The 72089-nt window shown below is 37.0% G+C and overlaps 3 protein-coding genes across 6 annotated transcripts; 1 reads left to right on the forward strand and 2 right to left on the reverse strand.

Moving 5' to 3' along the window:
* Positions 1-30801: 30801 nt before the first annotated feature.
* On the reverse strand, positions 30802-33520 carry LOC127085766 (annexin-like protein RJ4). Of its 2 annotated transcripts, none has more exons than XM_051026296.1 (6): positions 33281-33520; positions 32195-32340; positions 31807-32025; positions 31502-31717; positions 31326-31415; positions 30802-31230 (listed from the first exon to the last, which is right to left on the reverse strand). In XM_051026296.1, exons 1-6 carry the CDS (start codon positions 33351-33353, stop codon positions 31027-31029), a joined length of 948 nt encoding a protein of 315 aa, XP_050882253.1. In that variant the 5' UTR covers positions 33354-33520; the 3' UTR covers positions 30802-31026. The 2 variants fall into 2 exon arrangements, with proteins under 2 accessions (XP_050882253.1, XP_050882252.1); XM_051026295.1 differs by lacking the exon at positions 33281-33520 and adding an exon at positions 32728-32850.
* A 6522-nt stretch (positions 33521-40042) lies between these two features.
* LOC127085767 (uncharacterized) lies at positions 40043-52486 on the forward strand. Of its 2 annotated transcripts, none has more exons than XM_051026297.1 (12): positions 40043-40300; positions 42102-42168; positions 42290-42643; positions 42758-42972; positions 48938-49267; positions 49418-49616; positions 50304-50396; positions 50502-50593; positions 50824-50941; positions 51112-51197; positions 51634-51685; positions 51787-52486. In XM_051026297.1, the coding sequence occupies exons 2-12, from the start codon at positions 42160-42162 to the stop codon at positions 52303-52305; spliced, it is 2067 nt and encodes a 688-aa protein (XP_050882254.1). In that variant the 5' UTR covers positions 40043-40300; positions 42102-42159; the 3' UTR covers positions 52306-52486. The 2 variants fall into 2 exon arrangements, with proteins under 2 accessions (XP_050882254.1, XP_050882255.1); XM_051026298.1 differs by having other exon boundaries at positions 49421-49616.
* A 512-nt stretch (positions 52487-52998) lies between these two features.
* LOC127085768 (beclin-1-like protein) lies at positions 52999-59596 on the reverse strand. 2 transcript variants are annotated; one of them, XM_051026300.1, is made up of 10 exons: positions 59276-59596; positions 58556-58884; positions 57889-58059; positions 56709-56833; positions 56469-56517; positions 56148-56306; positions 55533-55618; positions 54835-54906; positions 54304-54453; positions 52999-53429 (listed from the first exon to the last, which is right to left on the reverse strand). In XM_051026300.1, exons 1-10 carry the CDS (start codon positions 59421-59423, stop codon positions 53192-53194), a joined length of 1527 nt encoding a protein of 508 aa, XP_050882257.1. In that variant the 5' UTR covers positions 59424-59596; the 3' UTR covers positions 52999-53191. The 2 variants fall into 2 exon arrangements, with proteins under 2 accessions (XP_050882257.1, XP_050882256.1); XM_051026299.1 differs by having other exon boundaries at positions 54304-54462.
* Between the last annotated feature and the right edge of the window lie 12493 nt (positions 59597-72089).

The following is a 72089-nucleotide window of genomic DNA, read 5'->3' on the forward strand; positions in this document are numbered from 1 at the left end:
GGTACTTCTTGATTTTGTCAAAAGCTTCTTGACATTCCTCATTCCATATCATCTCTTGATTTTTCCTCAGTAGCTTGAAGAGGGGTTTGCAGGTGGCAGTCAAGTGGGAGATAAATAGGGCAATATAATTCAAACGTCCCAAGAAACCTCTGACTTCCTTATCTGTACGGGGAACTGGCATTTCTTGAATAGCTCTCACCTTGGCTGGGTCAACCTCGATTCCTCTGCCACTGACAATAAATCCCAAGAGTTTACCGGATCTTACTCCAAAGGTGCATTTGTTCGGGTTCAATCTCAACTTGTATTTCTTCAACCTCTCGAACAGTTTGTATAAATGATCGAGATGTTCCTCCTCAGTATGAGATCTGGCTATCATGTCATCCACATATACTTCTATTTCATGATGGATCATATCATGGAACAAAACCACCATAGCACGCTGGTACGTTGCCCCTGCATTCTTTAAACCAAATGGCATTACTTTATAACAGAACGTGCCCCATTGCGTCACAAACGTAGTTTTCTCCATGTCCTCAGGCGCCATCTTAATCTGGTTGTAACCTGAGAATCCATCCATGAATGAGAACACCTTGTGTTGAGCGGTGTTATCTACCAGAACATCAATGTGCGGGAGTGGAAAGTCATCCTTGGGACTCGCTTTATTCAGGTCTCGGTAATCTACACACATTCGCACCTTACCATCCTTCTTTGGCACTGGTACCACATTAGCAACCCATTGAGGATAAGAAGTAACAGCCAGAAAACCTGCATTAAATTGTTTCATCACCTCGGCTTTGATTTTCTCAGACATGTCAGGACGCATGTGACGAACCTTTTGCTTAACAGGACGACAATCTTCCTTCGTTGGCAAACGATGCACTACTATATTAGTATCCAATCCTGGCATGTCTTCATAAGACCAAGCAAAAATCTCTACATAGTCATGCAACATCTGAATCAACCTTCTCTTGACGCTGTTTTCCAAGCCTGCTCCTATTTTGACTTCTTTCTTGTTTACTTCAGTACCCAGATTTACAGTCTCAACTGACTCCTCGTGTGGCTGTATAGTCCTTTCTTCCTGCAGTAACAGTCTGGCAAGTTCTCCAGGTACTTCACAATCTTCCTCACTTCCATCCTCGGCTTGGTAGATCGGATTTTCAAAGTCATAATGAACAGTAGTAGAACTATTGTCAACAGGATCCAGAGTGGGTATGGATCTGCAATTCGTTACGTGAGTGTGTGTAAGAAAACATAGCCCGTTTGGAAGATGACAGAAAAGATAAAGAGCGCAATATTTGAATGCGAAAAGTCCATTGATTTATTGAATATGAATATGCTTATGAAGATGACAAAACCCTTAACAAATTAGCTATTGTGCCCCGGGCATAGACACAATGCTTGGAGAAGTTCAATTGTAAAAAAAACAAAAATTTGCAACACTAAAATAGACAATAACAATTACTCCTGACTAAAGGAAATCGGGATAGTGTCTTCAGCCTTCCAATTATTGAGTCCGTCACCAATTGTTGGGAAAATCCAGCTATCCAGGTCGCAATCGCTGTCAGCATCTTCTACAGCATTAATTTGACTCTTGTCAGAGCTGAACCCCAGGCCAAATTTGTCAGACTTGTACGGTACGTCGATCAATTGACCCCAGCCAGTACGACCACCATCTTCAACCACGGCTTGAGCGTCCTTCAGAGAAATCATAGCAGGAGGAGCACGAATAACCTTGGGTACACAGGAAGTTGGCTTAAGGACAGGATTGGTCGGAGGAACTACTTCAAATGACTGACAAGGAGTCTCAATGAATTCACCATCCATCTCGACGTATCTGAAGGTATGCACACTACTGACAATGTACTCTTCTTCTCCACACACGGTGACAATTTTTCCCTCTGTGGGATACCTCAGCTTTTGATGGAGAGACGAAGCTACAGCACCTGACCCATGAATCCAAGGGCGTCCCAGTAAGCAGGAATAGGCAGGACGAATGTTCATTACATGGAAGGTAGTATTGAAGACTTGAGGTCCTATCTTGATAGGGAGGACTACTTCGCCATGGACAACACTCTTTGCACCATCGTAAGCACGTACCACAACGTCACTAGGTTTCAGTTCGATGCTTTTACAGTCCAGCTTATCCAGCACAGCTGTTGGCAGCACATTCAAGGAAGAGCCATTATCGATCAACACATGAGACAAAGTGATTCCCCTACACTCAATGGAGATATGCAGGGCTTTATTGTGATTCTTTCCCGCTGGTGTCAGGTCAGCATCGGAAAAGCCTAAGCCATTGTCAACAGCCAAGTGAGCAACATAATTTTCGAACTGATCGACAGATGTTTCCTGAGGCACATGAGCAGTCTTCAAGAATTTTATCAATGCATTGGCATGAGATTCAGAAGATAACAGCAAGGATAACATCGAGATCTTAGACGGGGTATGCCCCAACTGTTCTACCACATCGAAATCACTCTTGCGGATGATTTTCAGCACTTCTTCCATTTCCTGTTTGGCAACATCTTCGGGAGTAACTTCGACCGGTGTTTCTGACTGAGAAGGATTGACTGGTTCCTTTCCTCGAGTTTCAAGGACAGGAGGTGAGATTTCTGGAGAGAAGATCCTTCCACTTCGAGTAATTTTACTAGTCCCAACGATGCCATTAGGATTAGTAGGATTGTCAATTTGCTTTATGCCATGGACGTAAACATCACCGCCATAATTCCACAGAATAGCTTTGCTTGAGGAATACGGGATCGGGCCAGGTGCAGTGATGATTAGGGGAGCAACCCTGGGCTCAACAGTAATCTTCACAGGCGCCCTGGTAGCGGTAATCTTCACTGGAACTTTGGACCTAGCAATCACAGATATTTCCTCAATAGGGTTTTCCGCCTTAGGAATCCTTTCGAAGAGAACTGTACGATCGTCCATCAGCCGTTGAATACCATTCTTCAATTTCAAACAGTCCTCGGGCCGGAGTATACAGAGATTGCAATCTTCAGCACAACCTGGAAATAAACCAGCTTGCAATAAATTCCTCTTTATGATCGGGAGAGGAGATGTTAAGTCCGCCACATTGGAGATGTGAGAATCGTCATCCATAGCATTAACAGTCTTGTCATGGTTAGGCATAGGAGCAGTGATGACATTAGGAGTCTCCGGAGGCTCAAACTCAATTTCTCCAGCTTCGATCATATCCTGAATCTTATTCTTCAATGACCAGCAATCGTTTGTATCATGCCCGGGGCTATCGGAGTGATATGCACACCTGGCATTGGGATTATAACGAGAAGAGGTAGTGTTGGGATTTGTAGGAGGATCTCTGAGGGTGATCAAATTTGCCTTTAGCATTCCCTGCAGTGCCTGTGCCAAGGTCATATTGATCCTGGTAAACTGCCTTCTTGGCCTGTCTTGTTTGGGCTGGAAGTTTCGAGATGGTGGTGCTGCAATCGTAACTGCTCCAATGTCGTGGTCACGGTTTTTCTTGTTACGACCCTTTTGACCGTACACAGCATTTGATTCGTTCCTCCCCTGATAGGACCTTTTGGTGCTTGCAGAGGTAGCCGCCTGTATCTTTCCACTTCGGATGCCGCTTTCAACACGTTCACCTGTTAATATAAGTTCAGTGAAACCTGATGAAGAACTTCCCAGTAGATGGCTGTAGAATGGGCCGGTCAGTGTGCCCATGAACATGTCCACCAATTCTCTGTCAGTCATAGGGGGTTTGACTCTGCCAGCCAAATCTCTCCACTTTTGAGCATATTCTTTAAAGCTTTCTTTAGATCCCATAGTCATATTCTGCAACTGTAGCCGGGTAGGTGCTAGTTCAGAGTTATACTGGTACTGTTTATAGAAAGCTGTTGCTAAATCAGTCCAGGTGCGGATGTCAGAGTTCTCGAGCTGATAATACCATTCCAACTGTGTGCCAGACAGGCTCTCTTGGAAGAAATGGATCCATAGCTTCCTGTCAGTGGTATGCGGCTGAATCTTTCTCACATAAGCTCTCAGATGCATCTGAGGACAAGACGCACCATCGTACTTAGTGAAAGTGGGGATTTTGAATTTGCGAGGAATGGTCACATCGGAGACCAGACCCAAACTTTCGAAATCCAGACCGGGCGCCTTCTGACTCTCCATAGCTAGCATACGTTCTTCCAGCAACTTGTACTTATCATCTCTTGGAGAGTACTGTTCATTTTCATAATCTTCATCGTCATCCTCAGGGTTGGAGAAATCAGCATTATCTTCCTCTGAATCATTCTCCGCCTCTTCTTCCGGACCATTTGGAATTCCAAACTTGACTCCCGCGGCCTGTCTTTTAAGCCTTCTTCCCGGGTTAATGAAACTCACAGCTTTCTTGTCTTTCTTCTTTTCGAGCAAAAGAGCCTTCAGTTCCTCCTGCCCCTTGGATAAGCTTAGCATCATCTCCTTGAATTGAGCATTCTGAGTCTGGAGATCTTTGACAGTTTGTTCGAGATCCATTTTTCTGTTTGTAATGAAGACCGTGAGAACATTAAACTTGTAGAATACCTGTTATGCAGTGTTATGTTATGCTATGCAATATATGAAATGTTTTCAAGGACTTTTGGAATTTAACTTTGCATAAATCACCGACAAGAGAGAAATGTTTATTGCTAATTTCTTTGACCAATGTTCATTACAAAAGGAATAATAATAAAAATACAATGAAAGCTCAAGTCTCCCAGGGGCGGCTTCTTTTTGGGCGAAGATACGCATTGAGTCTTCGTTCCTCATTAAGCCGACTGGTAAGTTCTAACACTTTCTTCCTTTCTGCGACGAACTGAGTCTCGAAAGTATCCCTTTCTTCTCTCAACTGGATCCAGGATCTCTTTAGTTCCTCAACATTGGTAGGCATATCTGGATAATGTAACACCTCAAAATTTGCCCTCCTCTCTGGGGACTAGCATTAACATATTTGCATTTCATTTTAGGGCATTAGGCATTTCATATTGCATAACATGTGGTTACATTGTGCAAGCCATCTTCCCAAGTCTTGATCAGAGGATGAGGAAGTCAAGTGCAAGCCTAGGGTTTTACTGACTGGTCATGGCCATCTAAGGATTGGGCTGTGAATTAGGGTTTCATGATTCTCAATGGATATTGGTCTTCATCTTTATTGAAGTGATACATCATCATCATCATGGTTGGATGTCATCAGGAGATTGAAGAAGATTCCTTGAGATTAGGGTTTTGACCACTGGTCAACCCTAATCAGTTGCATTGGGCCAATCAGGGCTGGATCAGGAGATGGGATCTGTGATGGTTATGGGGTTCATTTTATGATTATTTTGTGATTATTGAGGCTAGGGTTTCACCCTTGAGCCATTTCAGTTGAAGATTGAAGCTCAGATTGATCTATGCATTGCCAGATTCATCTATCAGATGAAAAAGTCAACTGTGGTCAACTGTACATGATCTGATGAATTTGGAGGTGGAAATGAGTTGGATACACTTCATTTATGTTGGAACAAGTGTTATATGACATTTCAAAGCTTAAGAATGAAGAAAATCAAGTCAGGACCAAAACTGCCAAAAATAGAAAGTGACTTGTAACTGAAGTTTCCAAAAATGGAAAGTTTTGGACCTCAAAGCCACGTGTCCAAGGAAGCTTCAAATGAAAAATTTTTCAACATGAAAGTTGTAGATCTTGTTCTCACCTTTCCAAAAAGTCCAAGAACTTGAAAATCCAATGTATGGTTGGAAAGTTATGGCTCAGTGAAATTCAAAAATGACCCATAATCAGGAGGCCATAACTTCCACATGGTTTGTCCAAATTGCAAGTTCTTTATATGCACAAACTCCATTTGACATGTACTTTCATGGTGCATAATTGGATTTTCCCAAAAATGGCCAAGGCAAAAAGTCACTTTTCAACTGGACAGCTGAATTGGACCAGGGGCAAAATTGTCCAACTTTCAAAATAATTGGAATTTTGAGATGGGACTTTTTGCTACACCTCATAAATGGAATTTGGAGTGTGTTGGAATCATCATTTCATGCATAGGCCTTGTAAATTGAGATTTGGCTTGGAAAATGCAATGGATAAAATTGGACATTTTGCCATACACATGTGAATTTGAGAAATACACAACCAATGAAGTTGAAACAAGTTGCAATGGTTCACATAGGGTATTTGGAGGTTGCATGAGCTGTCAAAACAGGTGGCATGTGCTGTCATGTGGAAATTACACTTTTGCCCTCATTTGCAAAATTAGCCATTTCATTAACAATTGCATTTGGCTAATTAACATGATTAGTGGATGATTAAGTGTACATATATATTCCTAATCACACTCTAATCATAACAGAAATCACATTTCCCCAAATTGGATCTGAAAACCTCTCACATTCATCAATTTCATCAAGAACTCAAGAACCTTCGAATTCCTCAATCTTCCTCAATTTTGGATCAAACCTTGAAATTCCTTTTGCATTCATCTTGTATCATCTCATGCTCGAGCTGTTCTTGCTTTTTATCATCAATCAAGCACTGGTTCGTAACTGTCCATACAAACATCATCCATGGTGAAACGGAGTTTTGAGCGTTAGGAGCAACATTGACCGGATCCAAGTGTTCTACTCACCTTCCACGAGCCTCCAGTGCAACTGTTCGAGATCAAAACACACGAACATCGTCCATAGCAGTTCTGCATAACAGGTACATCAAATTTTCGACCATCACGATTTGATTTGTTGTTATGTGCGTTTGATAGTTCACTTCATGTAGAGCACGGTGATAGTTTTAGTTTTGCGAATGGTTAACCATAGACTGAGAAATCTGGAATCGAAATTTTGTAACCAAACCCTAAGCTCATCGATTCAAGAGATTTAGAAATCCTTAGGTTGAATTGAGTTGAGATTCGAGATCCTTACATTGAGACGGTTCTAAGGACTATCCGCATGTTGATTTTGGTGTTGATTCGTGTTTTTGTTGTTCTTGAATTTTCTGGCAAATTCTGGGAATTGTTGAGAGGAAGACGATGGAGAAACCAGCGTTTGATCTGAAAACGCGTTCAAATTTTCAAATGACCTGTTTCCCGCTGGCGCCATGTGATATTTACAGTTATGCCATTGTTCATTTAAATAATTTTGTTTAATTCCTAAAAAATTGATAACACATTAAAAAATTCATAAAAAATAGGAGAAAAATCAGAAAATTGTGGAAATTTTTATGTTGACTTTCTTGACTTGTGTAGAATTTTTTTGACCTATTGGTCAAAGTTGTGCTTGGTAGAAATTCCATTTGACTTAGGGTTTTCTCACATGTGTCCATTTTTGCTACCTTGTACCATTTGATTCATGAAATTCTCATAATGTTAAATAAATGTCTGAAAATTTTTGTGGTGATTCTTGACTGGATGATGTTTATTTCCATGTAAATTTCATGCATTTTTGATACCTGGCCATTGAGATGTGAATTTTAGAGCTTAGGTGTGACAATTTGTGTCACACCTCTTGATGTCAACTTGTTGAAGTTAATTGATGGACCTATACTTGTTGAAATAATATGAAATTTTGCATGGTGAATTGTTAACATGTTGAGATGTTGTATGAATTTTTATGGAATTTTACACTGCATTTTCTAGTTGATTGTGAATTTTCCTTTCTGGTGGTTGAATTGTGCAAGTCCATGTGATACATGTTGGTAGATTGATTGAGAAATGCTCATGTGGTATTGTATAATCATGAAATTTGGTATGAATGTTGTAGACACATGTTAGGACCTCCCTGTTTTGGTCTCATCCATTTCTTTTTTGTTTACATTGAGTTATGAATTTTTGAAGTGGATGTATGCATTGATGTTGTGATTTGGAGTCTATGATTGTGTCTGTTTTTGTTGATTTTCATTGACATGGTCCCATTTGCCCAAATGAGCTCAAATTTGACATGGTAGACCTTGAGTACCCCCTGTTTAGGTGTGATTAATTTGAGAATTTTTGGATTTGCTTTGATGTGGATTTGAATGCAATAGTTCTGTTTGTATGCTTGGTGTTTCATTTGAACCAATGTGCCTTGTTTTGTGCATAACATGAACATGATGGATGATATAAACATGAGACCAATGATGTTTGCTCTTGTTTGACTTTAATTTGAGATTGGTGGGTGAATACCTTGCTGTTTACTATTTTTTTCTTGCTTTTGGACCCTAGGCTTGGCCTAGTGGTCTAGTTGCTAATGTTTGCTTGATTTTTCAGGATAAGAAAAGCAATGCTCATGGAGAATGATTCAAATCAATTTTAATTGATGTTGTTGATGTTTGTACACTAACATAACATTGTTTTGTAGGTTGTGAAGCTTAGGCTTAAGCTTGAGCTTGCCTTGTGTTGTGCATTGAGTTGTATATTCTGATTGATTGAACACTTGCTGTTTATATTTGTCTGTCTGAGTACTAACTGTGTTTGATTGTTTCCAGGTACTTTAGTTGCTCAGTTCCTTGTGAACTATTGCTTTTGCTTTGCTTTGCTTAAGCAACTTGCATAGAGGTATAACCTTCTTACTTCATGTAGTCTGGAGACCCGGCTGTTACCGGGCCGGGCAAATTGTCTGAAGTCCTCCTTAAGAGGCAATGATTGTGTATGTTTAATTTTAAGCCCAAGCAGGAAAAGTCCTTCAAGTAAGGCAATTGGTGGAAGGTAGGGACAAGCAGTCTGTCCCCCACTATTCAGTGAGTCTTCTCCTTGCTCCCATTACATGGTTGTAGCATTGAGATCAAAAGCCCAAGATCCTGTGCAGTGCACATTGAGTCAGAGTCATCGAGTATAGAAGGGTTCCCCTATTCTGGACCCATGCTCATTTGTCAGATGCTCTCCCTGGTTAGGGATAAGAGCTGTGAGGTCCGATCCTCACTTCATCCTTTCATCTGCTTCACCTTAGCCTCGTAATGGCAAGGTTAAGAGCAAAACCAGCCTGTACAGACGACTTGCTGAGGCAGTCAAACCTATTGATTGAGCCCCTTGTTTGGCTATAGTGCGTGTTATGTGAATATCTGATTGTTATGCTTGTGTTGATTGAGATGCCTGTTCTCATTTGATATGATTGTATGCTTGTGTGCTAGCTTCTTTCCTGGTTAGGATAGGCTTGTTTATGCAAGTAGGATAGAAAACCGAACTTAGGTGAACGATGCATGACAACATTAGGCTCGAGTCTCAGCTCCCTAGTCGTGTGTCTTTCCCCGGTTTCTGGTTAGCAATTCAGTCCCTTTCAGGGGAACTACATCGCCCTGATCCTCGTTCCAGACGAGGTATGTAGGCAGGTGGTCGTGCGAGACCACTCCGGGCAACCTTTTTCTTTTTTGCGTGTGTTTACTTGTTATCTGATTGTGTTTTGGGTTCGGATGCCGACGTAAGCCCAGTGATTGGCGGTCGGGCTCCACGTTTGCCCCTTTTGAGTGTGTTTTGGTTCGGATGCTGACGTAATTCCATCGAGTGGTTGTCAGGCTCCATGTTTGCCATCTGTTTGTGTGTTTTGTGTTGTTTGGCGTGCGTAAGCCGAACTACAGTGGCTCTGATTCTTGTTCCAGACAAGATATGTATGCATAAGGTGCGACGCCTTATCGAGCTCTTTCCTCTTAACCCCACCTGCGTTCCCCGTGTGTGTGTGATGTTTAGCAACCTATTCTTTATTTTAGATCGTGGATCCCTAGGAGTACCTAGGACGTGAGGGGTGCTAATACCTTCCCCTCGCGTAACCGACTCCCTTACCCTTTCTCTTTGGTCGCGAGACCATGTCTTTCCAGGTTTTTCTGAGCGTTTCCTTTCCCTATCTTGGGATAAATAACGCGCAGTGGCGGCTCTGTGTGTGTTTTATTTTCGAGCCTCGCCGGTTGATTTTTCGCAGGATGCGACAGCTGGCGACTCTGTTGGGGATTAAATACATGTTGACCTATGCTGGTCCATGGTCCCTAAGCGAGTCTCTCCTAGCGCTTTAGGATAGGTTTGGTTGCTTGTGTTGTTTATTTATTGCATTTAGTTATTCTAACCATTGTTTATATTTGCATTAAATATGTGCATGCATCATTACTGTCATGTTGCCATCTTCCTCTGCAGGTGGTTCTGTTATTTGGGGTGGGTGTTATGAGTGGGGCTAAAACCCAGGCCCGAGTATACACCTAGGATTAGTGTGGGTCTCACGTTCCTCATTTGCTATTTCAGTATAATGTTGCAACGTGACATACCACAAGCCGGACGAGGTTCAGTCGATAGTGCTTTCCATTGTGGGATACTTCACTTTGGCTTAGTTACTTCTTCTGAGCTATTGACTCTGGTGACCGATCATTCCCGGATCTTTGGTTCAGACGATTTTAAGAGAGCTACAATGGCACACCCGAAAGGGCAAACCCATTGAGTATCTCCGCCCGATTGTCGAGACTATTATCCGCCTTAGGGTGACCTGATTAGAAATTACCTGTGAGGGGAGGGTGATTCATTCAGATGCATAATCAGATGGACTCAGATGGTGACTTTTGGTTCTGTGATTCAGAGACCTATTTATAAGTCGGATTTATGGTCAGTTATTGCTGTGACGCCGGAGTGCTGTCCGAGATTTATCAGTGTGGATCCGTTTATTTCAGGATTCCCCGGGCCGAGATATTTATCAGTGGGGATCCGTTTATTTCAGGATTCCCCGGGCCGATTCAGAGGGTTGTGAATGTCTGCTCAGAGATTGGTGATGGTGATGATGATGATGTGTCTGTCTTCCGTTTATTTCGGAACCCGTGGGTCAGATTTATGGTTACAGTTTCCTCAGATGGTTGTGATCAGTCCAAAGATCAGAGGCTTCTGTACAGTTGATGATCAGAGGACTTGGAGGATGGCAGTGCATTGCATACATCTGCATCATTCTCATTTTGCATTCATCTGCACTCAAACTCACGTCTAGCCATATGGGGAGTATTATTGATTGAGAATCTGGTTGAGAGACATCTTGAATTTCAGAATATGGATGTCAAAATGTTATCTGTCTCGATGAAATCAGAATCAAAGGACAGAATCTCCCTCATATGGATAGACGTTGCATTCATGCATATTAACCTGTTTGCTGTTTTGCAGGAATCATTGCTCGTGCTCGCAGAACCGTACCTTTGCACTCAACACGCCCTCACAGATATTACACCAGGCGCAATACTCCCAGACTGATGGATCCTCCCAACGCTGACATCCTCGAACTGAAAGAGAAGATGGGAGAGCTGATCAATGTCATGCAAGAGTTTGCCTTGGGGCAGAAAGTAATAGCCAAAAAGGTGGGGAGGATTGAAGACTGGCTGAAGATGGGGAACATGCAAGGAAACGCTTCGTCGTCTGGACCGAAGAAATCTTTTGGTAATGACCAGCACAAGGATGAGGGTGAATCGAGTGCTGTGTACGCCCAGAGAGGACACGGTAGGGGTCGTTACTACCAGCACACCGCTGCGGTAACTATTCCTGCTGACAATCAGCCTGCACAACAGCAACAGCAGCGTCAGCCATTTCAGCAGAGGTCTCAGAGGGCAGGATATCCAGTCAGGAGGAGGATGAGTGATCGGCATTTTGACAGGCCGCCTGTGATATATTCTTTCCTATTGAAAAAGCTGAAAGATATGGGGCTGGTACAGTTGAGGACTTTGGCACCTATGGGACCTGATCAAAGGCCAGCCAATTTTGATGAAAATGTCAAATGTGAATTCCATTCGGGTGCTCCCGGGCACAGTGTAGAGGACTGCAAAGCTTTTAAGCACGTAGTCCAAGACCTGGTGGATTCAAAAGCAATCAACTTTGCTCCATCTCCCAACGTTAATGCCAATCCCATGCCGGCGCATGAACAGGCGATGGTGGGTGCAATTGCTGAAAATTCAGATCGCGCCTGTGCGGTAGGTGGAGAGACTGACAGTGACTGCAAGTTCAATGGTTGGATAAAGCCGTGCGTACCAGGAAGCTGGAAGGCTTAAAAAGATCAGCATTGACACTCGTCCTGAAGAGTAATGATTTCCTGTTTTTAGTTTTATCTGCATGAAAGCCATACGTGTTGCCCGACACGTAATGGTCCATTGTAAGGGCCACCTCATGTTTAAATTTGCATTTTCTGCATCATTAATAAATGGATGTTTTTCAGTCAAAAAGCGGTGTTCCCTGTTTTTCATTTATTTTTGCAGTTTTAAAAAAACAAATAAAAATGGCAATGTTTTCATTTTTCCTTTTTGATTTGTCTCGTTCCGAATTCAAAAATAATTCTCCGGATCTCGTTGATAACAATTTGGTTACACCTCATATGACTTCGACAATCCAATCTATCTTGCTGAAGAAGAAGACGAAGAAGATTGTGATCTGCTGGAATTAGCCAGGTTGATGAAACAAGAGGAGAGGGTGATTCAGCCGCATGCGGAGTGGTTGAGATTGTTGTTCCAAGCACCGCCGAGGTCAGGAAGGAAATAGGAAAATGAGGCCGCTTCAGAGGCGAGTCGAGAGCAGAATGGTAGCCTTGTTGAAGGAGTATGTGGATACCTTCACCTGGTCATGTCAGAATATGCCAGGGTTGAACACCGATGTCGTTGTACACAAGCTACCATGGAGAGAAGACCGTCCTCTAAAGAAGCGGAACGCTAGTGCCTGTATCAGAGAGCCATGGTGACTTTGTTTCATGAGATGATTCATCATGAAATTGAATGCTATGCTATGACATGATAGCAAAGTCCCAAACAGAAGAGGGGCGTCTGGCAGATCTGGCCAAACTGAGTTGACCGGTTAAGACAATTCAAACTGAGGTAGAATTCGAATGAGTGCACTATCAGAGTGCGGTCCGGTAAGACGTTGGGGTTCATTGTAAGAGAGGAATCGAGGTTGATCCTGCTAAAAAAAAAAAAAAAATGCCTGAACCGAGAAAAGAAAGGTTCGTGGTTCCTTAAGAAGGATTGAACTACCTGTCATGGTTCACATCTCATCTAACAACCACGTGCGAACCATATTCAAGCCATTGAAAGAAAAGATCAAACGGTCAGGTGAAATAATGATTGCCAAGGGGCATTGAAAGAATGAAAGAATAAGTTGCAGGAACCGCCGATTCGGATGCCTCCCTATGGAGAGAGACTGTTAATCTGTACTTGACAGCCTTCGAGGGGTCTACGAGGTGTATTGGGTCAGCATGACGCGTCTTGTCGAAAAGAGCATGCAATTTACCTTAGCAAAAAGTTTACCGACTGTGAAACAATACATTCACTGTTCGAAAAAACTTGATGTACTTTGGCATAGGCTGCTCGCCGACTGAGACAGTGTATGTTAATTCATACCACTTTGTGGATTTCCGAGATGGATCCGATCAAGTATGGGTTTGAGAATCCAACATTGTCCGGACGGGTTGTGAGAGGAGCAAAATAATGTTTACTGATTTGTGATGCTCTCAGAAAGCAATCAAAGGGGCATTGTCTGATTACGTCGCTCCGCAACCCATTGAGGGTTATCAACCGATGAAGTTTGAGTTCCCTGATGAGGACATCTCGAGGTGCTCTAATCGAAAGAATGAGAGTAACCGATCCCGGAGGAGGGGCCTGACCCTGAATCCGAACGGATTCTGATGTCTGATGGGGAGGTTAAGGTGAATAAGCTTTTGTTGCCTGGATAACATTTGAATGCACCAACAATGGTGGCTGAGTACGAAGCTTGTAGCCCGGGTATCGAACGTCGGTACGCACATCTACTGGGGCAACTCCTTTCTCATTAGTGTATGGGATGGAGGCGGTGTTACCAGCAGAGGTTCAGATTCCCTCTTTGAGAGTCCTGAGGGACGTGAAATTGCAAGAGGTGGAATGGGTATGGACCCGGTATGAAGAGTTAAGCCTGATAGAGGAAAAGAGGCTGGCATCCATCTGTCATGGGCAGTTGTATCAGCAGCGGATGAAGCGTGCTTTTGACAAGAAGGTGCGACCTCGGGTATATCACGTAGGTGATATGGTGCTGAAAAGGATCCTTCCTCCTCAAGACGATCGAAGGGGCAAATGGACACTCAGTCGTGAATCCCCAGCGTGGTCAAGAAGGTTTTCTCTGGTGGAGCCTTGTTGTTAACGACCATGGATGGCGAAGATTTTCCATCCCTTGTGAATGCGGACGCGGTTAAAAAATACTTCGTATGAAGAGACCGCTGGACGAAAAGAACAAAATAGTCCAGGCAAAAAGGGGCATCCCGGCGAACCAAAAACAGAAAGAAAGGTTCGGGCAAAATTAGGGATCAAAAATGAAAAAACTGTACACCCGGCAAGTCGAAGACCTGGAAAGGCGACTTGGGCAAAAAAGGGTATCCCGGTGGACTGAAAACCCGAAAGGGCGGTCCAGGCAAAAGAGGGGTTGAAACGAACCACTGCGTCCAGCATGATCGTTTGCGCTTTGGTTAAAGCATCATGGATAATACCCGGTAGGGATCGATCAGAAACGTCTTGTTCAGAAGGCAGAAAGCAAGGAGAGTCTGAGGACATATGGGGTGTCACCGAGTTGGAACTCGATGAGGTCACGGGTTTCACATTGCCACTAGGATAGATTTTTCCTTTTGAGCGCAATTACCTCTTTTCAGGAATTGCTTCCTTTATATCGCTCAATTTGAGCCACACTTTCCAATCAATAAAATGCATATTCAGTCAAATAATTTTGTTTTTGTTTTTCATTACCGCTTTGATTGCAAAAACATCCAGATATTTTTGATAAAGAATCTTGCATTTTAAAACATACAGGTTCCTTCCAATGCATGTTTATAAGATTGAAAGCTTGAAATCTTATTTGGAAGGTTGAGTGACCCAAGTGTTGAAATCTTGACACGCCTGGGGCACGGTTTATCTGACGGTCTGTTTTGCAGGTACTGTTAGATATTTTCACTCACTTGCAGGTTGTGATGTGGAAGCTTTGTAACAAATCCCCAGAGAGTTCGCTCAGGAAACAAATATGGAGAAACGACGAAGACGTTGCAACGTACGACGATCCTTGGTGGTAATCGAGAAGACTCTTCAAAGTCGAAAGACTTGAAAGTATGCAATTCCCCGCAGAGTTCGATCAGGGACGAAGGAGGAACGGTGGAGAGACGACAAGAGATGTCCGACGACCATTGGAATTAATCAAGAAGACTCTTCAAAGTCGGAAGATTTGAAAGTCTGTAAAATTCCCCGCAGAGTCCGGTCCGGGATGAAGAAAGAACGGTAGGAAGGGAGGCGTCGAGATGTCTGACGGCCTTCGGAATTAATCAAGAAGACTCTTCAAAGTCGGAAAATTGAAATTTCTGTATAAATCCCAGGAGTACGTTTCTCTTCGAGCGCGGGGCGATTTGGAGTACAAGATGATGGAGCAGAAAAGGTCTAGACGAGTCTGGGAGTTCTCAAAAGTAGAAAGCTGATACGAGATTGGGAGGTAGATACCGTGGTTCGACGAGTCGACGGGTGTTCTGTACCAACTTTTCTCATTTTTCCAGCTAGGTCCCCAAGCAGAATCAGAGGACTAGCTCCCCAGCAGATCCAATGCCTGTGAATTCCCCAGCCGAGCCAGGGTGGTTATCCTCGGCAGGATTACAATGGTGTGTCCTCAGCAGCCAGGCCTGAAGGTTGCTATTCCCCGAGTGGAGCGGGTTCAAAGAAATATATCTCCAGCAATTCCCCGAGTGGAGCGGGTCCAACGAAATATATCTCCAGCAGTTCCCCGAGTGGAGCGGGTTCATATGAAATATATCTCCAGCAGTGTTCATCCTACCAGTGGATTGAACGAGTTCCCGTAGCGGACGGATGTTTGCATCTCCAGCTGAGTTGATTCTACCTATGGATTGCATGGGTATCCCCAGCGGAGTAGTATGCGTTTCCCTAGCCGGGTCAGGATGGTTATCCCCAGCGGGTGATAGAGTGATGCATCCCCAGGTGAGTCTGGAGATTGCTATTCCCTTAGCAGAGTCTCTGTGAGTGTTTCCCCAATGAAGTCAGCAGGTATCTGTGAGGGTTTTCCCGAAGCGGAGTCAGGATTGATATCCCCAGCAAGTCAAAAACTGTTGTATCCCCACAGAGCGTTGGTGGTGCTTATCCCCAGCAGTTTCCCGAGTGGATTGGGTGCAAAGGAGGTTCTTCCCCAGCAAGGGTTGCCTTTCCCCAGCAGCAGTATTACTCCCCAGCAGGGTGGAGTTGGAGCAATGGCGAGTTCCTCAGCAGAGTGTCTCGTGCTTCCCAGAAGAGTCCCTTGAGGGGGATATTTCTTTTTATGCATTCATCATGTAAATAAGCATATCATATTGCATAGAAAAATAAATAATCGCGTAGCATTTCCATAATTATGGAGCATTACGCAGAAAAATCAATCATGCATCATTGCAAGCATAGGCTAATCTCAAGCCGTGGTTACCGTTTGAGATATGGTTCTGCCAGTGGGTGAAGATGCAACTCGAGCCGTGATTACCGTTTGAGGAGTGGTTTCACTGGTTGGAAGATCAACATCAGCATTGCAAGCATCAGTTACTCGGGCCGTGGTTACCGCTTGAGATTTGTTGTACCCCAGTAGTGCGATACTGGAGGAGCTTTTCCGTCGGACAGAGATGGAAATGTGACGCGATCAGCGCGATTCAAGCCGTGGATACCGCTTGATATTTGGTTTCACCGGATGGTGAAGATGTTACTTGGATAAGCTCAACATCATGACGCGATCAGCGCGATTCAAGCCGTGGGTACAGCTTGATATTTGGTTTCACCGGATGGTGAAGATGTTACTTGGATAAGTTCAACATCGTGACGCGATCAGCGTAATTCAAGCCGTGGATACCGCTTGATATTTGGTTTCACCGGATGGTGAAGATGTTACTTGGATAAGCTCAACATCATGACGCGATCAGCGCGATTCAAGCCGTGGGTACAGCTTGATATTTGGTTTCACCGGATGGTGAAGATGTTACTTGGATAAGCTCAACATCGTGACGCGATCAGCGCGATTCAAGCCGTGGATACCGCTTGATATTTGGTTTCACCGGATGGTGAAGATGTTACTTGGATAAGTTCAACATCATGACGCGTTCAGCGTGACTCAAGCCGTGGTTACCGCTTGAAGGTTTGGTTTCACCAGATGGTGAAGATGTTACTCTGAGGAGTTTAGCATCATGACGTCAGAGCAGCAATGTTCCCCAGTAGTGCGATATTGGAGGAAATGTTTCCGTCGAGCAGAGATGGAGATGGAATCGAAGGACGTTTTGCGATCAGCGCAATTTTCGGGGTTCAACTGGAGAAAAGGAAGTGTTGCGGCATTTTCTGGGGTTCAAATGGAGATTGGAGTTGAAGATTGTATCCGGGATGAGGTCCTTAGGAGCGTCTTCTGTTCATGTGTCACCTTAGGCTTTGGCGGATGCCAATGGAGGTCGTTATAGGTGTCTTCTGAGGAAGAGATACACATGCTACCTTCTTTATGAAGGTTTGCCCTCTGACATGTCGCCCTCAGAGTGGTTTGGTGTTATTTTCGGCGTTGCCAGCGGAATTATCACGAGAGATTGGAGAAAAGGAGGTGCTGAGGCATTTTCTGGGGTTCAAATGGAGAAAAGGAAATGTGGATACATTTTCTGGAGACGGGGTTCAAATGGAGAAAAGGAAATGTGGATACATTTTCTGGAGAACGGGGTTCATTCTGGCGATCGAGAGTTATCGTCAGGCGACTGGGGTTCAAACTGGAGATCGGGGTTCATTATGTTGGCAAAAAGGAGTGCTGAGGCATTTTCTGGGGTTCAAATGCAGAGGTCCGAGGATCGTTTGCGCAGAGAAGATTTCGGGGTTCAAGAAAATAAGAAAAAGAAGCAGAGAAACGTTCGGGGTTCAAGAAAATGAAAAAGAGATAAGAAAATTTCGGGGTCCAAGAAAAGCAGAGAAAAAAAGGGAGAGGATGATAATCCCGAGTGGATGTGTGGTGTTCAGACCATGGTTATCCCTGTGTTACCATTTATTTTGGTATCCAGGTCGACGTTTTTCGAGATTGTTTCTTCGCCGATGCTGACGGGCGTTGTTAATTATTATCCCATCAGAGTGCAAATTGTTTGTCTGTTTCTTGGTATTCAATCACTCTTCATCCTGATCATCCGAAAGCCGAGGCTATTTCGTATCGACAGGTTCACAGTGGATTGAATAGGGGCAGCTGTAACACCTCAAAATTTGCCCTCCTCTCTGGGGACTAGCATTAACATATTTGCATTTCATTTTAGGGCATTAGGCATTTCATATTGCATAACATGTGGTTACATTGTGCAAGCCATCTTCCCAAGTCTTGATCAGAGGATGAGGAAGTCAAGTGCAAGCCTAGGGTTTTACTGACTGGTCATGGCCATCTGAGGATTGGGCTGTGAATTAGGGTTTCATGATTCTCAATGGATATTGGTCTTCATCTTGATTGAAGTGATACATCATCATCATCATGGTTGGATGTCATCAGGAGATTGAAGAAGATTCCTTGAGATTAGGGTTTTGACCACTGGTCAACCCTAATCAGTTGCATTGGGCCAATCAGGGCTGGATCAGGAGATGGGATCTGTGATGGTTATGGGGTTCATTTTATGATTATTTTGTGATTATTGAGGCTAGGGTTTCACCCTTGAGCCATTTCAGTTGAAGATTGAAGCTCAGATTGATCTATGCATTGCCAGATTCATCTATCAGATGAAAAAGTCAACTGTGGTCAACTGTACATGATCTGATGAATTTGGAGGTGGAAATGAGTTGGATACACTTCATTTATGTTGGAACAAGTGTTATATGACATTTCAAAGCTTAAGAATGAAGAAAATCAAGTCAGGACCAAAACTGCCAAAAATAGAAAGTGACTTGTAACTGAAGTTTCCAAAAATGGAAAGTTTTGGACCTCAAAGCCACGTGTCCAAGGAAGCTTCAAATGAAAAATTGTTCAACATGAAAGTTGTAGATCTTGTTCTCACCTTTCCAAAAAGTCCAAGAACTTGAAAATCCAATGTATGGTTGGAAAGTTATGGCTCAGTGAAATTCAAAAATGACCCATAATCAGGAGGCCATAACTTCCACATGGTTTGTCCAAATTGCAAGTTCTTTATATGCACAAACTCCATTTGACATGTAATTTCATGGTGCATAATTGGATTTTCCCAAAAATGGCCAAGGCAAAAAGTCACTTTTCAACTGGACAGCTGAATTGGACCAGGGGCAAAATTGTCCAACTTTCAAAATAATTGGAATTTTGAGATGGGACTTTTTGCTACACCTCATAAATGGAATTTGGAGTGTGTTGGAATCATCATTTCATGCATAGGCCTTGTAAATTGAGATTTGGCTTGGAAAATGCAATGGATAAAATTGGACATTTTGCCATACACATGTGAATTTGAGAAATACACAACCAATGAAGTTGAAACAAGTTGCAATGGTTCACATAGGGTATTTGGAGGTTGCATGAGCTGTCAAAACAGGTGGCATGTGCTGTCATGTGGAAATTACACTTTTGCCCTCATTTGCAAAATTAGCCATTTCATTAACAATTGCATTTGGCTAATTAACATGATTAGTGGATGATTAAGTGTACATATATATTCCTAATCACACTCTAATCATAACAGAAATCACATTTCCCCAAATTGGATCTGAAAACCTCTCACATTCATCAATTTCATCAAGAACTCAAGAACCTTCGAATTCCTCAATCTTCCTCAATTTTGGATCAAACCTTGAAATTCCTTTTGCATTCATCTTGTATCATCTCATGCTCGAGCTGTTCTTGCTTTTTATCATCAATCAAGCACTGGTTCGTAACTGTCCATACAAACATCATCCATGGTGAAACGGAGTTTTGAGCGTTAGGAGCAACATTGACCGGATCCAAGTGTTCTACTCACCTTCCACGAGCCTCCAGTGCAACTGTTCGAGATCAAAACACACGAACATCGTCCATAGCAGTTCTGCATAACAGGTACATCAAATTTTCGACCATCACGATTTGATTTGTTGTTATGTGCGTTTGATAGTTCACTTCATGTAGAGCACGGTGATAGTTTTAGTTTTGCGAATGGTTAACCATAGACTGAGAAATCTGGAATCGAAATTTTGTAACCAAACCCTAAGCTCATCGATTCAAGAGATTTAGAAATCCTTAGGTTGAATTGAGTTGAGATTCGAGATCCTTACATTGAGACGGTTCTAAGGACTATCCGCATGTTGATTTTGGTGTTGATTCGTGTTTTTGTTGTTCTTGAATTTTCTGGCAAATTCTGGGAATTGTTGAGAGGAAGACGATGGAGAAACCAGCGTTTGATCTGAAAACGCGTTCAAATTTTCAAATGACCTGTTTCCCGCTGGCGCCATGTGATATTTACAGTTATGCCATTGTTCATTTAAATAATTTTGTTTAATTCCTAAAAAATTGATAACACATTAAAAAATTCATAAAAAATAGGAGAAAAATCAGAAAATTGTGGAAATTTTTATGTTGACTTTCTTGACTTGTGTAGAATTTTTTTGACCTATTGGTCAAAGTTGTGCTTGGTAGAAATTCCATTTGACTTAGGGTTTTCTCACATGTGTCCATTTTTGCTACCTTGTACCATTTGATTCATGAAATTCTCATAATGTTAAATAAATGTCTGAAAATTTTTGTGGTGATTCTTGACTGGATGATGTTTATTTCCATGTAAATTTCATGCATTTTTGATACCTGGCCATTGAGATGTGAATTTTAGAGCTTAGGTGTGACAATTTGTGTCACACCTCTTGATGTCAACTTGTTGAAGTTAATTGATGGACCTATACTTGTTGAAATAATATGAAATTTTGCATGGTGAATTGTTAACATGTTGAGATGTTGTATGAATTTTTATGGAATTTTACACTGCATTTTCTAGTTGATTGTGAATTTTCCTTTCTGGTGGTTGAATTGTGCAAGTCCATGTGATACATGTTGGTAGATTGATTGAGAAATGCTCATGTGGTATTGTATAATCATGAAATTTGGTATGAATGTTGTAGACACATGTTAGGACCTCCCTGTTTTGGTCTCATCCATTTCTTTTTTGTTTACATTGAGTTATGAATTTTTGAAGTGGATGTATGCATTGATGTTGTGATTTGGAGTCTATGATTGTGTCTGTTTTTGTTGATTTTCATTGACATGGTCCCATTTGCCCAAATGAGCTCAAATTTGACATGGTAGACCTTGAGTACCCCCTGTTTAGGTGTGATTAATTTGAGAATTTTTGGATTTGCTTTGATGTGGATTTGAATGCAATAGTTCTGTTTGTATGCTTGGTGTTTCATTTGAACCAATGTGCCTTGTTTTGTGCATAACATGAACATGATGGATGATATAAACATGAGACCAATGATGTTTGCTCTTGTTTGACTTTAATTTGAGATTGGTGGGTGAATACCTTGCTGTTTACTATTTTTTTCTTGCTTTTGGACCCTAGGCTTGGCCTAGTGGTCTAGTTGCTAATGTTTGCTTGATTTTTCAGGATAAGAAAAGCAATGCTCATGGAGAATGATTCAAATCAATTTTAATTGATGTTGTTGATGTTTGTACACTAACATAACATTGTTTTGTAGGTTGTGAAGCTTAGGCTTAAGCTTGAGCTTGCCTTGTGTTGTGCATTGAGTTGTATATTCTGATTGATTGAACACTTGCTGTTTATATTTGTCTGTCTGAGTACTAACTGTGTTTGATTGTTTCCGGGTACTTTAGTTGCTCAGTTCCTTGTCAACTATTGCTTTTGCTTTGCTTTGCTTAAGCAACTTGCATAGAGGTATAACCTTCTTACTTCATGTAGTCTGGAGACCCGGCTGTTACCGGGCCGGGCAAATTGTCTGAAGTCCTCCTTAAGAGGCAATGATTGTGTATGTTTAATTTTAAGCCCAAGCAGGAAAAGTCCTTCAAGTAAGGCAATTGGTGGAAGGTAGGGACAAGCAGTCTGTCCCCCACTATTCAGTGAGTCTTCTCCTTGCTCCCATTACATGGTTGTAGCATTGAGATCAAAAGCCCAAGATCCTGTGCAGTGCACATTGAGTCAGAGTCATCGAGTATAGAAGGGTTCCCCTATTCTGGACCCATGCTCATTTGTCAGATGCTCTCCCTGGTTAGGGATAAGAGCTGTGAGGTCCGATCCTCACTTCATCCTTTCATCTGCTTCACCTTAGCCTCGTAATGGCAAGGTTAAGAGCAAAACCAGCCTGTACAGACGACTTGCTGAGGCAGTCAAACCTATTGATTGAGCCCCTTGTTTGGCTATAGTGCGTGTTATGTGAATATCTGATTGTTATGCTTGTGTTGATTGAGATGCCTGTTCTCATTTGATATGATTGTATGCTTGTGTGCTAGCTTCTTTCCTGGTTAGGATAGGCTTGTTTATGCAAGTAGGATAGAAAACCGAACTTAGGTGAACGATGCATGACAACATTAGGCTCGAGTCTCAGCTCCCTAGTCGTGTGTCTTTCCCCGGTTTCTGGTTAGCAATTCAGTCCCTTTCAGGGGAACTACATCGCCCTGATCCTCGTTCCAGACGAGGTATGTAGGCAGGTGGTCGTGCGAGACCACTCCGGACAACCTTTTTCTTTTTTGCGTGTGTTTACTTGTTATCTGATTGTGTTTTGGGTTCGGATGCCGACGTAAGCCCAGTGATTGGCGGTCGGGCTCCACGTTTGCCCCTTTTGAGTGTGTTTTGGTTCGGATGCTGACGTAATTCCATCGAGTGGTTGTCAGGCTCCATGTTTGCCATCTGTTTGTGTGTTTTGTGTTGTTTGGCGTGCGTAAGCCGAACTACAGTGGCTCTGATTCTTGTTCCAGACAAGATATGTAGGCATAAGGTGCGACGCCTTATCGAGCTCTTTCCTCTTAACCCCACCTGCGTTCCCCGTGTGTGTGTGATGTTTAGCAACCTATTCTTTATTTTAGATCGTGGATCCCTAGGAGTACCTAGGACGTGAGGGGTGCTAATACCTTCCCCTCGCGTAACCGACTCCCTTACCCTTTCTCTTTGGTCGCGAGACCATGTCTTTCCAGGTTTTTCTGAGCGTTTCCTTTCCCTATCTTGGGATAAATAACGCGCAGTGGCGGCTCTGTGTGTGTTTTATTTTCGAGCCTCGCCGGTTGATTTTTCGCAGGATGCGATAGATAAGGAATGATCTGAGGAGCACCTCCTTCCGCTTCAGGTTCGACAATTTGAGGTCCGATTGCCAGATATGGCATGACAAGTTCACAAGCTCTGGCGCGTACCCATCTGAGATAAGGTTCCATAGGAATAGAATTTTTCTGTCCTAACGTACCTCTCTTCACCATGCCCCAAGCTCGTACAAATCTTTGACGGAGACCTTGGGAATCGTTGCCATAGTCAAACGCAATGCCTTGGATAATCATTTCATGTGGACCATCTCTTCGAGCACAACCGAACTGACGCAAGGCTAAAGCAGGATTATAAGTAATACCTCCTCTTATTCCTAGGAGTGGTACATTAGGGAACTCGCCACAACGGTCAATGATGGTAACATTTTCCTTGAACTGAGGACACCAACAGATGTCTGAATGGGAGAGCGACATTATCCTTTGAGACCATTTCAGATTTTGCTCATTCTTCAAGACTGATTGAGGAAGGTGCGAAATAAACCACCTAGACAACAAAGGTATGCAGCACATGAGGGTCCCTTGCTTCTTCATGGTACGAGTGTGGAGGGAATGCAAAATGTCTCCCAGCAAGGTAGGTACAGGGTTATGAGTGAGAAATATCTTAATAGCATTCACGTCTATGAATTGGTCTGGATTAGGGAATAACACCAAGCCATAGATTAGTAATGCCAGGATGTCTTCGAAAGCACGGACATTCATAACTTTTAAGAATTCTCGGGCCTTATTTGTCAGGAATTTGGCAAGTAAACCCTTAACTCCACTCCTTGTTACCCAATTAGCTTCAATGTCGGACTTCGTCATGTGTAAAGCTGCGGCAACTTCTTCAGACTTCGGAACCTTTTCTAAACCACTGAAAGGTATTTGATCAAGGATAGGTATCCCAAGCAATCTGGAGAATTCTTCCAATATGGGTACCAACTGATAATCTGGGAATGTGAAGCAATGATGTTTAGGATCGAAGAACTGGAATAGGACTCTCATCATATCTTCTTTGAAACCAGTGGTAACCAAATTGAGAAGAGAACCATGTTTCTTGATGAACTGGGCATGATCGGGGAGTTCTGACACTAAATTCTTGAGTTGAGGAGCGATTGCTACAAAATTGATCCGGATGGTCTTCCTGGGAGCCATAGCCTTACAAAACAGAGCAAAGTTAAATCCCTAAGTCCTTGAAATGGTTAGTACAATGTTATGATGTCATGATGTTATGATGTTATGAGGTTAAATAAATAACAAGCACAAGCAAGTCACACAACCATCATTCCTAGGTTTTAAGGCTTGCATGAGTTCCATAGGTAAGTACCCTCCCCACTGAAGTTTAGTTGGTTCAACCTGTCCTAGAATAGTAACCGGGTTCTAAAAGGATCTCCAATCATTGACCTTCCTTCAAGTCCACTTCAGTGCAACACCAAGTGGTTGACCGAAGCTTCCCTAAAGTCCAATCTCAAAGAGTGTAGTATCGAGTCTCAACCAACCCCAGTCGGAACCGAAGTCAGTTATCTCATTACTTTCTAATGGCCAGGATGAGTCAATTAGGGTTCTAAAGGTCTGGTTAATGCTTTAATGACACCACGCGGAAGCCAAATTTTTCCTCAAGTGAACATGAGGAACATCAGGACATCCAAAGTGTCACATTAACCGTAGCCATCATTTTAACCATTCCAGTATACGCCGGATAGTCGCGATGATCTATTGCTACTTACCTAAGGTACACTAGATCCGGGTGTAGGATCTTTCACTCAAAAATACCCAAGCAATACCTTAAAAGTAAATCAGCCAATTTTAAATAAGTGATCTTTTTTTTAAGGTAACCTCTCTTTTTAAAGTATCCCCAGCAGAGTCGCCAGTTCTGTCATACGGTGAACTGACTTGGGGTGTTTTGCTTTTTATCGCAATGTCGCGGATAGCAAGAGTCGCCACCGACTTTTCTTTTATCCAATAAGGAAAGGTGGAAAAGAACAGGAAAGACCTCAATAGATTTTGGGTTCGGGAGGTACATTATACAAAGGGAAGGTGTTAGCACCCTTTGTATCCATGGTTATCCATGGGCTCTTAATTACTGGATCACTTATATTTTTGTCTGAAAAAGTGCTTGTGAACGGCTTAGAAAATGTTTTGAAAAGAGAGTTTAACTTTGTAATGATTCTCGTATGAATGTATACAAAGTGGTTATCTCGTTTAGTTTTGAAAGTTGTTTGAAAATATAACTCGGTAATGATTCTAGTATGAATGTATACCAAGTGGTGATTTTCCAAAAGGGATTTTGAAAGGTGTGAGGTGTTGAAAATATTTTAGGTTATGATCCAGTAATTGAGAGTTATACCTTCCTAAGGTCGTTATGAACGTTTCCTATCCTTATGAGGGCAAAACTGGCCTTACTATTGAGAAGTAAGTAGTTTTACCCTTTGGATGTTTAAGGGTCATTGTAGGGTCATCGATAGGTCATTGAAGGCAACAGTTGTAAGGATACCTTAGCATTCGAAGGGACGATCATCATTTAACCGTAGGCTACACCGAAGGGTCATCGAGGGACAAAATCATATATTCGAAGGCAACATCCGAGGGACTATGATTTATTTTAAAGGGACATGATGATTTAATCGAAGGGTCTTTGCTAAGGGTATCCCCACATTCGCGGGACATGACCGTGGTACCGTAATATCGTAAGGCAAAAGAGAGGTCCAAGATCACATATTTAGAGGCCATGTTTTAAAGTTAATTGGGTAATTAGGGTGAATCCCCACATTAAAATCAATACATTAAAAATAATACATTAAAATTAATACATTAAAATTAATTAAGCAATTTAGGGCAGCTCTTCACAAGGGTATCCCACAAATAAAGTGGAAGACCTGAACAACAATCTTTTCCTGGGGTGTGTGAACCTTTACAAAATTCAGCAAACGGGTTAGAATACCAAATCAGGGTGCAATCGAGGATTACACCGCAAAAGAAATCACAACAGTAATATGATCAGATAAACAATGCCTGGCTATGATAAAACATGAATGAAAAATCAGAATAGAAAAGTCGGCTACTGTCAGGTTCGCGCCTGCCTCGCCTAGCGAAGGCTTAGCGAATACTCGCTGCATGCTCGCTTAGCGACGTGCTAGCGAGCGACTGCGGATTCTGGTTTTGATATCAGTACAATTTCAACCAATTTTATGCCTTATGGCTTTCATTACAGCAATTATATGGTTAATCATTTAAGGTATTCAAGTGCACACTACAATTCACATGACAAACTTAATATATTTTCATAAATTTAATCATAATGCCATATGCAAATTAAGAACATAAGGTAGTAATAGCAATGCCAACCTGTTTGTAATCGAATTGTAACCTTGAATTGGCCGACCGGATCGAATTGAGCGGAAGTGACCTTGCTGCCGCCGGCTTTTCCTTCAGGGTTTCTCGGAATTCTCAGGGTTAGCCTCCAGGGTTTTCCGTCTGTGAGCGCGAGGGTTTGCTTGCTAGGGTTCTCCTTTCGTCCTTTTTTCGTTCTCCCTCTTTTCATTACTGAAGTGCTGGTATTTATAATGCTCTTTTTTGTTGTCTGTCAGCTTCGCTAGGCGAGCTGGTAGCGAACGCGTAGCGAACGTTCGCTAGGCGAGCGTGTAGCGAACGTTCGCTAGGCGAGCGTGTAGCGAACAGGCCAGTTTGGGCCATTTTCTGGATTGGGCCATTCGTGAGCTGGGCCTTTGTTCCTTTAAGATCAGTGTCATAAAAATGAGTCGGAGTGCCCTGAAAAATGTCTTGAAATATTAACGGGGAAATTTTGGGGTATGACAGTAAAGTAAAAGTGCATTAATTTAAATAAAAGTAGTGCGAGTGCGGAAAGTAAATAAAAGTAGTGCGAGTGCGGAAAATAAATAAAAGTAGTGCGAGTGCGGAAAGTAAATAAAAGTAGTGCGAGTGTGGAAAGTAAATAAAAGTAAGGCGAGTGCGATAAATAAACAAAGTAAAGCGAGTGCGAGAAATAAATAAAGTAAAGCGAGTGCGAGAAATAAACAAAGTAAAGCGAGTGCGAGAAATAAATAAAGTAAAGCGAGTGCGAGAAATAAATAAAGTAAAGCGAGTGCGAGAAATAAATAAATTAAAGCGAGTGCGGGAAATAAATAAAGTTAAAGGCAAAGTAATAAAAACCTGCTCTAATCGGAGGGTTGAATAAAATGCAAAGCGAAAATGAAAATGGCGACAGGATTAACTTCCTTCCAAAGTGCTACAAACTCGATTACAGACTCGATCATAGACTTGATTACATAATTGTGGTAACACCCCAATGCGAAGCGATTACCACTTTAAAATACTGAATATATGCCTAAGTGAAATAAAGTTTGCTCTAAGTTTGCCTCTGCTCTAAGTTTGGATGATTAAACAAGTGAATTCGAGTTTCTATTTATAAGCAAGTAAAATGATGGAAATGACAAGGATGCCCTTCAGTTTGAAAATGGGAGGGAAAACTTTTCCTCTTGTGGCGCCCGCCACAAGGCAAATCTGTGGCGCCTTAGTGGAATTAATGGGGAACGTGGCAGTTGAGGGAAGTTGAGCTAGGACACGTCATGGCAGGGTCTATGGCGCCAGCCACAGTGGGAGCCACAAGTACAAAATGCTGAATTTTAGGTTTTTTAGCTCTTTTTCACTCCTTTTCTCGACCGGGGCTCCGATTAAAGTAAAAACCTAAAAATAAAGAGAAACATAGTAATAACACAACAAAATGACAATAAAACTACTAAAATGCATGCGAAATCGGAGTCGAAAATACGATGAATTTCAGTGTCATCAAATGCAATGTTGTAAAAACAATTGGCTTGATGTTGTTTAGGCCAAATGAAAATGCAATGCACTGCTATGAAAAATTATAGGTTTGTAATTTATGTTGTTTAGGACAAATCCTATCAAATTACAGGCTTACTGCATGTGTTGTTTTGTTAAGCCAAATGCATGCCAAAACATGTCAAATTGCAGACCCGTTGTTTATTTTGTTTATGCCAAATTACATGCCAAATCCTGTCAAAATTACACCATAATTGCTGTCAAAATGCATCCGTAATCATGTAAACTGAACCAGAATGCTTCAAAATTACTTCAAAATGCAGTCATATTACACACACTTTAGGATCCTTCTAACAACCCATTGTTACATCAGAATAAGGATTCTTTCAAATTACACCACAATTGATACAAAGTAGAACCTAAACAAACAAAACTTAATGAACTAACAACCTATTTCATTTGTGTACAGAAACATATTCATCTCGGTTGGAAAGAAAACCAAGGTGAAAAGTAATGTACTTTTAAATTAAAAATAAAATATTCAAAAAGGCGTCATTTTTAATGAGATAAAAACATAAACTGGGGCTAATGGGATTCGAAGCATGTACACTGAATAAGTTTACCCCTCAGTTTTCATAAAAACCAGCGAAATATATTGTATATCTTTTTTATATAAAAAAAACAAGGTGCGTCTAGAAATTATACCTCATTTTTTCAATACGTGAGAATAATCGTTATCATGAAATATATTGTTTGTGGTAGACTATGCTTTTATCCAAATGATTAATCTCTAAAAAAAATTTTAATAACTTCTCTTATAGTTTTTTTTAGATCTTCATTTATTTATATTTTTTTAACTTCTCTCTATATGATCTACTATACTTATCACAAAATCTACGATTCTTCTCTCTATATGCTCAAACCACCTAAGTATATTTTCCACCATCTTTTCTACTATATGTGTTATTCCAACACTCTAATATTGTCATTTCTAATCTTATTTTATCCAATCTTACCACACATCAAACACAATATTCTCACTTTTACTACACTTACCTTATTCTCGTGTTAATTCTTAACCACCCAACATTTTGTTTTATATAACATTGCATGTTTTATCGTAGTTCGATAAACTTTCCCTCAACTTAACTGGTTCTTTTGTGTCATATAAAACCCATAAAACCCTCCTTCATTTCTGCCACCAAACTGAATTTAATGACTTACATTCCCTTCTATTTCTCTATTATTTTGCATAATGAACCCCAAATATTTAAACCGTGTAACTTGGGGGATGATATGGTCTCCAACTTTCACCGCTAGGTTAAAAATGCCAAAGTTGGTATTATTGTTATTGGAGTTTATTTAAAGTCTCACATTGCTTAGGTTCCCAGAGTGTTGATTGTATAAATATTTTAGACAACCTCATCCTTTGAGTTAGCTTTTGGGGTTGAGATCTAAACATATTTAACATGGTATCAGAGTCAAGTCTCAGATTACTTAGGTTCTCAAACTGTTGTTTTTATAAATATGTGAGGTCAACCTCATCCTTCGAGGTAATTTTTGGGGTTGAGATCCAAGCATATTTAACAAGAAACACTTCTCCTTTTTCTGAACTTATATTCCATATACCTCGTCTTACTTTTGCTTAGGAGAAAGTCATATGTTTCTATAGTTCGTTTCCAAGTTTCCAACCTCTCATTTAAATACTCATCCGACTCTCCAAGTAGGACTATATAATCTGCAAAAAGCATGCACCTTGGTGCTATCTCTTGAATGTATTATGTGAGTACATCCAAAATTAAAATAAAAAAGTAGAGTTTAGATTTGAATATTCATACAAACCTATTGTAATAGGGGATCTTCCATCTCCCCACCTTGTGTGTGCACATTAATCGATACCCCTTTCATACATATATTGGATAGTTTGAATATATGCAATCCTAACTCTTTTATCCTCTAAATTTTTCCACAAAATCCCTCTAAGCACTCTATCATGCACATTCTCCAATTCAATAAAAATTAAGTGTAAGTCTAGTTGGTGCATTCGATAGTGCTCTAACACAAATCATATTAGATAAATTGCTTTCATGACCGACCTTCCGGCATAAAACCAAATTGATTCTCAATGATTTGAGTCTCTTTTGATACTCTCCACTCAATCACTTTATCTTATAACTTCATGGTATGACTCATAAATTTAATTCCTTAGAATTTGCACAATTTTGTATATCTCTCTTATTCTTATAGATTGGAACTAAAGTGTTTCTTCTCCATTCGTCCAACATTTATTTTGACATCATAATTCCATTAAAGAGTTTGGTGAATCATTCAATCCCTCTATTTTCTTAAAAAAATCACACTACAATATATATGTTGTTCGCCTCAATCGTCTTACTTTTACTTATTATTTTCTACGCTTATTCTACCTTTTATATCTTAAGTTGACAATAGTAATTATACTTTCAATCATCTTTCTCTAATATCAAACTTATGATGAGATACTATATTGTTCTTTAAATAAATTATAGAACTCAATTATTAAATATGAAAGAAAAAATAAAACATAAAATTACATGGAAAAAGAAAAGATTCAGTTGAATGGTTGAAATAAGTGAGCAAAATTTATGATGATTTTAAGTACATATGATCATCCATTCTCCCATGGTACAAATATTAAATAAAAAAAAATCTTTAAATGATTTAAAAGTCTACCATTGTTCAAGTAAAAAACAAATAGGCACTTATCATAATCAGTCACACTTTTCAATCTTTGTCACTTTTATAGGATCATATGTCTTCCTAGGAGTCAACACCTTTTCTAAATATTTCATATAAATTTGCTTTTCCATGTTCAAATTTTCTTTCTTTATTTGTACACATTAAATTTTATTCAATAAAGGAAAATAGCATAGGAACATAACCCAATATTATTTTAATATTAATAACTCTCCATTAGTCTAAAATAACAAGCATAATTCTCCATAGGAAACATCACAATTCACAACATAGAAGTTCAAATCATCAAAAACAACAATTGAAATAGAAACAACACCTCAACAAAACATATCATAATCATCACATAACCATAACTTAAACATAACCCAAACTCATTATTAATATGCCCTTAGATTAAGTACTTTTTTCACTCTTGCTTCCCCAAAAGAGCAAGAATGAACTTCTTGTAATCTCCTGAGGTTTCTTTGGACACTGCATCTTCAAGATGAACACTGTTTCTCTTGTAGTACAGCTCCTTGATGTCCTTCAAATCCTTCTCGGCCCTCGTAACAATCACGCGGCTTAGTGCATCCTCGTCCGTCCCAAACTTTTTGATCGCATTGCGCAAAACCTACACATAAATGCCGAATTCCTTGAAGTTTTAAGAACATTGCTCTTAACATTGTTTCAAATTTGGAGAAATAAAATGTGAGAAACTAAACTAACCTTCTCGTAGTACTTTTTGTGATCATTGATAGAACGAATAGCCGTGTGTAATGCCTTGTGGAAATCATCGGATGTTTGATCCAACAATTTCTGCGATATAAAATCAAACTCTTACCACCGAACTGTTGAATCACGAAAGTTAACAAAAGATAGAAAAATTGTTGTTTCTTTTATACCTTACTGACGGAGACGCCATGTTCGTCTCTATAGCGATTGAAAGTTGCCACAAGTTGAGTCTTGCTTCTCGTAGTGAGAATCCTAATGACTTCTTCTTCGTTGTTTCCTTTCTTTTCTTTGAGACTTTCGTGAATGATATGAGCTTCGCTTTGTGCTAATTTCGGATTGATTTCGTCTCCTTCGTACCTAAATGAGCTCACCAATCCAACCAAAAGCTGTTCAAAATTAAGCAAACATTAATACATTGTTAGTTCAAACAATCTGCAAATCAAATGGACATTAGGGACTATAAAGAACGGCCTGCCTGACGAAGATGACCGGTGGTGTTAGCAGACACGTCTTCCTCGATGGATCGCTTGTAGCGGTTACGATAGGCGCGCCTCACTGCCAAAAGCTCTTCGGCTGATAGCACGGAAGCGATTTCAGCAACCACATGATAGTCTTTGCCGCCATGCTTGATTGCTACATTGATCAAAACAGCGTCGCGGTCTGCAGGTTCCAGAATCCAGCGGTACACAGCTCTCTGAAATCAAAATACACGCGTAATTTGTTATATTTATAAATATTATTATATATCGATCTCTGATTTATTTATCAGGGATCGATATTATTTATTTTGTAGTCTAAAATAAAATAATCAATTTAGAAGAGTCAGAGATCTAGTATGTGTTTAAATACTCTATAGTATATACCTCAAAATCACCAGAGATCTCTGACTCGAGACGTTTGAGGAGATCCTCTTCGAAAAGCTCGTCATAAGCCTTTCTAATTTGTTGCCTCTGATGAACATTTCTATGACCCAAAATTGCTATAATGGCCTTGTTATCAGCACCCCATCCTGTAGAGTTTGAAAAACCATTAAACACTATCACAAATTTTAGATGACACATACGAATCGGGCCTAATGTTACTTCCAAATAAAAGCAGATGTTATGTTATGATCTAGATTGTATAATCGCAAAATTATCCGATTGCATGCACTTAGTTACATTTAGATTATCCAACGAATATCAGACGGTCAAGATATTAAACTCGTTTAAATTTTTCTTAAAATACACACTAAAATTTGAACCATATGATCTTGATCAGGTGGTCCGTAACACCGAGTGCGTAAGTTCACATTACAAATGCCATCAAGTTGATCAATTATAAGAGTATAAGTAAAAACATAATATAAAGTAAAAGTAAAATGACTATTCAATCAAAAGCAATAATTTAAGGAAACCTTTGAAAGCTTTATGAAGAGATTGTGCATCCTCAACAGGGGAATGGTTGCTGCTAGGAGCTATAAGAGTAGCCATAGTTGAATATATATTTTTCTCACTATATAGTTTTGTGATTATGGTGAAGTTTGCTTAATAGGTTCTTCTTTTATACAATGATTTAATTAAATATAAGCTATAGTGCTATGTTAGTTAGTAAAATGATTTTGTCAATATTGTATATTTAGACATTACGTGAACAAAAATTGAAGAAATTAGAGCTATCCTTATTACACGTAAATGGTGTATTTACTTGCATTATTGAATGAATAATCAATACTAAGGTATTAGAATCTAAAAAAAGTTGAACTACCACTAAAAAAAAGTTGAACTAGAATTATCATGGTCCTTTTCTAGTTAAGATTAGAATTACTTAAATAATTTTTTTTATTCAATTATCAAATGATGCTCATGCATCACTCAATTAAGAATAAGTTAGTGATCACATTATTAATTAAATATAATCTAACATCTTTTTTTAAAACAAAAATGTATAAGTATAAGCCATGCATGTACCTTTGAAAGCAAGTCGTAGAGCTTCAGCATCTTCAACAGGAGAAATTTGGCTAGGAGCAACAATGGTGGCCATTGAAATGCTAACTTTCTCTTTCTCTCTCAAATTTTGTAACTATAGAAGCAATAAGTGATTATAGACTCTGGTTTTTGTCACTTTTTATAGCATCATATGTCTTCCTAGGAGTTAACGCCTTTTCTAAATATTTCATATAAATTTGCTTTTCATTTTCAAATTTTATTTCTTTATTTGTGTGCATTAAATTTTATTCAATAAAGGAAAAAATGGGGGGAAATTGTAAAGGAAGATAGGTAAAAAGAAACAGAAAGTAAAGCTGGCTTCTGTTGTTGAGACTTTGTTTGGTTGTAAATAATGCAATGCATGAGTGGTCATAGAGATTCCTTAGGTGATTTTTCTTGTCCTTTTTTGTTTGCATGTAGAACATATGGCAAAATATGTCTAGGATTCTCTTTTCTTTTCATATAATGTACTTTTCAATAAAAATAAATATGAATTAAAATTAAAGATGTTAAAATTATAATATATTTCATTATTTTTTATTGATACTTATTTTAAAGGTTTTTTTTAGGCGTCATGCTAGTTGGCGCATGCATGTGTGATTTAGTGTGCGCGTCCATGCATTTGTGCATGCATGCATGTGCTTCTGTCATGTGTATGTGGCGCCTAGGGCATTGGCACATGCATTCATAGTTTCATCTATAAATAACATGCGCATCTCCCATATTTTTTCAGACAACTTCTTACTCTTCAACCCCATTTTCTTTCATTCTACTTCAATCTCCTTCAATTTTTCGTTCTTTAACCATGTATGAATACATTCACAAGAGAAATACCGATTTAATCTTTTCAACAGTGCAACCTCCGATAAAGATTCGAATTTGAAATATAGAATCGTTTGAACATCTTAATTGTACGTTGAACCATTGGTTAGATGGAGAAATTGCAGATGGTGAAAGGATTAGAAGAATTCAATGGCTTGAGAAGTGCGTGTATGGATGGATATTAAGACTGACAGAGACGTACACATGATGGTGTATAATATGTTTAAAATTGTTTTGATGGTTGTAATCGCTTAGTTATAGTAATGGTATTTTATTTGTTGTAGTTTGTTGTGTTGTTGTTTATGTGTTGTATTTATTTGTGATGGTATTTCCTCACAAAGTTATCATATGAAATAAATGTTGTTTTTAATATAAAGCAAAAGAGTTACAATTAAAATTATCTTGTTTGGCTTGTTCCAACACTGGGACAGTTAGTACGATTGTGATCGGACTGGTGACATGAACTACATAACCGAACCATTTTGTTTGCCGTATCCATTTCGTTTCGAATACGGGTGTTGTTTGGGCGCCCCTTTTTCTTTCTTCGCATTACTTCATTGTGTCAGAGAATGTCCCCTTGATATTCAGGCTAATAATCCTCTTTTGCAACCACTGAAAAGCTAATTTTGTAAACATTGGATAGGCTTATGACTTTGTAAACGTCAGATAGTACGTATGATGGATCTCTTCGAATCTTTGAATATGCCGCAATGATATGGGATCAGGGCATACAAAAGGCTTGGAGCTTTCCGCAGTCGCACCAACCTCTATCTAGTTCCACTTTGTATTGTCCCATTGACATGCCTTCATTGTCATCCATGGAATCAACAACATTGTACCAACCTTAGTACAGTCAAACACCGTGACCACGTGTGTGTTAGCTTTAGCAGCTTCGTGTCTAATGAATTTCATTGAAGCATCATTGAAGAACTGCCCAAATTGTAACACTTAACTCCATTTGGAACGTCTGGTCTCAAACAACGCCCCTAGCCTGAAATATGTTGCTTGCACTAAAGCGGTTATAGGTAGGTTTCAGATGCATTTGAAGACAGAGTTCATTGATTCCAAAAAGATTTGTTATCATGTGGCCTCAACGTTGACCGTTGTCATATGCCCTAGTCTACTTCTCCAATGGAATACTGTTGATCCACCGACTGATCTATGTTAGATAATCTGATATCTTCGTGGTAGTGTTTGAAAGAGGATTTTGTTAATGCATAACTTGTGTTGACAACCTTCTTCCGCAACGCTTTGTCTTTGATCTCTCACATAAAATTTTGAGTGATATGTCTAATGCAGTAGACATGCGTCGACGGAGGATCTTGCCAGCCATTATCAATGTTTTTGTAGGCACTCACTATTGAAGGGTGTCGGTCAGAGATCAAACATAAGTTAGGTTGAGGAGCAACGTGCAATCGGAGATCTTTTAGGAAAAAACTTCATCCCTCGGCAGTCTCCCCTTCAACTAGAGCAAAGGCGATTGGAAAAATGTTGTTGTTGCCATCTTGTGCCACTGTCATCAGTAGTGTTTCTTTATATTTCCCTTACAACCATGTACCATCAATTTGTATAATAGGTTTATAGAAAGCAAAACCATTGATGCATGGTTGATATGCCAAGAAGAGACGGTGAAATATTCCATTTCCAATAGCACAAGTCCCGTCTGGAGTATACGCCGACAACGTTTCCAACTTGACAATAGTCCCTGGAGCATACTATTTAAGAGCCACCAAGTATTTTGGAATTTGTTTGTAAGACTCCTCTCAATTTCCATACACTTATATCAACCGCCTTTGTTCTAGCTATCCAAGTCTTCCTGTATGGTGGAGTATAGTTGTATTGTGTTACAATATGCGAGATTATTATACTCACCTTTGACGTCCGATTGTCGCTAATGACAGATCATCGCATATTAATTGAGAGCTAAGTTTGTGATGGTCTTGCATTGGGTTCGTGAGCATGCATGTGTGAACTGGACCCATGGATCCAATATCCTAAGAATCACTCCTCTTTCGATAAGAAGCTGACAATCGGAAAAGGCAACTCTCATTTCGATAATAAATATTATACCTCATTACATTAGTTCGATCAAATCTGTAATCAACTGATAGTTCTATGTGATACTTTTTAATGGCTTTTACACAGTCTTCTTTTTTGCGAAATGTGTCTCCTTCTTTCAATGATCCTTGAATTTGCACATAAGGATTGTAAAATATATCTGATGAAGGTTCATTGGCACCCAAACTCAAGTTTGTCATGTGTTGAGGTGGACAATACATGACTAGCTGGTAATGGCTCCCATTCTTCTTCATTATTCACCATTGAATCAACCAATAACTCAGCTTCTTCTTCTTTCTCATTAATAACATTTCAGCTTACTCATCGTCATCAATTTCACAAAACACTTGTGACTGATCAATGAACTGAGACACTTGTTGTTGTTGTGGTAATATATATAACTCTATATCATTGTACCCAGATTGTTCATGACTGATAAACATATGATGAACATCGTCATCATCTCGAATCTTCAACTGGTAAAACTTTACTTGGTTGTCTGTAAACCACACCGGATTTTTATAAATGATTTGGCCCACCTGACTACACTGCAATTTCTTTTCTATTCTTTGTTTCAAATGTGAAAAATTTGGTCGTTGATTTATTATAAACTGAGTTACTTCTGTGTTGCAAAAACAAAAACCGAATAATTGATGCTCAAATATTTCACAATCGGTATGGGCATTGGTCATGTAATGTGTCGAGGAAGATATTTTTTTAAATGTAAGTTTAGTGTTTGATGGTGAATGCATTGATCTTTTATTCGCATGCAGTTAAATAGGGGAGACGGTGTATGTACTGATCACACAATTAATCTGCAAAGACAAGACAATACAATGCAAAGATTCCATGCAGAGACAAGATAATACAAAACATGTGCCTGCAAAGAATATATGCCCTAATAATCTAACACTAGAAGCATGTGCTTGCAAAGAAGATGTCTCTGCCTTAATAATCCAAGGCATGTGCCCTTTTCAATGGCGCATAAAGCAAGGCATGCACCACTTACCTTGACGCCTCTTCCTTGCATGCATAAAAAGGCATGCATGCGCCACTAATCTTGGTGCATGTGACCATGCATGTCTTAAACAAAGCATGTGTCACATGCCTAAGCGCCTACACCTATCCTCACATGCATGTGCCCTAGCCTTACCCTTATCTCACGCTTCACATGATGCATAGCTATTCACATGCTACAAGACTATCTCATCTATAAATAGGGCAACAACTCACAACACTCAACATCTGCAACACTAACAATCAACCTCTGCAACACTCAAGCTTTACAACACTCAACCTCTACAACACCCAACCTATACAACACTCAACCTCTGCAACATTATGTCTCTATTGACTATGGGTGATGAACATCGAGGAACAATCGACAATATCGCGACATTTGTATGTTATTACTTCTTCTTACTTATTTTGTACTTATTTATTACTTATGTTTCTATTGTTTATTACTTCTTCTTACTTTATTTCTTACTTATGTTTTATTAGGACCCAAAACAATTTCGATGTCGTACACATGAATATGTACCCCATGATCCATTGATAGAACCATACATTCGAGGATGCGGTTTTGGTAATCTCCTCAACATAGTCGCATACTCGGTTGACTACAAATTTATTCTTGCTTTGTTAGAGAGATGGAGACTCGAGACTCATACATTTCACCTTCCTTTCGGTGAGTGTACCGTCACACTTGAGGACGTCTACATGTTGTTAGGTGTCATACCCCTATTTTGTCCAGGCATTTTAAATTTTTATAAATTCGATTTAATTTTTAGTTTACATCATATGTACAGCATAACATGCATTTTATCATTAATAATACCTGAAATATCAGTCAGGATAAATTTATTGAAATACAGACAAATCGATTGAATCGTTGCTCAAGTACGGACAAAATCAGCGGATAAAAAGTTTCGAAATTAAAATTACAGACACCAGCATTATTAATCTACGGTTCATGTAGTTTAACCTGGTGTGCTCGTTGTATTTTTCAGCGGCTATTTCAGTTGCGTTTTGACCCGCCCGAGCCCTTTTAACCGGTGAAAATTTATTTCAAAATTTAAAGAAATGATGTATTTTTTCAACAAGTATATTTTTTGCTGATCATTTTAGTGCATCCAATTTAATTTTTTGAATAAATTTTTGCCCGACATTTATTCAGTTTTAGCCGTTTTTGATTTTGTTCTTTCGCCAAAATAGTCCGATTAAATAAATAGAATTTCCCTTATTATCATTTTAATTTTATCATGATTATTTTAAAAATTGTGAATTTTATTTGATTCAATTGATTGAAGTTAATTAAGTCATCTAAAAACAATATTATAGGCATTTTAGTTTATTTAAATAGTACGTGTTTCTTGGTGTGTTTCTTTGATTTGATCCCGACCATCAATTCAAATTGATCAATGCTCCTCATTAGCAATCCGTGTCCATTTTTATCATCCAATCAAAAAATAGTATTTAAATTAATTGCATAATTAATAAAGAAAATAGAAAATATATCTTCTTCTTTTGGACACGCCAACGGTCAGAGAGGAGAAAAAGAAAAACTCTCTCACACTCCAACGTTTCTCCCTGAGCCAAAAAGGACAAAAAAGAAAAATAATAAAAACTCTAACTGGCAAAAATACTGTTCCTTTTCTTCAAAACATTTTAAAAAATCATTTAAATTTGAAATTATTTCAAATAATTTTTTTATAAAAATTATTTTTAAAATATATTTAAAAAAAATGCAATTTCGATTATTTTTCATCTTTAAAATGAATGCTTATATTATAGAATGTCAAAATTAGTTTTTCAATTTAGAAAAAACTAATTTTTCATCTTTAAATTGAATATTTTTTAATGGAAGGAAGAAGATTAGAGAAAATGTTGAATTTTCAAATCATAAAATTTGGTCTCAACATAAAAACATAATTAGTTTTTAGTAATTAAAAAATTATTTATAGTTATAAAATTAATAAATTATTTTATAAAATTGTTAAGGCAACTAACGAATCATTATCAACATAATATTTATTTTATTTTTAATTAATAATTATCATTATTTGAGAGATAAAATTATTATTCTCAAATGTCAATTTATTATAATCAACAATTACATTCATTTGAAAGACAAAATCTTTATTTTGATATGTCAATTTTTTTTTCTTTTTTCTTCTCACATATTTTTTTTATGGTTGTTTAATACAATTGAGTTTAAATGATAAATATTCATTTTATAATTAAATAACTCATTTTAAATTTACATATGTATCTAACTGTATCATATTTGATCAAACTCAATACAATCAAGTAATTTTTTATCACACAGATCATTATTAAAAATTTAAGACAATATCTGTTTCATTTTAATTAATAATTATTTACAAGACATAATATCTATTTTAAAATGTCACATTTTGTTTCTTTATTTATTTTATAAAAAAAGTTATATATAATTATTTAATACAATTAAATTCATATAATAATTATTTATTTTATTATTAAATAACTTATTTCATATCTAAATATATTATATAAAATTGAATAGTTTGCGACTATATTAATTAACCTCAAACTAAATAAATATTATATGAAAACTTTTTTTGTCCAAAAATTAAAGGTAGAATATTTCATTTTTAAAATAAAATAAAAATCAAATGTAACCAATCTCAACCACATACTAGAATTATTTTGTCTCATTATTTACCACCATACCCACGTGAGGGTAAGGTTAAAGTCTTATCATGATATGAATGATTAATATATGATTTTTATAAAAAAAACTATTTAAAATAATTTCAAATTTAAATGATTTTTTAAATTTTAGATATTAAAAAAAAAAACATTTTCTTCTTCAAATACCTCCGCCACTGTACCTTTTCTTCAAAACGCAGTAAGCATTCTTTTCCATCGACACCGTCGTCCAGAACCGCCGCCGCGCCTCAGCCATTTTCCACCGACCACCTTTTACCCTCTCATTTCCTCCACCGCCGGCATCACACAATCATCGCCGCTGTCACCCTTTACTCAACCACGGCCAACCTCTTTTCGCCGTCAAGTCTTCGGCATTGCGGAAACTAGCGGATTTGCTATAGCTCGTGTCGAGTCTTCGGCATTGCGGTAACCATTCTACCGAGTTCTTTTGTTTGTTATTTAAACATGCGTTTGCTTTGGTTATGGAGGCTGAAATTTTCATTTCCTTTCTTTTCCCGTTGATGTTGTTACTGTCGATATGTTGTGCTGGTGAATAATGAAACTATTTATTTGGCTTTAGTTTAAGGTGAATTGAATTAAGTTGAATTTGAGGGATGTATGAAAGAATTTTCTAAGTTATCATTTTTTCTTTTCAGTTCCTGTACCTCTTTTTTTTAAAGAAAATCCAGCCTTTAGAAGAGAAAGTTAAACCATGGTTATTATGCGGCGTTTGCATTAATCCTTTGCTGTATCAATTTTCATGCTGTTATTATCATTACAAGCAATGTATGGATGTAGAAAGAAATCAATATTTTTGGGTCACTTGGGTGTTGAAAATTTAGGCCTATTTCCTTTGGTACACCCCTATTTCATTAATTCTACCTCTCATGTGTTATAATTCATGTGGCAATGCAAATATAATTTTCATTTGCACTCATGTTGTTCGATAAAATGTCTGTGTTTTTTATAAAATTTTGTTGCTGTGGTTGTTGTTATATGCTTGTTTATGTTGGTAGAAATGGAACAGTTGTACTTTCTTAACAATGAGCTAGAACTTACTAAAGTTTATGACTTGATTCCTGTGAAGTACTATTTGAGAATATAATGCATATTGATTTATAACGTGTCATGATTAATGTATATTGGTTTTGCTAATATATAATAGGTTTATAATGATTGCATGTATATAGAGGTGTAATTCATAATACATATTATCTTGCATATTGATATGTAAGTATATATAATGATTGATAGAATGGTAAATGTTAACTGACAAATCAAAATTGAGAGAGGATGTATGTATCTTACAAATTGAAAATTGAGAGAGGATGATATTTTGAATTTTGAATTTGAAAATGTCTTTTTAACTTATTATTGATTGAAGCATCCAATAAACTACACTTTATTTCATTTGTATTATCATGAATGTTCTAGTTAAAATTGAATGGTACAATTTGAAATAATCTAAACTTGCATTTTCATATTGGATGATATGCAAAAAGGTTTGGAACTTGATTATACTTTTCATGGGTCAATTATGAAAAATGGACCAAGATGTGAATTTGAACTTGATTGTAGAGGATTGATATGTAAGTCTTCATGTAAGACAATACTTAAGGTGAGAGGGGTTGTGCTATTTATTCTGCCTACTCAATTATTGTTGGTAGATTTGGAAACATTTGAAAAGCATTGCCTTAAATACTTTAGAAAAATGTCCCCTATGCGCATTATACAGGCAACGCTTATGGATAGTGTGCATAAAGAGTGATAAGAGCGTAGCCATAGACAATAGGCAATGCTCACATATAAGACGTCTGGAAATCGTCCCTTATTCTTTTAGGCAGTATTTTTCACGGTTCTGGCAACATTTTTCAAGTGTTTCTAGAGATGTAAAATGTTGTAGTAGTGATAGTAACAACGTGCCAGCCTCACACATTCTGATACCAAAATGACTATTTGCCCTTATACAGTTTGCTCATCTTGTAATCGGTTTTGTAATATGTGTCTGTTATTCATATTAGACCTTATGTAGCTCATTCTGGAGGGACTAAAATCAATTCCAACTCAAACAAATATTTTAGGGATTAAAACAAAAGAAATATGTATTCAAGGAGAAAACACAAAAAGCAGTATATTAGTTGGGATGAAAACCCTATTTAAAGTTAAACCTTTTTAAATGATCCATTTTTTGTTTTGGATGACTCAGTTTTTTCTTGTTCTTCTGTAGCCGTTGCTAGTTGCTACCTTGTGCTGGAAGTTACAAGAGGCTATCCATATCATCCTTTATGAAGTTTGTGAGTCACTATCTGTTTTTCCGTTTAGTGGCATATGAAGGAATCTTCTATTTATGTTTTTGTTTGTAGAAAATTCTCTTCACGATTTAAATTATTTGTTATCCTCCTTTTCATTTTGCAGACATGTTTGAGCAAAGGAAGAGGCTTTCATTTCCCACCATGTCACATGCTGAATTGTTGTGGGATAAGGATCTTATTGGATTGCCCTCTAGATCTTTCTGCCCTTATGGCCTTCTCTCCTGTACCTACTTCTTTGGATGCTTTTTCATTTGAAGAAAGCAATAACAATGAGAAGAGACAAAAAATTGAAGATCTCCTTGAAGCTAAAAGCTTAATTTTTGCAGAACCTTGGTACAAGACTGTTAATAGTTTGCATCTATGGAATGCCTCTTTAATTGATGTCATATTAATCTCCAGTCCAATGGGTATTATGGGATTGCCCTTTCTTACTCGGAGGAAGGGTTTCTCAGCTAAGGTAGTTTTCCTTGTCTGCTTGATGTTACACGATTTTATTTATTAATTGAACTATGTGACCATTTTCGCATCCAAATATTGCTTGCTTAGTTTTATTTTTTGTTTAATTGGTTAGATCTATGTAACCCTAGCATCAGCAAGATTAGGCCAGTTAATGATGGAAGATCTTGTATCAATGCATGCGGAATTTAGGCAGTTTTACGGATTGAAGGAGTCTAATTTCCCTCCATGGCTGAGGCAGGAAGAACTTGAAATACTTCCTTCTGTATTGAAAGAGATATTGGCAGGAAAAGATGGAGTGGAGTTGGGTGCTTGGATGCCTATGTACAGGTGATATACCCTTAATGTAATTTGTATTTTGTAACATACTCAAAATGTTTTATGTCCAAAAAGAAATATGCTTCACTACTACATGCAGTGATTTTATCTTATTATCTTGTGATTGACTAATTATAAAATTTTCACATTCAAGTGTAGTTTACTTATTTATTGTTGTCTAAATTCCAAAGCATATTTTTATTATTTTTAAAATCTAAAATACCATTCTTGAAATCCGAATCGTACGCTCTTGATCAAACAGCTATTGACGTGGCTAACTGTGCGAAGGAATGAGATTGTGACTGCACACAACCCAAATCCCACATTGGTTATAGACGGAGTACTTAACTCCCATTTTGGATTCTATCAGTCATTTGCCTTGAGCAATTTTTTAACATATGCTCCTTTGGGAGTTCAATGTCTGTCAAATAGTCCATGTTAGCAACCTTTGAGTTGACGGCAAGCAAGTGTTGATGAAGCGTTATATGGATGGATTTGGAGTTCAAAGATGATTTCAACATCTCATGGAGGGCTGCGGATTGTGTGTCGAGTTTGGATTAATGGATGCTCATTAATGGAATGGCTAGTGCTCAGCCAAAGGTTCTTTATTTAGAAAACATAATCCTTCATCCATGCTGGCTTCTTGGACTAGCATTTCTCAAGGGCTCTCGGCCTCATCTACCACATTGGACTGCTCCATGATGTGTTCTGGGCCTTCATTTGTCGGGGTTGCATCAGTTATTGTAATTATTAGAAAAAATTGGTAAAAGCTGTTATATTTTATTCATCAGCCTTAGCTGGTTTATATAGTGAAAATACAATAATTACAATTTATTTTATCCTTAATTGAGAATAAAGAAAAATAAAGGTAGTATTAAAGACAATAATAAAATCGGAAATAATATATTTTTCAACACCCCCCCTCAAGTTGGTGCATAGATATCTATCATGCCCAACTTGTCTATCAAATACTCAAAAGTAGGCCTTGCCAAGCTTTTGGTCAGGATATCCGCAGTTTGTTGACTTGAAGTCACGAAGGGTAGACATATGATTCCCGCATCTAACTTCTCCTTTATGAAGTGTCGATCAATCTCGATATGCTTGGTTCTGTCATGTTGAACTGGATTATGAGCTATGCTAATAGCAGCTTTACTGTCAGAGTACAATTTCAATGGAAGCTCAATTTTCATCTTAAGTTCTTCTAGGACTCTAAGGATCCATAATCCTTCACAAATACCTTGAGACATAGCTCTAAACTCGGCCTCTGCACTACTCCTTGCTACAACTCCTTGTTTCTTGCTCCTCCATGTCACAAGATTACCCCAAACATAGGTACAATATCCAGATGTTGATCTTCTATCTGTGACTGAACCTGCCCAATCGGCATCGGTGAAGATAGACACATTTTTTTCACTAGTCTTCTTAAAAAATAATCCTTTTCCAGGATTTCCCTTCAAATATCTCAGTATCCTATATACTGCCTCAAGATGTTCCTCGAAAGGAGAATGCATAAACTGACTCACTACACTAACTGAGAAAGCAATATCAGGTCGGGTGTGTGACAAATAAATCAATTTCCCAACCAATCTCTGATATCTCCCAGTATCAACAGAAACATTACCTTCTCCCCAAAGTTTAGCATTCGGATCCATAGGGGTATCTGCAGGACGACATCCACTCATTCCTGTTTCTTTCAACAAGTCTATAATGTATTTCTGCTGTGAAACCACAATACCATTTTTTGATCGAGCAACCTTCATACCTAGAAAATATCTCATGAATCCCAGATCCTTGATTTCAAAGTCTACTGCCAATTTCTCTTTTACTCTTGCCATTTCCACTGTATCGTCTCCAGTAAGGACAATATCATCAACATAAACAATCAGGACAGCAACTTTCCCATCGTGGGAGAATTTTGTGAACAAGGTGTGGTCAGCCTGTCCTTGGATGTACCCTTGTTTCTTCATGGACTGAGTGAATTTTTCAAACCAAGCTCTAGGGGACTGCTTTAATCCATACAAAGACTTATTTAGTTTGCACACATTTGATCCAAATTTGTTTTCAAAGCCAGGAGGAATGTCCATATATATTTCTTCTTCTAGATCGCCATTAAGAAAGGCATTCTTAACATCTAACTGGTGCAAAGGCCAATCCAGGTTAGCAGCAAGAGACAAAAGAATTCTGACAGTGTTCAATTTTGCAACAGGAGCAAATGTCTCTGAGTAATCTATACCATAGGTCTGAGTAAAGCCTTTAGCCACCAAGCGAGCCTTGTACCTTTCAATTGACCCATCTGAATTATACTTCACAGTAAACACCCATTTGCATCCAACTGTCTTCTTGCTATCTGGTAGTGGCGTAACACTCCAAGTTTTGTTCTTTTCTAGAGCTTTCATCTCCTCAAGTACAGCTTCCCTCCACTTTGGAATTTCTAGAGCAACCTGTACACTTTTTGGAATTTCTACACTAGACAATTTTGAAGTGAAGGCAGACATAGATGAAGACAAATTTGAATATGATATAAAATTGGACATGGGATGTTTAGTGCAAGATCTGACAGGTTTTCTAATGGCAACAGGATCATCTATATCAGGATACAAAATACGACTCTCAGAAACAGAGATAGACTTACCTTTTCTTTTGTTAGGAAATTGATCATTCCCCGGTTCAGATTCCTGGCAGTGTTGAGATGTGGACTTGTCCTTTCCTTTATGGTGCTTTTTCACAAAAACCTTTCCTTTCCAAGTCCCGTTTCCTAATTCAAATTTGTTTTGTTGAAGTGACTCATTATTTTGTGGCACTTCAATTAGATCATCATTATCATTGTTTTCAGGATTCTCATTATTTTCTACAAGAGAAAATGTAGGCTCGGATTCACAAGGTTCCTTACTCATGACAGGAGTAGGATCAGATAAAGAATCGCGGTCATTTTCTGTTGGTGCAGGTGTAAAAAACTTAGAATTTTGTGATATTGGTAAAGATAAGTTATTTAAAAAACTCATGTCCTCAATTTGAAACGAGTCTTCGTTTATCTCCCCCCCTTGAAGATGAGTGTCATCAAAAAAAGGTTTATTTTCAAAGAATGTAACATCCATAGTGACAAACATTTTCTTATTTTTTGGATCAAAACATTTATATCCTTTTTGGGTTGGGGAGTATCCAACAAAGACACATTTTATAGTACGTGGCTCAAGTTTTCCAACATTTTTATGTTCATGAACAAAGGCTGTGCAACCAAAGATTTTTAAAGTCAAATCAGTTAAAACACGAGTACTAGGAAAACATTCTTTGAAGACGTTAATAGGAGTTTGAAAATTGAGAATTTTGGAGGGCATTCTGTTAATTAAAAACGCAGCTGTTAAAACAGCTTCGCCCCACAAATAATTTGGTACTTTATTTGAAAAAAGTAGAGCTCTAGCAACCTCTAGTAAATGTCTATTTTTCCTTTCGGCCACTCCATTTTGTTGAGGAGTATTAGGACATGAACTTTGATGAACAATCCCATTTTTTAGAAAAAAATCACCCAGGATAGTGTTAAAATATTCTTTGCCATTATCACTTCTAAAGATTTGGATATTTGTTTGAAATTGGTTCTGCACCATTAAAACAAAATTCTTTACAGCCTGACAAACATCTGATTTTCCCTTTAACAAGTACACCCAACATACTCTTGTATGGTCGTCTATAAATGTGATAAACCATTTTTTGAGAGAAAGTGTACTTGTACGGTTAGGGCCCCAAACATCACTGTGTATAATAGAAAAAGGCTTTGATGGTTTATAAGGTTGTATTGAAAACTGGGAACGATGATGCTTTGCAAATTCACATGCTTCACATTTAAACGAAGAAAAGTTTTTATTGTGAAATATCTTAGGAAACAAGTGTTTTAAGTAACGAAAACTAGGATGACCTAATCTTAAATGCCATACCATAATGTTGTCATCTTTATTATTCAAAACGGAAAAAGACTCAAAGCAGGAACTTATTGTTTTTGAAGGTAGTTGTGATGCAGATCCAATTTCAAGGTAGTAGAGTCCTCCACTCTCCTTAGCACTGCCAATCATCTTCCCCGAGTTCAAATCCTGAAAGACACAGTGAGATCGGAAAAAATTAGTTTGACAATTTATATCTTGGGCTAATTTACTCACGGATATTAAATTACAAGATAAATTTGGAACATGAAGGACATTTTTAAGAGTTAACATTTGAGACAACACAACTGACCCTTTACCTGCAATGGCTGAAAAAGAGCCATCTGCAATTTTTATTTTTTGATTACCTGCACATGGACTATATGAAGAGAACAAAGTAGATTCACCTGTCATGTGATCGGAGGCTCCTGAATCTACTATCCAAGTATGACTGGGACTGACACTAAGAAATGCAGAATTACCTTTTGTTGCTATAGAGCAAGAAGGGGTTGGAGACTCAAGGAGTTTGTACAGTCTGTCTAGTTGCTCCGTAGTGAATGGGAACTGAGACGGAAGAGATTGCTGCCCTTGATCAGAATTACTAGCCTGAAATGCACGACCACTTTTCTTCTTCCAGTTAGGAGGTTTGCCTTTGAGCTTCCAACAAGTTTCACGTGTATGCCATTCGCGCTTGCAGTGATCACACCAAGGAACTTTGTCTGACCTTCTTCCCTCGTCAAGGTTTCTAGTAGCCAAAGCTGAGCCTTCAGATTCAGAATTTCGTTGTGTCTTACCCATCATAATTCCTTGTCGTGCCTCTTCCCTTCTTATTTCTGCAAAAATTTCACGAAGAGTTGGCAATGGTACTTTTCCTAAAACTCTACCTCTTACCTCATCAAGGTCTTTATTGAGCCCAGCGAGAAACATGAATACACGATCATTTTCTTGCCTCTTGAGAAACAAAACACTGTCTTCTGTACACCTCCACTTGTCATCATAACAGAGATCTAACTCTTGCCACAGTGTTAACAGTTCATTGTAATAAGCAGTTACACTCCTGTCACCTTGTTTCGCATGCCATAACTTTGATTTTAAACCAAAAATTTGAGAGGAGTTTTGAATATCAGAGTATGTTTCCTTAACAGCTTCCCAAACATCCTTTGCAGAAGGTAAAAACATGTAAGGCTTACCTATTCCAGTTTCCATAGAGCTTACCAGCCACGCATTAATCAAGGAGTTTTCCGACTTCCATTGTTTGTAACGAGGGTCTCCTGTTGCCGGTTCAGCTACTGCTCCTGTTAAGAAATCAATTTTTCCTTTGCTATCCAATACCAATCGAACGGTTTGAACCCATTCATTGTAGTTATTCCCATTCATTTTAGGGATATTGACCTTGAGGAAGTATGAGGAACCCTCTCGATCATTACCGCCTATGTTGGAATAATCGTCACCAAAAACAATGTTGTTCCTGTTTCCATTGTTGCCGTCATTACTGCCACTGTTTATGACCACCGACGGTTCCTCATGTACACCGTTTCCGCGGCCACCGCCGTTTCCACGGCAACCGTCCGAATCAGATTGTGGTTGGTCGTCATGGTTGGATCCAGTGTAGGCTTGTGATAGGGGAGGCCACATGTTGTTGTCATTCGCCATAGGAGGTTAATAGAGTATGTGAATTGGGTCAAAAAATACGTACAGGGAAATTTTATGGTAACCCCTAACCCAACAAAAATAGGTTGAGGAAAGCTTTTACGGTAACCCCTAACCCAGTGCTCTTGATACCATATTAGAAAAAATTGGTAAAAGCTGTTATATTTTATTCATCAGCCTTAGCTGGTTTATATAGTGAAAATACAATAATTACAATTTATTTTATCCTTAATTGAGAATAAAGAAAAATAAAGGTAGTATTAAAGACAATAATAAAATCGGAAATAATATATTTTCCAACAGTAATTAAAGAATTGTTAGTTATGTTATGTAACTGTTTTTGCTGTGTCCATTTATTTTTTTATAAATAATATCAAGTGTTGGCTGTTGAGGTTATAATGTGTGGAATTTCTCAGTGCAGCTGATGTGAAGGATTGTATGCTAAAGATCAACACACTTAATTATGCTCAGGAAGTATGCTACAACGGTACATTGGTTATAAAAGCATTCAGCTCTGGTGTAGAAATAGGGAGTTGTAATTGGATTCTAAATGGTCCAAAGGGAGATATTGCTTATCTTTCAAACTCTTGCTTCTTTTCTGCGCATGCAATGGCTTTTGATTACCGCAGTCTACGAGGGACTTGTGCATTAATTTATTCAGATTTCTCATCCTTGAGTGATACACAAGATATTGAAGATGGTGATAATTACACGGATCCAACTTCTGATAAGTTATTACCCCCGAGGTATGAGATTTTGAAATGTTATTCACCTACAAAATCAAGTTGTATCTAGACACTTACATGTATTGCTGCTCATCAGTTAAAGCAGTCTTGATAAGCTTGAATTATTTGAAATACTCATCTGTTAATATCAACTTTTTTGGTGAATTACAGCAGTTTTCAAGATTCAGATGGATTCAACCTTAACTCTGATGAAGATTTAGAAGAAAAGGAAAAACTAGTTTTCATATGCTCATGTGCTATAGAGTGTGTCAAAGATGGTGGTTCGGTTCTTATTCCTATTAATCGACTTGGAACTATTTTGCAGCTTTTGGAAGAAATGACTACATTACTCGAAGCTTCAGCTACGGAGGTGCCCTCTTTTTGTTTTGATATGTTCTTCATTAATGATTTTTCGAAATTAATAAAAAAAGCTATGATGAAAATAAGAAATATGTTTTGTGGGCGTTGTAAATGAGTCGCCTAGTTTGAAGTTGTTGACTTGACTACTCTCTTGCAAAACCACATTCCAATATTCTTTTTAGTTGCTGGTTCCTACTAATAAGTAAAATGCATGTCCTTAGCATTCAGGTTCTGTTTATTTTTGTTATTCTCATTTTGCTATATTGACTTAGACTCAATATATTGTTCACTCGTATTCATTCTTTTTTTCTCTTTTCATTTTCCTTTGGGTAAAATATGATAATTAGTCCATATAAAATACGCATTTTTTGCTTTCGTCCCTGTATTAACTTTTTAGTCCCTAAATTTACAAAAACTACACGCTTTTAAGTTCCTCAAAAGGAACTAAAAGTTTACAGTTTTGTAATTTGATGGGATCAAAAAAACAAAATTCAAAATAATTATTGAGACTAAAGGCATATTTAACCATTTTCTTTATGCTTGCAAGGGAAAAGACAGGAAAACCAAATTCCTTCCTTCAAAAGTTTGCAAAGTGTATTAGAGTCAATAATCATAGTTTTGTAAAAGGAATTTTGTAGCAAAATCTGAGATTCCTGCTTGCTCATTTTGAAATATTCATCATTTTTGCATTTTGTAGGTTCCAGTTTACATAATTTCTTCAGTGGCTGAAGAATTACTGGTGTGGCTTAACATCATACCAGAGTGGCTTTGTAAACAGCGGCAAGAAAGAGTACGCACCTTTAGTAGTATGAATTTGGTCCGTTGCACTTGCATGCTAAAATTTGCAAATTATGAAGTTGGTTCATTGTTTTTGACGTCACAACTGATACTGCAGTTATTTTCTGGGGAGTTTTTATTTGCGCATGTCAAGCTCCTAAAAGAGAAAAAGATTCACGTGGTTCCGGATATTCATTCACACGGATTTTTGTGAGATTTTTTTACCTTTTTTTCCCTTTCTCTTCTTTATTGTAAAGAACTACTGTTGATTATTGAAATAATTAGTCAATTTTAGCGTTCTTTTGCATGGTCTTAGTGCAAAATCACACGTTCCAGCAATGATAGTTGCTTGGGAAAATTAGTTTTTCCTTAGAAAGCAATAATTATTGATGATTTTTCTTGACGTTTTTAATATATTCTGACTAATGTATTGCTTGTAGAAAGAATTGGCGAGAACCCTGCATTGTATTTTGTCCTCACTGGAGTCTTCGAATGGGTCCAGTTGTTCATCTGCTTCGAAGATGGTGCGGCGATCCAAAATCCTTGCTTATCCTTGAGGTGTGTCATGTATTCTTCAAAACAACGCTTCATCTGAGTCATTTTATTCCTTTATCTATTTATTTATTTTGTTAGAAATCTGTCTTTGATGTGTTTGGTCTTGCAAAATCCATTCTTTTAATAAATTTGGAATTACATTAACAATTAATCAGTGGTTTTACTTTCTGTAGGATATGGAGAATCTTGAGCTAGCACTATTACCTTTCAAGCCAGTTGCAATGAAGGTTCTTCAATGTTTGTTTCCCTCTGGAATAGGGTAGGATTTCCTTTCCCTTAGACCTTAGTCACTTCTAATATGCTTATTAATGTATGTGTTGTTTTTGCAAATAATTTTCCAAATCTGCAAAAACACCTAGGCTTATATGGAACAGAAAGTATTGTGTAGCATCAGGAACATAGATGAGTGAAAACCCTAAGAAGTATGTAAAATACAACCCTAATAAACTTTTTTGATGGTTGTAGAATAACAATACATGGATGATTGCTTAGTCTTCCCAGTACCATGCGTTTCTTTTTTCAGTCGGCGACTTGGACTATGCTCCGTATCATATTTCCTCTTTTTTAGACTCACCTCTGCTTAAGATTTGGAGTGAATTTCCAAAATGGTCACTTTAAAATTTGGTCAATAAACAGTTTAGTCTCTGCTGATGACAGTTTGATTTATGTATTTTACTCCCTCTCCATATTTGCAGGTTGCAGAAAGTTCAACCTTTACTCAAGACATTGCAGCCAAAGACTGTTCTGGTAATTGGACAAACGTTGCTTTTATATTTATACACATTTGTTTTATAAGACAGTACATGCGATGAACTTATGATCCATTTTCTATTTAATTTCTTCTACAGTTCCCTGAAGATTTGAGATTGAAGACAAATTTCTCATGTGAAAAGTCTTTCTCAGTTTCGTATTATACCGAAGCCGAAACTCTAAAAGTGTCACGTCAAAAGGACAGTTCAGAGATAAAAATTGCTGCTGATTTGGCTTCCCAGTTTTATTGGAAAACCTTTAAAAAGGAAGGAATCAATGTCAACAGATTAAAGGGGAAGCTATTAATGGAAAATGGTAGACACCACCTGTTCTTAGATAACGACAAAAAAACTTCATCCGGAAATAGTTCTTTGTTACGTTGTGGTTTACTAGATTCAAATAAATTCCTAGCTAAATTATCAAAAATGGGAATTAATGCATCTATGGAACGTGGTACGGACGATGCTGGATCGACAAATGTTCGTATAGTTCACACAGAGAAACCATACAAAGCTTTGATAGAGATTGGAAATACCAGTACTGCTATTACTACTGTTGATGCCAACGTTGCATCCATCCTTTATAAAGCTATAGACAACATTTTGGACGAGGTCTGATATATGATAGATTTTAATTTATAGTTATTACTGTTTGTAAAACCCTTGTAGGATCTCTCCATATTATTCATAGTTATTACTGTGTAAGTTAATAACACAATTGTTAGTTGTTACTATTTCATGACTTTGTTTATAAAATTTAATTCATTCTACCTATTAATATAAATGTTTTAACTGTTAATTGTTGAACCTTTTCCTCTCAAGTATCTTCATTTTCATACTGTAAATTTAAGTGACATTCATGTGTAAATTTCGTTGTTCATGGATTTACTAATTACAAGCATGCTTGTTACTAGTATTTATGAATGTCAAATATCTGTGCTTTTTTTTTTGCTTCCTATGCAACACACTAGTTTTGATAGCTCATGGGAGGCCGAAAGTATATGTTAATAATATCTGGGAGGGCGAAGCGGAGCGATGCGGATACACTATGCGTATGTGGTATGGCTATTTAATTTAAAAATTAAATACTGTTGAAAATTATGCATTGATTTTAATAAAAATATATAATTAATTTTTTAATAATTTTTTTCAATATAAATTTTCTATAAATGAATTTCTTATCTTGTGCTCCAAGGGCACAAATTTGCATTCCCTTTTTTGTATTTATCCACCTCAGCACTCATGCGCAGATCTATAGTTGGATAAGAATCTAACCGATAATTGAAAATCTACATTCTCTAATCAAAAGGGTAAAAGGAAATATCAAAATTAGATTTTGAAAAGGGCATCATTCAAATAATACCATGCTTTAATAAAAGAGCACAAACTATTAGCAATAGAAAATAGTTACAATCATACTAAACTTGTATGAACACAACCTCTAAAGACTAAATAGTTGTATGTACACATTTGTATGCTGCCTAAATCCTGGTGTATGTTATGTTCAGGTTCGGGATTCGGATCTGGCTTCACTGGCGCGCCTTGGGTACAAAGATCCTGCAGCTGGAACTTCAGCATGTGAAGGTACCATTGCTGAAAGAGGTTGGAAATTTGTATTTCCAACAAACCAATAGAGAGCCCATTTTAAATTGCAGAGTGTGTATTTGAGTGCTTTCGTCCAATTTTCCTGCTTATTGAAGCTTTGGGTGATGGAATAACTTTCCACTTTGTCACTCTCAATCCTACAAACCAGCACAACTATGTGTCATTCTCAATCTTACAAACTAATACAAGATAGTCATAGACTTACAATTTGATAAAGCATTCTCAAATTATGGTATAAATAGCAATATTTTAATAAGAACGTTGAAAATGATGACATGTGAGTGGGGTCTAGCTCGACCGATTTGAACTTAAGAGATTTGAAGGAGCTAAAGGACTCGGGTTCAAACCATGATGAAGAAGAAAATACTGACACTAATATCTTAACATTTGCCTATTAAAAATTAGGGTTGACAAAACAGGCTCGGCATGCCAATGTTTTAGACCCGCAACCTCTAATATGTTTGCCGCTTCGCCACATTTTATTGCGGTCGCGGGCATTAACAAGAATTTTTGCAACTTTAAACCTTTAGGGGGGGGTACAATGTCCACCCCACCCTCATTTTTTTTGTGGGGCAAGCCAAGATTATAACACCCTCAACTATGTATGTCTCGCCCTGTTCTTTTTGCGGGGCGGGCATGCCCGTTTGTTACCACTACTAAAAATAACCTAATATGATAAACATAACAGAGAAAAGAAAACAGTTAAATACTATGAAGTTCATGAAAGCATAATGAATTGTTGCATGAAGCAACATTTTTCCTCTTTGAAGGTCTCTTCTATTCCCTAGAGCACCAACTTAAAGTAAAACCCCATCAAAGATCAAAACCATCATCTTCTCCTCCTTTCGCAATCAATTATCAAAAAATGCATAAACTACTTGACTCCAAAAGAGATGAACATGATGGTACCAATGTGAATTTTGTGCTTATCCAATGCAAATAAATGATTATATACTACTACTAAAAGATAAAATTCCCTCTAGAAAATATATTAAATGCAATGAAACTTACTTATAAGGTAACTTGAAACATTTCTCAGGTGGTATGTTATTCTCTTGATCCTTAGATTTGGCAAATTCTGCAAAATCCTTAAGACATGCTAAAAAGAATGTCATTGCTCTGTCATAGCGAGTACTCCAGAACAAGTTGACTGGACCAAAACTGCGAAACCTTAGCCATTATTAATGGCACAGTAGACAAATTTAAGAACAATTATAAAGGCAACGAATTTGTTATATCATTTTGTCTGCAACATTTATAACATCAATTACAGTCTCACCACAGGCATAGAGAACCCGGGCCAGGGGCAAAGTAACGGCCCAAAATATTCTTAAAAAACAATGTAGCTCGAAAGTATATTCTGGTGTTTAGGTTGCAAGACTAAAATGTAGACATATTGAAATTGCTGCCAACAAATCAGCTGGTACATCTGATTTTCTTACATCAATTATATTTAAGGTTTTCGCTCAACTTAGGCCATATACTTGTAAAAATTAGAACATCATAAAGACAAACAAAAGTATAAACAGCACGCATACTTACAGCTCTAAAGTAGTATTGTTGGTGTCTATGATTCGGGGATAGCTACCCATAGGAATTATTTTTATTCGATATCTAAGAAGTAACGAGTTAAGGGCATGTTTTACGTCATTTCCAATCAATTCTGTGTAAGATGTAGTTTGTCAATGAAATGAAAATGTGGACACAAGCAAATAGGATCTTGTAAGTTTCATTTGATGTAACATTTCAACTCAACTAGATACCATCTTGTACTAAAAAACTTATAGAATAACAAAAAAAAATCAACTAAAAATACAAGAGTAATTCCAAACTAACATTTCTGCCTCGGGATCTTCTATGCATTGTCTAGAAAATAATAAACTTGAACTAGACTAAAATGTTCTTGTAGTGAAATTCAGCACAAGACACAACACTCAATAAACATTGGGCTTGACTTCCATACAAGAATTTAACAATAGCATCTGTCTTTTTAAAATCATTGTGATGTTTTTGTCAGGTTTCTATGACTTGCAAAAAAATTTAAAAATAGCTTAATCAGTAGATGATTTCAATTGATAAAAGTTGGTAACTCAAACATATAGATGCCCACAGGTAGTTGAAAAATTCTATTTTGAACTGGTTTCACTAATTCTTGATTATTTTATTACATGGAGACGAGAAATTTTATCATATTAACAATACAAACTCTTAATCTGATATGCTTAAAGAAAAAAGGATACTGAAACTTCGGTCGGAAATACTGGCACATTGTATGAAGAAGAAGGCATGCTTGGCCCCAGGCAGCATTTATCTCGTCCCATTCTACCTAAATGTTTCAAAAATAGTAATTATCATATAATAATTCTTAAACTTGAAAGAAGAGGATTAAGAGTATGAAATACAGGAGAGAAAGTTCTTCAGGATGAAAAATTATAACTACATATTCAAATCATTAAATGAGGGACAGACAGATGGAGCTACAATAATTAATTTTATGAGTGCAGACTTCACGAAGTTGTACACATCATCAATTAGTTATCTATATACATTTATATAAATAGGTTTAACTAACACATTGCAAGTGCACCTATATATTTTTGTCAAAAAAAAAAAAGTGCACCTAGATATGAGAACTAGGCAATGTACGAAAGAAACCAAGTTATTAATGAAATAGTAACAAAGAAAGTAACTCGTGTTAGTAACCTTGTAAACAATATTTGCACATATACATGTACCTCATCAATTATTTTAAACAAATAAGCTTCCAAGGAAGAAATCCAGCGCCATACATAGTGAGCTTAACAACACATTGACACAATATAAAAATACATAATACAACATGTTAGGCATCTTACTGGAATTTTGGGGAGTCTTCCAAGCCGAAAATTGTTAATTGTTCCAAACTCTCCATCATGAGATATGGGAAAGGCGTCATTGAGCACATTTGTTCTCTTCAACAACTCTAAATGTGCTTGTGAAACTTCAATCTTAGCCAAAATTGCGTCTCTCTCTTCCTGTCAATTGAAATATTTTTGCACAATGCTTAGACTTGGAAGTTCACTTTTTCCCAAAAATAGATAGGACAGAGATGTTCTTATGCAAGTTACTTCAAGTTTTTAAAGCATCTCTCAACAATGGTAAGCTATAAATATAAACAAATAAAAAAACTGACAAACCTGATGAGAAATTAACTGAAACTGAAAATTATTGAACTCATGCCAATACCTGTTCAGACATGTAAAATCAATCATTAACATTAAGCATTCATACACACAAAAGAAAAGAAAAAAGATTCATAGAAAATTTATTTTGGGGGTTGAGGGGTGAGGTTAGGGATTTTTAAGTATATTCAACTATGTCATTGTTTTATTTGAAAATATAATATTGTTAAGGATAAAGGTACAGTGAAAATATACCGCTCCTCCAATTCTTTGAAACGGGTAGATTTTAACTCAAGTTCCTTCCGTTCAGCATTTACTTCAGCATTTTGTCTCTCTGTTTCTTCAATTGCAGCTTCTAGTCTTCTTTCTTCTTCTTCAATCTTGAATATCAATTTAAGTAGTAAATATTTTAAAATTAGACTTGGAAGAAAACTAGTGGCACGCTAAACAAAATGATGTCAATCAAACAAGTATTTCTCAAAATTAAGACATTTCGGATTATTGTTAAAAAATATTCCAACCTCCACAACACAACTGACGGCCATAACTTTAAAATTTAAAGTGATTGTGAACCAATTTGATAGAACTGGACCAGTAATTAAGGAATAACAGAAAGAGAACATGGGAATGCTATTGAATATATGATATACCCCTCTATAACTCTTAACCAACGGGTACGTCTCCCTCCAAAGAAAACTAATAACCAACTAACTGAATTCGTTTACATTATCTACCTCTATTTGTATCCATCCTCTGCTACCACCGTTAGATGGCTAACTAACTCAATTTCAACTAACAATACCTAGCTAACAGAGGGTGGCCCAGATAGCTCTTTGGGTAAATCATTATTTCTTCAAACATACCCATCCCTAATTGAGCGCATGTCGCTAACATATGAATTTTAACTTCAAGATTGAAAAGGGTAGCATCTAGTTTTCATAGATAAGGAAAAAAGTTATTTTACTTTCAAGCTTTCCGGTATAGATATATAATTCCTACAAAGGAGTCATCTTCAGGAATTATATGCGAGGAAAGATTAAAAGGAGAGATTATATGAATTGATGTCACACAGAATTGATCTTGAAACAGCTTCATGAGAGAGTGCAGCAGCCAAATCAAGTATGTATGGCTCTTGAAAGATTTAGATGTAATTATTTTTATTTTTTTATCATTGTATCTAACAGTTCGCAGTAGATTAATTAGGTATGGTGTGACGTCACCCTTTCTCCATACAACCAAGGAAAATAAATTTGAATTGAAAGGCTTCAATGTGTTATCAAATTCTATAGTATTTCAGAATAAACCAATATAACAAGAAAACATATACCAGCATCCAGCCATAAATTCAAATAAAGTAAACATAGGTTATGAATGTACCACTTAAAGAAAACATTAAAATAATATACACATTGGAAATAGTAAACCTGATGAGCACCTTCATTTTCTCCTTAAGAAAATCAGCCTCGCTGAGGACATCTTTGGCCTCCCCCTCCAAGCGTTTAAGACATGCCTCATATGCTTCAATGTCCCTATTTACATCTTCGACCTCTTTATCAAGCTTATCAGACAAAACCCTCATGCAGTCAAGGCATAAAGGTTGTTCAACCTGGAACCTCAGACAGAAAACATGCAGACTGTGATTTGCTAGACTCTAAAAGCATGTTTGGATTGGCTTTTGAAATGGCCAAAAGCAATTCTAGAGATGTAGAATTGATTTTGGAGTGGTTTTGAGGTGTTTGGTTATTCTAAAGTAGAATTGATTCTGCGTCCACCGCCAATCCAAACATAAATATTGTAGCTTCTGAGTTTAAACGTGATTTTTACACTGGAATTTATTGTTCAACTCACTTTTACATGAATATATCCAAACATAAATCAATTATGCTAAATTCAATTCTGTTAAAATCAATTCTATCTAACTCAATTCTGTCAAAATCAATTTAGTCCGCCGCCAATCCAAACACACACTAAATCAATCAAAACACTTCCATTTTAAAAAATAACCAATTTTTTTCAAAAGAATCTTTCAAGACACTGCGACGTATGAACAAGTATACATTCAATTCCAGCTAAACCAAACATGCAGGTTTCCGTACACGAACCTGTGTGTGTGTCGTGGCAATCTCAAATGCTCGGGTCAGAACAGTAATAGTTGAATTGAATCCAGAGTTATGAGGTGGCAAATGACCGCCATGATCAACCCCTGGGGCCGATGAGTTTCCCCCACTTCCATCAGTTGCTGATTCCGACTTGTACACAACCACAAATGACTCTTCCATTGTCTTTCCAGGCTGCGAAGTATCACCACGAGGCCGAGGAGGAACTCCTTGAGCCTGAGGTCTTTGCTGCTTTGGCAGCACAACATATGAGTTGTCCATTTTAGTTGTACTCATCACACTGCTAGCTCCATGAATGGATGAACCTTGCATCCCTACACTCATTCATTAAATCCCCATCAAGTATAAACCATCACCATAACTCTTGCTCTAATAATTAAAATACACACAACATTAATGAATTAATCCTTATTTATTCCAACAAAAAAATGGAAAAAAAAATCACTCTTTCAATACTATTCAAAATCAAAATTAGCAACTGTGAAAACAAATTAAAGTTGCAAACAGAAAATCAGCCTAATTCACACTACACAAACCCAATAAAATTCATTTTTCAATCTGAAAATTAAATTAGCAAACGAGAAGAATAGCTGCAATAAAACTGTACTAAATAAAAAGAAAGGAAGAAGCAGTGAATGGAAAAATGGAAGCGTTAATTAAGTAAAGAGGAAAATTGAAAAAACCCTAAGATAGTAAGGAACTAACCAGAACGAGAAGGGTCGTTGAAGAATTTGTCGGCGTAAGAATCGACGCCAACGACGCAAAGTGGATTGCGGCAGTTCTGACAAATCCATCGGGGGACATTCGGATCCACCGGAAAGCTCCGATTCCGACCCTTTTTCGTATCTCTCATTCTCTCTTGCTCAATCAGAAAATCAACCTTTTTAATTTTTATTTAATTTTCCGAACCCTAATTCTTTTTTCTATTTTCGTCCCTTTTTCTCAATCATCATGTTTCTCCTTAAATAATCTGATTTTTTTTAGGGTTTAATAGAAATAGACATCGTTTAATAAAGAAAATTCTTTAGAACTCAAAATTTTACTTGCATTCGGTTTAAAATTTTAATTTATTTAAAAATAAATAAAAAATGACGTGGCTTTGAATAATATTGTGAATGATGATTACCTTTACAATAAATTTAATATTGTTCTTTTAAAAAAATCTCATTCATTTTCTAAATATACAGTTTTCATGCACAAATTTTATTTGTCTGAGGTGATAACGAAAATTTTGAATTTTCTATGGGAAATTTCAAAATCAGTACGTTTTTTTAACGCAAATGTCTAAATTTCTGGGATTTTGTATCGAAAATTTCAAAATTTCCGATACAAAATCATCTGGAATTTCTCGAAAATTTCAAAATATCTGATACTTATAAAAACTTTATTTTTAACCATACATTATGAAATTTCTTATAGTTATAAAAATTTTGTTTTTTATCAAAAATTATGAAATTTCTAATAGTTATAAAAATTTTGTTTTTTATTGGAAATTATGAAATTTTCTATAGTTAATAATTTTCCCCCTTCTTTTGTAGTGAAATACAGAGTCATAGACGACACTATTGCAGACATGGCGATTGATAGAGTGACAAATCAGGCTAGGATTATTGAGGTTGAGTATTACTAAATACGGGCTGGACGAGTGGTTCAAACTAATTCACACCATAAACGGTTGGCTGAGTAGGTTCAACTCCCCGCACCCCGTAGCACTCGACATCAACAGGTACGATTAGTTTAGCAGCCCATAAATGAGGTGGCAAATGAGGTGGTCCAGCCGGATGTTGGTGTTGCTGATGAGAAGGTTGCTGAAAAGGTTGTTGACGAGGTTGTTGAGGTGGTCCAACTAGATGTTGTTGTTGATCTGGTCTCAACTATTACCGTTGACACAGAGGTTACAACTCATTCAATCGAACCCTCTGTGCACACTGATGGAGGATTCCTTGGAGGACCCATTGACCGGTCGATGTTTACTGAGTATGTTGACCATGTGGCGTATCGACTATGTCAGAGAGAGGTATGTGTCTTTTATGTTTAATACTAATTTGTTTATTATTGTGCCATGAAAGTTAATTGTTAATTTTTTAAAATTTGTTTGTTACAGGACTGTATCCCTCTGAAGGTGACATCTTATTGCTCAAAGTTGAAGGACTTCCCGAATATTCTGATGCCTAAGCCAGTCAGACGAATTGTACGTGAGTTCAAGCTTATTGATTTTGCCCATTGCTCCCTCACCATACTCGACGTTCCACTACTTACTGTGTTTGTTGAGAGATGACATAAGGAGACGTCTTTATTTCACCTTTCATTTGGGAAGATGACTATTACTCTAAATGATGTATCCTCATTGTTTTATCTCCCCATCGGCGACAGATTCTGGACGGCTCCTGTTCTTAGCTCGTCGTTGCTCCCTCACTATGCTCAACGCTTCACTACTTACTGCATTTGTTGAGAGATGACACGAGGAGACATCTTCATTTCATCTTCCATTTGGGGAGATGACAAACATTCTGGATGATGTCTCCGCATTGTTCCATCTCCCCATCAGCGGCAGATTCTTGAAGGCTCAAGTTCTTAGTCATTCGCTTGCATGTATGACTACTACACGAGATTTGGGAGTTTCTGAGGAGGTCGTGCAGAAGGAGTTTGCCTTCAACATGGGTGTTCACCTTCGTATGTCTTGGCTTCGGTAGACGTACGACGAGCTTATTGCGGCTGGGAGTTATGAGGTTGCTACTAGGGTGTACATGCTACAACTAATATCATGTGTTTATATTGACACATATTATGTGTGACTGTTCAGTAAACTTGAGGTTACCAGATGGGCTTGGGGGGTGTTGCGTTGACCATTCTGTATACATCACTTGGAGTGGCGATAATATTTGAGACCAGACAACTTGTTTATCATTTGAGTTTGTTACAAGTATACTTCAAATTACTATTTGTTGTTGATTTCATATTTAATTGTTATGGATAAGATTTTTTATTTTTTATTTTTTGTGTCTATGTTTTGATATTAGTGTTATGTAACACCCTAAACCCTGCATACCATTTAATAAGGAATTTAATTAAACAAAATGCAGTCATTCATGGTGTCACGCACAATCAAACATAGTTTGCTCTGTAACACGGATTATAACAATCATTTAAGGTGTTACGCACAATCAAATATAGCCTACTATGTGACATGGATTATAACAAAATAATTTATGACCTGTCATCGCATGCTCACCTTCACTTAGGGTATCATCGTAGCAGAATCATTATTAAATCAAATAAACACAATATTACAACTCATGACATTTAGTATCATAAACCTCAACAACTCACAACAACTTTGAAATCTCAACAAAATATAAATAGTAACTTCAACAAAATAAAACAAGTGAAACTAAACGTTAACAGGTTGATGTTACATGATCAGAGCAAGACCCTACTAATAAAATGACAAACTATTGGAAGTCACTCCAAGAGCTATCTACCACTTACTTCAATAATGTTACCCCCTGAGTATCTGCATGATGCTTATGTAAAGGCAGCATTCAAACAGAAGGTGTAACAACCCATATAATATATATCTAGAATAATATCATACAAGTGTTATTATTTGGTACTAATACAACATAAGAGCCTAAAGACACCATTATATACACATGTCCAAACTAAAACATGAATGGCACATGTTATACAGTAAAGCCTAAATAATAAAAATCTAAGAAATATGTACAATATCTTCATTGTACACAACTCCACAACGGAAGATCACAAAAACGACATCCCTTGAAACATCAGTAGACAACTTCTCTTGAATTCAACCTGTAAGGAATACCTGAAAAATAACAACAATAATGGGATGAGATAATAATCTTAGTGAGTTCTTTTATCCTATGGGTCCACTCGGCTCTACAAGGTTTCTACTTGATTCTAACTCAAGTATTCGCCTTTTGTTACTTGTGCATCACTTGCACCTTATAACTAGGACTTAAGTAATTAAGGGGTAATCACAAGTATGGAAATATGTCACTTGAGTGAATCCACTTAACAAATCACTATTCGGATTCACGAAACATCAATTCCCAAACGGACTTACGTCTAAGCTAGGCTCGGTTCATGCATGCTCGTATGATTTGACTTTCACGGTGGATATCGGGTCCTCTTTGAGGCTTAATCCCCAGTTTAAGCAATCGTCACCCGTTTAGGCCTCTAACCCACTTATGGTATCTTTCACCGTATGGGCCTCTAATCCACTTAGGTGTCCGTCCACCTTTCCCCCAAGTCCACCATGGTTGGGGCTCAAACCTAATTGAGGCACGGATCATTGGTTCCACATCCCCACTTATCTCTTTACCTAAGCCTTTAAAGTGGTATGTGCATAATCACAACTAATTATGAATACGTGATCGATTCTCAACAATAAATAGGACTTTGGGAACAAATGTTCCTCAGCAAATATCAAACAACTCTCATGATATCATATCAATTCTCATGGCATCATAACATGATCCATTCTCATTACATAAATCACACATGTTCCATACAAAGCTTATTGATTTGTTTACCAAGTGAATACTTTTCCACGATACACAGCTAGGTACCGTTGTGTCCAAGCATCACCGTATACTTATTTCCATAACCTAGATTACCTTTCTAAGTTATTAACCAAATTATTCTCATAGGTTTCCCTCACTCGTCTTTGTAAGGTTTTTAATCATGTTATTTCACAATCAAACATCCAACCAATACATGGCATACACATTAGCATAATAAAATGTCATACACGAAACACACATAGTGGTATAACATGTCACAATAAACCCTTGGCATATCCGACTCATGACATACTCATCAGTATCTTAGGGTATTCAAGTCGTTATACACAACCAAGTCAAACATAATCAAGCATACAATTATCACTATCATCTACCAAGAATTATTGGTTAGTTCATGGTCTCTCATCGCCATGCAATATCTCATTAGATTAGCTTTCCAAAGCTTCAAGTCTCATATTGATCGGATTCACAATTCTTGAGTTATGGTGGAAACAAGAACCACATATTGTAACCTAACTAATATTCTAGGTTAAACCCATCCAATATCATGTAAATCGACCGATTAATGTTAAATTAATGCATACACATAATGGTACAAGTTATAATACATATAAAGTGGTTTAGAAACATGAAATAAGTGGTTTTAGGCAAAACAAGGTTGAACCAATCGATTGAGTTGGGAGTCAATCGATTGCATGAAGTTTTTGTAAAGTATTTTTCACAAATTTTACAGGACCAATCGATTGGACACTGTAGCTAATCGATTGACATCAGCAAAATTCAGCTTTTTCTTCACAGAATCGTGAACCAATTGATTGGTTCTGCAACTTTTCTGCAGCCAATCGATGGACATCTGCATAAACTCCAAAAATACCTCTTCTAAACCCATCCTTTGACATTTTTAATCACTTTATATCATGGTAATACATGTCCCAACATAAGCTCATATGAATCAACAACATAATTCACACAACATAACATCAATTCATATAGGCAACATGAAAGATCACAAACAATATCTAACAACAAGGATACCTACCATACTATCCATTTTATTAATGATTCAAGATAACAACACCAAACCCTAATATTCTATGTCATGAGAATCTTACTATAGATAGGAAGCTAACTAGAACTCACTTGATTCAAGAAGATGATGTTGAGATTGATGATATGGAGATGAAGTTGGTGATGATGATGATAATGGAGATAAGATGATGGTGGTATGATGAGTTTTTTCTTCCTTCCTCTTCTTTTCTCTCTTCTTACTCTTCATTCTTCCTTCATCCTCTTTTCTCTCCTCTTCCTTCATGTTTTCTTCTTCTCTTTCTTTCTTATTTTTCTTCCTTTCCCTTTTCCCCTTCTTGACAACTCTCTCTTCTCAATCTTATCCACATCTTTTCTTCCTATTCTTTCCACCACACAATATGTATATACATAGTATCATATAATATATAATATTATATAATGATACAAAATATCCTCAAGTGATATTTTTATCTTCTAGTACCAATTGGCCGATTATTAATGTTACTAAAATATCCTCTCTTGTACTTATTAATATTGGTTTTCCGCTTTTATTAATAATTAATCTCTTCAGAGTTCACTGATTATTCTATTGGTCCCAATTGACAATATTTAGAGCACATATGAGCTCTAATTGTTCAAACTAATAAAATATGTAGTACATAGGAACTCAATTGGTCTCAACTAACAACCATTGAGCATTTAAGAGAATATGAGATATTATAGAAGGGGTGAGAATTCACTTCAATAATTAATGGTGAAAACAAGCGGGAGTAGATGATCACATAACAAAAACATAAACATTACTCAAAAAACACCAAAGTATTAAGTATTCTCATCCAATAACATGTCAACAACAATCAATACAAATACAACACTTATGCAATATACTCAACACCGACTCGTTATGCATATGATACCAAATATAAACACTCTGGTTCATTTCGCTATCTGGTCCCCACCATGAGATGAGATTCCCTCTTGGAACCGGAGTACACCAAATCGATATCATCACCATAGGTAACGCTTCTCTAATCCCACATAATAGAAATTAGCTACTCGAACTCGATCCATCACCATAAGATTGACGCTCACCAAAAATAACCGAAGTTCCAACAACATGAATGCATGAACTCTCAGCATGCAACACCAATACATAAACATTGCCCCCTCTTCTAACAGTGTATGCCACCAACAACATAATCAACATCAAAATAGCATATGTATAATTAAATATGCAACATCTTTAATAACACCAAAATTATTCATGCTCAACAATTCATTATATACACATATAAGCATCTCTCACACAACATTATTATAACCACAACACTACAACATCATTAATATTTAACACTTATATTGTTAACCAATTTTAATTAACATCCTCAACACCATAGCATCATCACAAGATAAGCTCATATGGAGCTCTCCCGACGAAGCTGAAATAACCTTGAAACGCGATTCTGCAGAACCTAAAAAACCTTCCCAAATTCGATCGCAAATGCCCAGAAACTTATAGCACATGAATTCCACATAATAACATATTAATTCCTATTAATCTAACATATCATTACACTAAATTAACTCAAAAAATCAGAATTGTTCATACTTTAAAAATCCCAATCTTGTAACAAAACTCATGTTTACGAACACATAACATACAAAACAGTTACTCCAAATAGAGTACACGAGTTTGTAAGTAATCATAGCATAAAAACAGAAATGAAATCATGTTATTCATCACATTAATTATACTCAAATGAATAACAAACCCTATGGAAGGTTAAGGGCACCTTCACTCTACCCCTCATGTTTTAACATCCATTAGAGAAACACATCTCACCCCTAACCTTGATTTTTCTAGCAAGTGATAAGTGCTAATTTTGGTGAATTTGTACATAAAGATTTGACACTAATTAACTTGTTTCATAATATTTTAGTAGCAAGACCTCAACTTTGATGTAAATATCTATCTTTAATAGTTTATCACGTAAATAGTATGCAGTTTGCTTAATTACAACCCTTTTTGTAGACATGCTTGCATGGAAGGAGATTTGGTCATAAAAAGGCATAAAATTGGCTCAACATGCATTTTGGGAGAAAAGCACATCAGTAAGACCATGATAAGCGCGCTCAAAGCATGATTTCTAGGGAGCTCCGCGTTGAGCGCCATTTGTGTGGGTTGAACGCCATCTTGCCCAGGAATCCACATTGAGCGTCATTTGGTCGCACTAAGTGTCGTTTATGATGGTTTATCTTGTTTTGGCTTGTAGTTGCGCCTAGCGCATCATTTGGGGGTAAGTGCGGGTGGTTTTAGCAGTCCATTATAAATAGCTTTCTAGTTCATAATTTTAGGGCATTCCATTGTTTTAGAGAGATAAATACATCACCAAAGAGAGAAAACTCATAATCAAGTCAAATTGGAGCTGGATACACAACAATCTTCTATTAATCAACATTGATGCATATCCATCTCTTATATTTTCTTGTGAACAAGTTACCATGAAGATGTGTAACTAAGTCTCTTGTGTCAGGATTGGATGTAATTAACCGTAATCGTATGTATTTCTTTTGATCATTTTTTGTGAATAAATTATGAATCAATATTGATGTTATATTTGTTTTCATGTTAAATTCATAGGTTTGAATCATTATTGAGAAATAGATTTCAAATCTTGAACTAAGATCATCATTTATCAAATACCCAAGTCTAGAGATGGAGTTGGAGTTTGATATTCACTTGTATCAAGTATTAATGTTATCATATTGCTTAATAGATAGAGAGATCATCGATTAAGCATTACGGTAAAACTCATATCATTGGTAAGACATAAACACTATTGAATAGTGATATGTGATAATATATATTATTAAGAATGTGTGATTGGGCCTAACTCAACCCCACAAAACCAGTTGGTAGAGTGAGGACTGCCTCCACTTATAAACACATGTTCATGCCATATATTGTCTGATGTGGGACTCTTAACACACACCCTCACGCCCAGGACTGGACATCTGGAGCGTGGAAATAAATGGTGGGTGATCTGATAGCGGAAACCATAGTAGGTGACCCGCCGGATCTTAAATCAGGCTCTGATACCATGTTGAAATACAATAGACTAAGAGACATTTGAATAAACTGTGTGTTTTGAAAAGCACTACAGAGACTTTATTATATATAGAGAGAGTATAACTAATTACATGATATAATCGATATGGGACTATTCGATATATAAATATTCTTAATATTATATTTACAAATATCAACATATATGATTAACTATGTTCACATACTAGATTAGTTTAATACATATGAAAAAGGTTAATGAATCCCAATATTGACATGTTTTCTCTACTTGTTAGTTTTGTAGCATTTATTGTTGCTTTAGCTTGTTACCAATCATAACTTTCTGCAATCAAATCTCTTGTGAAACTTTCCTTAAAATTGTATTAACTGTTGAATGGAAGTGATATCACACTAATCCCTATGGAGATGATACAAAATACCTATCCCTTCAAAAGTGTTTTTTTTTATCAAAATGGCGTTGTTGTTGGGGATTGACGTATAGATATTACAAGCATAACACTAATTTCTATTATTTTAAGTAATTTTGCACTTCTATAAATTGTATATTGTTATATTTGTTATCCCTCATGTTTGTTCATTTGTGTGGTTAGATTTAAGAACTTTGTGCATGCGAGGAAGTATACCGAAGGATCAACTTCTTTTTGATCCTGAAATAGAAAGAATAAATCGTAGAAATAATAGTAGAGCCAAAAAGCGAAAGTAGCTAGTCAAACAAATGAACCAACAAGAAAGAACTTCTACTTATACTTCTTCAACAACTCCAAAAATCGAAGAAGTCATAACTGAACCAGAAGTTGTTCGAGGGCTTTGTCAAAACAAAGAAGGAATGCTCATTTTTCTAGACCTGAACAAAATGCAAGGAACTCAGGGATGAAGAATGGTTTGATTCAAATATTGTAGGCAAACCCTTTTACCGGGCTTGACCACGAAGATCCATATACTCACCTTACCAAGTTTTATGAGATTACCGGTACAGTTGGAGCTTCTGAAGCAAAAGAAGAATAAGTGTTCAAGAGATTATTCCTTCATTCATTGATAAAAAAAGAAAAAGAATGGTACCTTGACCAACAAACTCAGACTATGACAGACTGGAATGTGCTTGATGAAAAATTTATTGATAAGTTCTTTCCATGCAAGAGATTTATGGAGGCTAAAACCACAATTGTTGTATTTTCTCAAGCTTCAAGTTAAACACTTTGTGAAGCATGAGAGCGATACAAATCCATGTTGAGAAGATATTCTAGCTATGACTTTGATGAGCTTACTCATATTCATATCTTCCTCAATGGACTTCTATAGCAACCAAAACTTCTTTTGGATGCAATTGCAGGTGGTTCTTTAATGTCTAAGAGTGTTGAAGATGCAATTACAAATTATTGATAAAATGGAACTCAATGATGACCAAGTTTAACATAATAGAGGCCCTTCATAAAAGAAAGTTGGAATCATTGAATTGGGAATAAATGATGCGATTTTGGCTTAGAACAAACTATTAACTCAAACTGTGGAAGAACTTACAAAACAAATGTCGAAGCTTCCGCAACAACTCAAGGAGATGCGTGAAGTCTCAAGTAAACATCAAAATGTAGCATACTGTGAATTGTGCAATGGAGATCATCCAATAGGTTATTGTCCTTCAGCGAATGAAAGGGTAAATTATATGGGAAATCAAAATCAATATCAACAGAACCAAACGCCATATCAAGGTAATCATGGTTATCAAAAAGGGAACAATGCATACTATGGCCAAGGATGGAGACTAGAAGCAAAACCATCCAATAGACAAAATCCATATCAGAATTATAATTAGAATCCTCAACCAGAAGATATAACTTCAAAGATGGATGACACTCTGACTCAATTTATGCAAATGTCTAATGTAAATCGAAAGAGCACTGATGCGACCATCAAGAACCTTGAAAACCAAGTTGGTCAAATGGCTAAGTAATTGGATGATCAACAAGGAGGGACATTTATTGTAAACACTCAAACTAATCTGAAGGAGCATTGCAAATCTATTATAACTCAGAGCGGTAGAGAAGTTGGCAAAAACATTGGTAATAATACTGAGAAAGAGAAAGCTGTGATAGAAATACAAGAAGAGAAAAATGAAAAAAGTGAGAAAAGAGTAGAAAAAGAAAATAAAAAGGAAAATTTAGTTGAAAATAAAAAAAGAAATTGAAAAATAAGGGTTAGAAAAGAAAAAGATTGAAGAAAAAAGACAAAAGCTCGAGATGAGAAAGGGAAAATGAAGAGTCTTCCAGTACAACACCTACCTTATCCACATGATCATACTAAGAAAGACAATATAAGACATTATGCAAGGTCTCTGGATATATTTAGTCGTTTACAGATAAATATTTAGTTCTCTAAAGCTCTTGAATAGATGCCAGCCTATGTTAAGTTCATGAAAGATATTCTCACGAAGAAAATGAGGTATACTGACAAGAGACTATAAACCTAGATGTTAGTTGTAGTGTCATCATTTAAAGAACTATTCTATAGAAAGAAACAGGCCATAGGAGAGTTACATTGCATGTCACTATAGAGATTGTAAACATTGGCAATCACTGCCAAAGTAAGTGTGATAACCTTAAATATCCAAGGCTTTGACCAAAATAAATTTGAGACGAATATCAGGAACATGTCTCAAAATCTTCAATTTAAGCTTGCATCCAACATCAGTTTCAACCCAAACATCTCTCATACCAACAGTTTCACAAACTCCCTTGTTTCCCATTTTTACCATTTCAAAATCACCAATAGTATAAGATAAAAAGAAATCACGCCTATGAGTAACATGGTACGAGGCACCTGGATCAATAATCCAAGTTGAATCTTAGCATACAATGTTTATGGAATTATCATCATGAATAATATAGACATCACTGTCACATGCAAGTGTTGTCGTGTATTTATCATTTTTCTTCTCATTACCTTCATATTTTTCCTTTGAATATTTTCTGTAGAGAAATCTATAATTCATTTTTACGTGTTCCACCTTGCCACAATTGTAGCATATGATTTATTTTATAGTTTTTGACTTGCTTTTTGACTTGTCGCAACTCTCAGATTTGTCACGCTTATGAAAATGTATAGTTTTACTTTTCCTTCTTAACTCAGTAAATATAACTTCATAATGATCAGGAGTAACAATCAAACAACACTAATTTCTTATAGCTTTTACATTAAGCATATTATCCTTAACAATTGACATTACTAATTTTCCATTCAGAGTTGAATTGGTAAGTGTCACAACAAGAACTTCCCATTTATCAAGAAAGGAACTAAGCACTAATAAAGCTTGTAATTCATCATCCAACTTAATATCAGTAACTGGCAACTGATTCACAATAGTTTGAAGCACACTCATATGTTTTTCGAATGAGTCACCATTCTTGTACTTCATATTAACCAGTTTCGTGATCAAACTTGCTTTATTTTGTATGTTCTTACGCTCATACAACTCTTTTAATTTATTCCATATTTTTGTGCATCAGTTTCAACTTCAACATGCAGATATACACTTAAGTCCAACCATTGTCTGGTTATAACAGATGTCTTCTAATTCATCTTCTTCCATTCAACATCAAACTTATCAATTAGTTTACCTTTTCCCCCTAAATAAGATCATGTAAATCTTTGTTGTACATCATATTCTCTATGAGAATCTTCCATAGTGTAAAATTAGTAGAGTTGAGCTTAATCATATTGGGCTCTTGATTTTCTTAATTTAAAATACACAAAACAAGTCAACCAGAGCTCTCAATGTCCATTTGTTGGGAAATAATTATAGTATTTTTAAGCGGAATACTTTCCCAAACTTATGCAATTTAAACAGGCAACCAACATAACCAATTACAAAGTACAATAATAGTTACAGAAAAATTAAATAAAAGAGACACCAAATTTTTAACATGGAAAGTTTTCCTCAAAATGAGAGAATAAAAACCACGAGACCTAGTTTAGTAAAATCTTCTACTATATAAATAATGAGTATACAAAAGTCTTCCTAGTAATACTAGAGAATTAACAATCTTCACCCATACAAAATAATGGTGAGAAAACTCACTCTAAAGAACACATTTATAAAATATAAGTATACTAAAACAAATGTAAGAGCAGGGTCGGCCCAAGGGTAACGCAGGTTAGGCTCTTACCTTAAGCCTAAAAAAAATGTTTTTATGAAAAAATTTTAGACCTCTAAAAAAAACTAAACATTTATTGAACATAACTTTATAATTGTCAATTGTACATTTGACTCGGTTGATAAAATAAAGGTGAAGAAAAACAGTTGTTTCTTTATTAAAGCTAATATAGTTTCTTTTTAGTTATTTATTATTTATAAATACAAATAAATGTTATCTATTTAATAATATTTAATTTTATAGTCAAATATATTTTTAATTTTTATATTTTAAAAATATATCTTGCATTAAATATAAAATAAGAATATTTTATATGAACTAAAATTATATTTAATTCACGACTTTGATAATTATAAAGTAATTTTAATTTTGTAAAATTTAGTTTTTTTATGTTACTCTTCCTTAAAAATTGATAAATAAAAGATTTTAGTTTAACCAAAATAATATAAGAGTGTTACAATGTGTAGAAAGATAATTTATTGTTCTATGTTTAAAGTCGTTCATTTGAGAGATTACTGGGTCCTAATAAAAAACGTAAATATCTTACTGCAACTTTATAATTAATTTCATAGCACATCCTAAAAATATCTTAGAACATCTCTTAAAAATCAAATATTTTAATTATGGTTAACAAACGAAAGCGTCTCATTTTAATATTTGCCTTAGGCCTCATATTATATTGTGTCGCCCATGTCTAAGAAGGT

Source organism: Lathyrus oleraceus, chromosome 5 (genome assembly GCF_024323335.1).
Source record: "Lathyrus oleraceus cultivar Zhongwan6 chromosome 5, CAAS_Psat_ZW6_1.0, whole genome shotgun sequence".
Lineage (NCBI taxonomy): Eukaryota > Viridiplantae > Streptophyta > Magnoliopsida > Fabales > Fabaceae > Lathyrus > Lathyrus oleraceus.

Excerpts from the sequence above, each read along its gene's own strand:
- LOC127085766 (XM_051026295.1), bottom strand. The coding sequence starts at position 32,803 with ATGGCTACTCTTATAGCTCCTAGCAGCAACCATTCCCCTGTTGAGGAT. Across the intron at positions 32,341-32,727 it reads TCTTCATAAAGCTTTCAAAG|GATGGGGTGCTGATAACAAG; the intron begins GTTTCCTTAAAT and ends CAAACTCTACAG. Across the intron at positions 31,416-31,501 it reads ATGGCGTCTCCGTCAGTAAG|AAATTGTTGGATCAAACATC; the intron begins GTATAAAAGAAA and ends TTTATATCGCAG.
- LOC127085767 (XM_051026297.1), top strand. Across the intron at positions 42,973-48,937 it reads GCTTGGATGCCTATGTACAG|TGCAGCTGATGTGAAGGATT; the intron begins GTGATATACCCT and ends GGAATTTCTCAG. Across the intron at positions 49,617-50,303 it reads TCGAAGCTTCAGCTACGGAG|GTTCCAGTTTACATAATTTC; the intron begins GTGCCCTCTTTT and ends TGCATTTTGTAG.
- LOC127085768 (XM_051026299.1), bottom strand. The coding sequence starts at position 59,423 with ATGAGAGATACGAAAAAGGGTCGGAATCGGAGCTTTCCGGTGGATCCG. Across the intron at positions 55,619-56,147 it reads GAAGACTCCCCAAAATTCCA|GTAGAATGGGACGAGATAAA; the intron begins GTAAGATGCCTA and ends TGAAACATTTAG. Across the intron at positions 54,463-54,834 it reads AACAATACTACTTTAGAGCT|GTTTCGCAGTTTTGGTCCAG; the intron begins GTAAGTATGCGT and ends ATAATGGCTAAG.